This window comes from Triturus cristatus, chromosome 10 (assembly GCF_964204655.1).
Source record: "Triturus cristatus chromosome 10, aTriCri1.1, whole genome shotgun sequence".
Lineage (NCBI taxonomy): Eukaryota > Metazoa > Chordata > Amphibia > Caudata > Salamandridae > Triturus > Triturus cristatus.
In genome coordinates this window covers 51,222,794-51,278,031 of record NC_140593.1, presented here as the reverse complement: position 1 = coordinate 51,278,031, position 55,238 = coordinate 51,222,794, and the positions used below count along the sequence as shown (strand labels likewise).

The window sequence follows — 55,238 nt, the reverse complement described above, 5'->3', positions numbered from 1 at the left end:
ATGCAAAAGGTAGTGAGAGTATTTCAAAATTGGATATTTAGATATAAACGTACAATTGGTCATGAATACAACATCCTGTAAGGAAAATTCATTTAATAATGAACATTCAAGAGTAACCCAAGGAGGTTTAAGTAAACCCTGATAATCTTTGGACATAACAAAAAATTGACGAGTTAAAAAAGCAGTATGGTATAGTCGAAAATCAGGAAATCGAACCCCCCCCCTCTGTTTTGGGGCGAATTAATTTGGATAAGGAAATGCGTGCATGTTTATTATTCCATAGAAATTTAGAACAAATAGAGTTTATCTGTGTAAAATAATAATTGGGAATTTTGAATGGCAACATTGATAATATAAACAGAACCTGAGGGACAATCATCATTTTAATTGTATCTAGCCTGCCCCACCAGGATAAAAATAAAGGAGACCAAGAGGTCAATAAATTAGTAATTTTAAGTTTTAGAGCATTAAAATTATGGGCTAAAGTATCACGGATATTAGAGGAAAACCATGTTCCTAAATATCTAATTTTTTGAGGACACCACGTAAAATTAGTAGAATCAAACATATGACGATAACATGAGGAGTTTAAAGGTAAAATTTCAGTCTTGGAGAAATTTAATTTGTAGCCAGAAACCCTGGAGAATGATGAAATTTCATTCAAAAAGGGGGGTAGAGAAAAGATAGGGTTAGACATGTAAATAAGAACATCATCTGCATAGGCAGAAAGTTTAATGTGGTGAGATTGCAATGTAAAACCGGTAATCAGGTGATTATTTCTAATTCGCTCAAGAAAGGGTTCTAAACACAACAGAAAAAGTAATGGGGATAAAGGGCAGCCCTGACGAGTACCTCTTTGCAACCAGAAATACGAGGGAAAGAGACCATTAACAAAGACAAATGCTTTTGGACCTGTATATAATAATTCGATAAATGAAATACATTTTGGACCAAATCCAAACCAATGTAGAGTGTGAATCATGAAATCATGAAATCCCAATTTATTCGATCAAAAGCTTTTTCTGCATCCAAGGATAATGCGGCTAAAGGAGAGGAATATTTTTTGCTAAGAGCGAGAATGTTAGAAAACATTCTAGCATTATCAGAAGCTAAACGTCCTTTGACAAAACCAACTTGATCTGGGTTAATAAGTAGAGGAATAACTTTCTCCAAGCGGGTAGCTAAAATGTTTGCATAAATTTTACAATCATAATTCATTAATGATATGGGGCGAAATTTTTTACAAAAGGAAGGGTCTTTATCAGGTTTAGGGATAACAATAATAAGAGCCTCTAAAAAAGAGCCACAGGCTTTAGAGTTAGATATAAATGAATTAAAAAGTTCTAATAATTTAGGGGCAAAAATTGAAGAAAAGGCTAAAAATAATTCTACTGGGAAGCCATCAGGGCCGGGAGCCTTAGATTTTTTTCAAGGATTTGAGAGCATCGATAATTTCTTGAAGGGAAATATCCTTTTCAAGTGAAGAAAAAAAATCAGGGAGAACTTTAGGTTTAGGAATAATTTGAAAAAAAGATACAAAATCTTCCTCAGAGGGATTAGTAGTCTCTGTGTATAGGAGGTTATAATACGATTGAAAAGTATTAATAATATCAGAATCGGAGGAGAGGAGTTGATTGTTCAGCTCTGAACGGATAGGGCCAATATTTTTACGTTCAGATTTAATTTTCATCAGGACCAAAATTAAAAAGATAGCTTCGAATTGTCTTTCCACCAGGATAATATGTCTTTTTGGTTTTGTACCGGAGGAGGAAGAACGAACCACATGGGTATCACTAGCCATTGTGACTAAAAATGCACATCGTTGGATAAAATTTGTCGCTAAAGTATAGTGATAATATTTCGTATCTTAATAAAATACGTATAGTGTTATAGAACTCACCAGGCGACACGTAGTAGAATGAAAATATAATTGAATAACAATGTCGTCAAATCCTCCAAAACAAAAAACAAAAAAACATCTCAACAGGCAAGTATTGAAGAAAAAATGCCATTCCAGGTGAAGAAGATGCAAAATAGAATCCGGACATATAGCGAAGCACAGGCAGAAAAAGGACTTTGTCATAACATAAAACTGAAAGTGGTCAAGAAAAAGTCTCTGCAATTAGGTACTTTCTAGTATGGGCTGCCATATCTTCAACTTATGCAGGAGTACGCAGTGAAATGATCTTTGCATCCAACAGATCACATGCAAAACTTGGCATTGGCACATTAAACCCGGTGACATACCAAAAAGAAACTGGGGTGAGCACTTAGAACAGATTGTGCCCCCATTTTATTATCTTGAAGACGGTAGGCGAGGTTTGGCCATAACGAACTGGAAGCAGCTGTCAGCGAAAGGAAAACGCGGGCGCCGTGATACAAAATGGCGGAGTCACTGAGGTGAAAACCCCGCCGCAGCGTGTGGGCTCGTTTGCGGTAAAAGGACGATTAAACGCGGTATTAAGACTCACCGCATCGTCACCCAACCATGCCCGCCTTCCGACGATAGAAATGACGACCGCACGAGGCTCTAAACGGGATAGAAGTCCCGCGACGCTGCGGAGCTTACACTGGGTCTGCCATTTCACTTCGGCGTTCAAGCCACGCCCCCCCCCCTCTGGTGCTTCTGTGGAAAGATTTGGGGGCGTGGCTCTGCTTGGGTGAATTGTTGTTCATTCTTGCCAGCTGCTCGGTCAGAAAGCAAGCTTGACCTTCTGAAGACAGCCGATGGTCTTCCCTTCTTGAGACCCTGCTCCACAAATCACCAGTTCTCTTAGTGTTTTAATTGCTATCTCGGCTACGATCAAGCCACCTTATCCATTTCACTGTCACCTCTGCTGGTCTCTGTATCCCATCATGTCACTCGCTCTCATGTCCTGTGGTTTTTTCATCGGGGAATGCATATTTTAACACAGGAAAATACATATTTTAGCTTGACAGGTGTCTTGAAGGAAAGAATCTTCTGTGTGGGGAGGCCACATACTCCTACCTATCTCAGTATCCAGGAGCGGGCCTGGCAGGAGCTCCGCAAGTGAGCTGCACTTCATGCCAGTCCTAGAATGTCCTGCTATGGGAGGGTTATGAGTAGGCTGTGGGGTTCTAAGAGACACATAAGGCAGTGTTTTGGCCTATGAAGGCTCTATCTCATGTATGATGCCTGTATCTCAAATATGATGCCTGTATCTCATATATGATGCCTGTATCTCATATATGATGCCTGTATCTCGGCTATGGTGGCTCTGTCTCATGTATGATGCCTGTATCTCATATGATGGATACGTCTGGTACATGATGGCTGTGTCTGGTATTTGATGGCTGTGTCTGGCACATGATGGCTGTGTGTGGTACTTGATGGCTGTGTCTGGTATTTGATGGCTGTGTCTGGTACATGATGGCTGTGTCTGGTATTTGATGGATATGTCTGATATATGATGGCTGTATCTGGTACATGATGGCTGTGTCTGGTATTTGATGGCTGTGTCTGGTACATGATGGCTGTGTCTGGTATATGATGGCCGTGTCTGGTATATGATGGTTGTGTCTGGAATATGATGGCTGTATCTGGTATAGGATGGCTGTGTCTGGTATATGATGGCCGTGTCTGGCATTTGATGGCTGTGTCTGGTATATGATGACTGTGTCTGGTATAAGATGGCTGTGTCTGGTATATGATGACTGTGTCTGGTACATGATGACTGTGTCTGGTATATGATTTCTGTGTCTGATATATGATGGTTGTATCTGGAATATGATGGCTGTGTCTGGCATATGATGGATGTGTCTGGTATATGATGGCCGTGTCTGAGATATGGTGGCTGTACCTGGTATATGATGGCTGTGTCTGGTATATGAAGGCCGTATCTGGTATAAGATGGCCGTATCTGGTATATAAAGGCTGTGCCTAATATATGATCGCGGTATCAGTTGTATGATGGCTGTATTTGGTATATGATGGCTGTGTCTGGTATATGATGGTTGTATCTGGAATATGGTGGCTGTATCTGGTATATGAAGGCTGTGTCTGGTATATTATGGTTGTATCTGGAATATGATGGCTGTATCTGGTATATGATGGCTGTGTCTGGTATATGATCGCGGTATCAGTTGTATGATGGCTGTGTCTGGTATATGATGGTTGTATCTGGTATATGAAGGCTGTGTCTGGTATATTATGGTTGTATCTGGAATATGATGGCTGTATTTGGTATATGATGGCTGTGTCTGGTATATGATCACGGTATCAGTTGTATGATGGCTGTGTCTGGTATATGATAGCTGTGTCTGGTATATGATGGCTGTGTCTGGTATATGATGGCTGTGTCTGGTATATGATGGCTGTGTCTGGTATATGATAGCTGTGTCTGGTATATGATGGCTGTATCTGGCATATGATGGTTGTGTCTGATACATGATGACTGTATCATGTGTATGATGGCTGTGTCCAATATATGAAGGCAGTGTCTGGTATATGATCGCTGTATCAGTTGTATGATGGCTTTGTCTGGTATATAATAGCTGTGTCTGGAATATGATGGCTGTGTCTGGTATATGATGGCTCTTTCTGGTATATGATGGCGTTATCCCTGTATATGATGGCTGTATCTGGCATATGATGGCTGTGTCTGGTACATGATGGCTGTGTCTGGAATGGGAAGCAGTTGGAACACCACGGTCTAACCCACGAGTAATCCGACTCCGCAGGCCCTACCACACAGGCCTTAACCATGCATATGCCTTAACCACGCATATGGGTGGTTAAGGCAATGCGCGGTCTAGCTGTGGGCTGCTGCGGACAGAAGCAGGAAGACCTCGCAGGAAGCGGTGAGGTAAGCGGTGCTGGGTGTAGATCTGGGCTGGGGTGCTGGTGGGGGGTTGTTTTCTGGGCTTGGTAGGGTCGGGTAGTTTTCTAGGCTGGGGGTTGGTTGGGGGTTGTTTTCTAAGCTGGGGGTTTGGGTAGTTTTGTGGACTGGGGGCTGGGTCTGGGGTTGTTTTGTGGGCTGAGGGTCTGTCAGGGTTGTTTAGTGGACAGGGGGTGGTCTTGGGGGGTCGGGGTTGTTTTGTGTGCTGGGGTGCATCAGGAGTTGTTTTGTGTGCTGGGGGTGCGTCAGGGGTTGTTTTGTGGGCTGGGGTGCTGGGGGTGCATCAGGGGTTGTTTTGTGTGCTGGAGGTGCGTCAGGGGTTGTTTTGTGGGCTGGGGTGGGTCAGGGGTTGTTTTGTGCGCTGGGGTGGGTTGGGATAGTTTTGTGCGCTGGGGTGGTTCGGGGATAGTTTTATGGGCTGGGGGTGGGTCGAGAGTAGCTTTAAGGGTGGGGGGTTTGGGACTAGTTTTCAGGGCTGGGGGGCTAGTTTTCAGGGCTGGGGGGTTGGAGTAGTTTTCAGGGCTGGGGGATTGAAGGTAGTTTTCAGTGCTGGGGCGTCGGAGCAGTTTTCAAGGCTGGGGTTTGGAGTAGTTTTCAGGGCTGGGGGTGGATTTAGGGCTAGTTTTCAGGGCTGGGGGTCAGGGGTAGTTTTCATGACTCGGGGGTCGGGGTAGTTTTTAGGGCTGGTGGAATAGGGGGAGTTTTCATAGCTGGGGGATTGGGGTCGTTTTTAAGACTGATTTGGGGTAGTTTTGATGGGGTAGGGGTATTTGCACCTTAGGGTGGGAAGGGGCGGGGGGAGTTTGTGGCTTAGTGGGTGGGTCACGACCTTAGCCACGCATACCCATTCACCTTTCATGCCTTTACCACAAAATTACGTGGTTAAGGCATGTGTGGTAAAGGAATGCGTGGTTAAGACGCCTTTGTTGTTTAGGTTGCGTGGTAGATGCATGCTTGGTTTATCCATTCGTGGTTCTATCATACAACCATCTTGAATATGATGGCTGTGTCTGGAATATGATGGCTGTGTCTGGAATATGATGGCTGTGTCTGGAATATGATGGCTGTATCTGGTACATGATGGCTGTGTCTGGAACATGATGGCTCTTTCTGGTATATGATGGCATTATCTGGTATATGATGGCTGTATCTGGTATATGATGGCTGTGTCTGGCATATGATGGCTGTGCCTGGTATATGATGGTTGTATCATGTGCATGATGGTTGTATCCGGAATATCAGGGCGGTGCCTGGTACATGATGGTTTTATCTTTTTTAGGATTGCTGTGTGCTGTGTATGATGGCTGTATCTGACATAGGATGGCTGTGCCTGGAACATGGTGGCTGTACCTTTCTTATCATGGCTGTATCTTGTATATGATGGCTGTATCTGACATATGATAGCTGTGCCTGGTACATGGTGGCTGTATCTTTCTTATCATGGCTGTATCTTGTATATGATGGCTGTATCTGACATATGATAGCTGTGCCTGGTACATGGTGGCTGTACCTTTCTTATCATGGCTGTATCTGGTATATGATGGCTGTATCTGACATATGATAGCTGTGCCTGGTACATGGTGGCTGTATCTTTCTTATCGTGGCTGTATCTTGTATATGATGGCTGTATCTGACATAGGATGGCTGTGTCTGGTACATGGTGGCTGTACCTTTCTTATCATGGCTGTATCTGGTATATGATGGCTGTATCTGACATATGATAGCTGTGCCTGGTACATGGTGGCTGTATCTTTCTTATCATGGCTGTATCTTGTATATGATGGCTGTATCTGACATATGATAGCTGTGCCTGGTACATGGTGGCTGTATCTTTCTTATGATGGCTGAATCTTGTATATGAAGGCTGTATCTGACATAGAATGGCTGTGTCTGGTACATGGTGGCTGTACCTTTCTTGTCATGGCTGTATCTTGTATATGATGGCTGTATCTGACATAGGATGGCTGTGTCTGGTACATGGTGGCTGTACCTTTCTTATCATGGCTGTATCTTGTATATGATGGCTGTATCTGACATAGGATGGCTGTGTCTGGTACATGGTGGCTGTACCTTTCTTATCATGGCTGTATCTTGTTTATGATGGCTGTATCTGACATATGATAGCTGTGCCTGGTACATGGTGGCTGTATCTTTCTTATCATGGCTGTATCTTGTATATGATGGCTGTATCTGACATATGATAGCTGTGCCTGGTACATGGTGGCTGTATATTTCTTATGATGGCTGAATCTTGTATATGATGGCTGTATCTGACATAGGATGGCTGTGTCTGGTACATGGTGGCTGTACCTTTCTTATCATGGCTGTATCTTGTATATGATGGCTGTATCTGACATAGGATGGCTGTGTCTGGTACATGGTGGCTGTACCTTTCTTATCATGGCTGTATCTTGTATATGATGGCTGTATCTGACATAGGATGGCTGTGTCTGGTACATGGTGGCTGTACCTTTCTTATCATGGCTGTATCTTGTATATGATGGCTGTATCTGACATAGGATGGCTGTGTCTGGTACATGGTGGCTGTACCTTTCTTATCATGGCTGTATCTTGTATATGATGGCTGTATCTGACACAGGATGGCTGTGTCTGGTACATGATGGCTGTACCTTTCTTATCATGGCTGTATCTTGTATATGATGGCTGTATCTGGTATATGATGGATGTTTCTGGTATATGATGGCTGTATCGTGTATGATGGCTGTGGCTGGAATTTGTTGGCTGTATCTTGTATTTAATGCCTGTATCAAGTGTATAATTGCTGTACCTGCTTTATGTTGGTTGTATCTTGTGTCTGGGGGCTGTATTTGGCCTATGAGGCCTCCATCATATGTAAGAGGGTTGCATCAGATGTACAGTGGCTGCCGTGGTGTATCAGGATATGCTTGGTGTATTGTGGCTGTTTGTCGGTATGAGGGCTGTATTCCATGTATAAAGGCAGTATCTTTGATATGAAGATTGCATACTGTGCATGCACTTGTCTAGCATGTGATGAGTGTATCCCACATATGAGGCTCTGTCAGACATATAAGCACCGCATCTTGTGTGTGATGTCTGTATCTGGCCTCTCAGCTGTGGTGTCTGCGCCTGATGTCTGACGGCTGTATTTGGTGTGTGAGGGTTGCACTTATCCTAGGGTCAGTACAACCCTTGCATATCATGGTTTCTCCTCATGTCACGTAATTGTGGCAAAGCCTTTGTGTGACGTCTCTTCCTTAGCTTCTCGCATTTTGGAGAAGAATTGACGTCAGTTCCCATGAGGTCAGATGTAAATCCCGCCTTTCACCACTGCTTTTGTCTGACCTGTTATTTTCAGGTCTGACATAGACACAGCTTTAGCTCTCGGGAGCCCCTCGGACAGGATAACACCCCGATACTGGCTTCAGTGTATATATGGAATGTTTATTTATACATACACATCTCAAAGTCCCTTCATTTGAGGGTACCTCTGTACGACTCCCGCGTGAACCCCATTGTTGTAGCACCCTTGGACCACATGGGAACGTCCGAGCTGGCGTCTGCAGTTTCTCTCCTATGACTCCTCCGCCGCTGACATGCCCAGGATTACACAATGCAGGCAGCCAGTGGCCGTGGTGTCATGAGCTGGGACTGAAGTGAGAAACCGAAAGCAGCCCACGGCTGTGGTGACATCATGGGAGTGAAGACACGGGGGCGGAGGGGGTCTGACAGGAAGGGGGCTGAGCGGCTCTACATAAGATGCCGAGGCAGAGGAGGGAGGAGACCAGCTGCAGTGACCCCCAGCAACATCTGGAGCTCCAGCACTGCAAGTGGCAGGAGGAAATACATCTGGATCTCTTGATTCCAGGATACAGAATCTCCAGCACCTTGGGAGCCACGGGGCCACATCTGGAGCACCTGCATCTTGGGAGCCAGAAGATCACGCCTGGAGCATCAGCACCTCTGGAGGTGAAGGATAACATCTGGAGTGCCGGCAACTCCGGTGCCAGAGGATCCTATCCACATCTGGGGCACAGCTCTCAGGAGGCAGGCGGCAGACCCCCATCCCTGGCACAAGCAGCGGGGCCCAAGTCCTCGCCCTCACCATGAATGCGGACCCTCAGCACATGGAGACCCTTTATGATGCCCAGGGCTTCCTGACGGCAGTGCCAGTGCTGAACCCGGAGGAGCTGGAGGGCGCCAGGAGGGCCTTCGAGGAGCTGGAGGAGGAGTTTGGTAGGTGCAGGGAGGGCAGCCTTATCTCTCAGGGCTTATTTATGAGGGCCTTGCGTCATGCTTGCACCATGCTAAGTGGTACATGCACGAGGCAAAGCCCAGCCATATTTATGAAGCCACGGAAATCCACTCTGCGTGGCCCTGAGTGGCTTCACAAATATGGAGTAATGCAACGCAGCGCAAATCTCTGCGTTGCGTCACCCTGCACCCGAAAGGCGTTCCATGGGTGTTGCTTGGTTGTTCCCACGCGACTCATTGTTTTTTACGCATTCACAGATTTACAAGGACTTGTAAACCTGGGAATGGGTCAAAATATTATGCCTCCCAAGGTGAGGCCTAACGAGGAGAAATATCTATTTCTACTCGTTTTTACACTTTCCATGTGTGCTGCATTGTGGAGCACACCTAGAAAGAGGAGAATGCGTCTACGGATTGTTTATGTGCTGGAAGGTGTCCCTTCCTGCACAAAAACAATCCTGCCTGTAACACAGGCAGTGTTGCTCCATGGTGCAAGGGTGCCAGCGTTGGCACTAGGCTGCAGAAACGGCGTCAGCGCAGGGAGAAAGTAAAAGAAAGCCCAGTATTGGATAAATACGGCGCATTCCTGCCCTTTCGTAGTGACGCCGGGCAGCGCAGGAAGAAAGTAAAAGAAAGCCCCGTATTGGATAAATGCAGCGCATTCCAGCTCTTTCGTAGTGACACCGGGCAGCGCAGGGAGAAAGTGAAAGAAAGCCCAGTATTGGATAAATACGGCGCATTCCTGCCCTTTCGTTGTGACGCAGGGCAGCGCAGGAAGATCTCTTGCTACGCCACTATGGTGTAGAGGCCTCTCGGTGTAGAGACTAACGTAACCCCCCTCCATGTGTGCCCTGCAGGGAAGGAGCACGCCCAGTACAGCCTGCACAACGTCCACCTGCGCCTGCCGTGGGTGCTGGGCCTCGCCACCCACCCGCACACCCTCCAGGCCATCACCGCCGTGCTGGGGCCCAACGTGATCCTGCTGGACTCCAGGTTCATCTGTAAATACCCGGCCTCCGACCTGCCCCGCCGAGGGAACACCGCCCCCTACGTGGCCTGGCACCAGGACATCAAGTAAGTCAGACTGCGGGGTCCTGGCTCCAGGAAGGGGGGAGGGGAGGGCTCAGCAGGTGTGATGTGTCTGTTTGTACTTCAAGAGTAAGGCCAAAGGATGACATTCCTGCCACCTGAGCCTTATGAGGTGAGATTAACAGGCTACTTGATGGGCACCATGTGGTGTTTAACACACAGGGCGGGGTGGGCGGGGCACACACAGGGTAGATTACAGCATATTTTTGTGGGTGGTAGCTGTGCCTAAGCAGTGCTAGAGTGGAGAGTGCGGGCTGCACTATCAGACACACATCATCCTGTGTCATCCTATGCCATCCTGTGCCCTCATGTCTCATCCTGTGCTCTGATGTGCCATCCTGTGCCATCCTATGCCCTCATGTGCCATGCTGTGCCCTCATGTGTCATCCTGTGCCCTTATGTGCCCTCTTATGCCCTCATGTGCCATCCTGTGCCCTTGTGTGCCATCCTATGCCCTCGTGCCATCCTGTTCCCTCATGAGCCATCCTGTGCCAACCTATGCTCTCATGTTCCATCATGTGCCGTCATGTCCCATCCTATGCCTCATGTGCCATCATGTGCCATCCTGTGCCCTCATGTGCCATCCTGTGCCCGTGTGTGCTATATTGTACCCTCATGTGCCATACTATCCCCTCATGTTGATCCTGTGTCATCCTATGCCCTCATGTGCCATCCTGTGCCCTCATGTGCCATCTTGTGCCCTTGTGCTATCCTGTGCCCTCATATGCCATTATGTGCTATCCTGTGCCCTCATGTGCAATCCTGTGCCTTTATGTGCTCATCCTGTGCCCTCATGTACTATCCTGTGCCTTTATCGTCAGTTGAGACCCAGCCATTTTACTGATGCCCGATGGAGCTACCTGGTTTAGCTAAAGGGGAGACGGGCTGTGGATTCCCTCCTCGGACGTCACCTACCCAGTCATTCTTTGGGCAGACTTCCTTTAGTCTCTCCTGCCGTCCTTTCCCTCATCCTCCCCCCTCACACTTCCCCTTTCCCCCCCTCCGCTCTATTTGTCTCACCTTTCTTTCCTCTCTCAATGCGTTGCTTATTTTTGATGTAATGTGTAATTGTTTTCATTTTCTGTAACGTTGTGTAACCTAATGTAAAGCGCTCTGATACCTACGGGTCTAGCCAGCGCTATATAAAACTCATTGAATAAATATGTGCCATCCTATGCCCTCATGTGCCATCCTGTGCCCTCATGTGTTATCCTGTGCCCTCATGTGCTATCCTGTGCCCTCATGTGCCATCATGCCCCGGGGTCTGCGGATGTTTGGCTGACAGCGTCCTCCTCCTTTTACTTCCAGGTATTGGGGCTTCGAGGGGGGCCCGGTGGCCTCAGTGTGGCTTGCCCTGGATGACGTAGACGCAGAGAACGGTGTCCTGCAGGTTATTCCAGGTATGGATAAAATCCCATAGTCAATGCATGCATCACAACAGCCGGGAGCTTTCACGCTGATTGGCTGAGATTGGGGGATGGGCTAATACTCTGCTAGCGAGCCCCAATGTAATCACAGAGGAATCTGGGACAGGGCTGTACAGCATTGAAGATAGGCCATCTCTTTACCAATGAGCCCCAGTGTCGTGACATAGGTGTGTGGGACAGGGCTATACAGCATTGAAGATAGGCCATCTCTTTACCAATGAGCCCCAGTGTCGTGACATAGGTGTGTGGGACAGGGCTATACAGCATTGAAGATAGGCCATCTCTTTACCAATGAGCCCCAGTGTCGTGACATAGGTGTGTGGGACAGGGCTATACAGCATTGAAGATAGGCCATCTCTTTACCAATGAGCCCCAGTGTCGTGACATAGGTGTGTGGGACAGGGCCATACAGCGTTGAAGATAGGCCATCTCTTTACCAATGAGCCCCAGTGTCGTGACATAAGTGTGTGGGACAGGGCTGTACAGAAAGGAAGATAGTTCATCTATTTACCAATGAGCCCCAGTGCCACGATAAAAGGGCACTGTGTTAGGGCTATACAGCATGGGCTCGCTGTACCAGTGAGCCCTATTGTTTGGGGTTACACAGAAAGGAAGATAATGCTTCTCTTTGCCAGTAAATCCCATTGTCACGACATAGGGATGGGGAGAGAGTTATACAGAGTGGAAAATGCTGCATCCCTTTACAGTGAGCTCCAGTATCGCGACATAGGGATGGGGACAGGGCTATACAGCATAGGAGGTAGGCCATCTGTTAACCAAGGAGCCTCAATGTCATGACATAAGGATGTGGGAGAGAGAGTTATACAGAATGGAAGATGCTGCATCCCTTTACAGTGAGTCCCAGTATCGCGACATAGGGATGGGGACAGGTCTATATGGCATGGGAGGGAGGCCATCTATCAACCACAGAGCCTCATTGTCATGACATAGGGTTGTGGGAGAGAGTTACACAGAAGGGAAGATAATGCACCTCTTTGTCAGAGAGTCCCGTTGTCATGACATGGAGATGTGGGAGAGAGTTATACAGAGTGGAAGACGCTGCATCCATTTACAGTGAGCACCAGTATCGTGACATAGGGATCTGGGGCAGGGCTATACAGCAGGGGAGGTAGGCCATCTGTTAACCAGGGAGTCCCGTTGTCATGACAAAAGGGTGTGGGAGAGAGTTATATAGAGTGAAAGACGGTGAATCCCTTTACAGTGAGCCCCAGTGTCGTGACATGGGGATATGGGACAGGGCTATACAGCATGGGAGGTAGACCATCTTTTAACCAGGGAGTCCCGTTGTCATGACTTAGGGATGTGGGAGAGAGTTATTCAGAAGGGAAGACGGTGCATTCATTCACAATGAGTCAGAGTCTGACAATGAGTGTGTGCAGCAGGCTTATATTGTTGAAACCCTTGTGCCTTGACACAGTGGTGTTGACAAATTGTCTTCATCTCTATCGGAGTCCACTGCTGTCCTGACAAAGGGATGTTGTCCTATTACATAAAGTCTGGAGATGGAACACGCGCTCCACGCGCAGGTCCTGGCGCCCTCAGCGCCGCGTGGGCCACAACTATATGTCTGGATGGAGCATTTAGGAGTCCTAAAGTTAGGACTCCTAACTTCTGTGAATACCGAAATGAGTAAGTGCCTTCTGTGAATACCAAAATGGTAGTAAGTTTAGGATTTTGTCTAAGTTAGTTCTGTGAATCAGGCCCAAGATGTGGATATAAAAATAATTTTTTGTTTATTTTGTTTTTTTGAACACAAACAGTATATTCGAATATTATTGATTGATAATAGCATATACATACATTTATTTAGTGTAGAAAAATACAAACCACAAAATCACGTATCTAAAAATAGTATATGTCCCACACAAAGCTCAACTCATATACCTAACATTCATTCAAGCAAACATACTGCAAGTCAATTCCGGTCAATATGGAAAAACTTGTCCAGATGTGATTATATAGGTGGTAGGTTCATGTATCATTAAGATATCAAATAGGTGACACTATATGAACAAAGAGCCGAAAGTTCAAGCGCCAACGCGCGTTTCGGTATTGGACCCAATCGTGGGTCCCACCTTCATCAGGGCGACGACCGTTGGGAAGTGGGGGACAATGATAATACCTAGAATTGATAAAACTAACAAGAATAACCAACAAACATTCAGCAAATATAATAACAAATTTAAATAGATGACAAATACATATGGTATGTAACGCAAAGACCATTCAGTTAGGGTCCATTAGGTGTGAGCGGGGGGCAAAGGCATACAAAAGAAAGATACACATTTATATATATCAGGTTCAAATCGGTACCTAGGCAGAGACTATGTGACAGCGGGCCTCCAGAGGGGAAGAGATTTTTCACCGTAGGAAACCAAATGACATGTGAGAAACACAAAAACAGATTGGAAAATGGTGCACAGAAGTATAAGCTCTGAAAAAAATATATATAAAGAACACGCAAGATAGAAATTCACCAAATAGATTAATCCCAACGTGCGACCTAGAGAGGGTACATGCACTAAAATGTGGAGAAAGGAGTACAAGATAACTGAGAACAATAATATTAACATACTTAAAATTCAACCCACAGGATGGGGGTCAAAATAGTAATCATCAAGAAGTTGGAATAGCTCAGAGTATCGAGGGAATGCTCCGCTTCAATAAAGATGGCCAGCCGAGTTCAATCCCAAGTATTTATGCGAGAGTCCAAACGTAATCCGCTTAATCAGAGCACGCTACACTTCAGGCAGTTTATACAGATGCCTTCACGTCTAAAAGCAAAACATGGGGTGGACACAGATTAACCAATAGGAATTCCCTAGATTTGATTAGGAAATAATTATCTTTGTCTTACTCAGAGACAAAAAACTTGTATAAAAAACACGTACTTAAAGAACAGGACGTCATCATGATAGAGGAGACAAACAGTTCATACGAATAAAGAGGGTTTCAAGGTAAAAGAGGGTAGTTCGGAGACGATAGTATTTGACCTCTAGGGGAGCAGGATATCGTTCAGGTCTCCGGGAGCTCCTGCAGCAAGAGAATCAAACAGGCAGGAGATTACGGGATATGTCGGAAAGTGAAAAAACAAGACAATGACTGTCAATGTTTACAGAACGGTTAAAGTTAAAGTGGAGATGTAAAATAAGGATTTCTAGCCATGCCAAATAGCCAGTAAGATGAACTCGACACATCGTTAAATCCGCATACAAGGGGTGACGCGGAGAGGAATTAGCCTTGATTCAAACCGACCGTAACAGGTCAAATAAAAGATCACTGCGTACAACTACGCTAAGAAGGAAAGTAAATGACAACCCTAACGGGGGGCAGGAGATACCTTCAACATAGGTTCTGATGCCGAAAAATAACCCAAGGGGCTAGGAGCTGCATACCTGTTGAATGATCCTAGTATCAGAGTCTGTAGATCCGTCGGCGATATGTCAGGAACACCCGTCCGGACGCCTGAACTGAATACACAAACGGAGAACTTCCTTAAATGAGGTAGGGGATTCGCGAGAGCCAATAGGGATCATCCTGGCTACAAGGATAGATGCGAGTAGAAAGAGGACTTTAAAGGAAGAATTAAAGAGTATGGCACAGGCACGTTAGCGGCCAATTACTGGTGACAGATCATATGTAAACACGCAGCGTGCAACGAATGCCAAGCCGTCAAACTCGGAACTGGGGCACATACCGGTTTCCAATCATAGGGTCTAACCAGTTTAGAGTCAACAAAGCGTAGACAGCTATACTTTAAATAAAAGGCAGAGAAGGCAAGAGGATTACACGATGCGCAGCATACTTATGATTAAAAGAGTAGAGGACGAGGAGATTACATGATGGCATTCTCCCACTGGATTATTTCATTCAGCCCATGCTGCACTGAATCAAGATAGAAGGTCCAAAAAGTCTCTCTCTTTTTTCTCAGAGAACTTGGATCTCTCCCGGGTGGGGTACGTATTTTCTCCAGGATGGACCATCTAAGGTCCTTCTCATTGTGATTTTTGTCCAGCCAATGGCTAACTAGAGGGGCAGCAGTTTTTTTAATGCGAATGGCGTGAGTCTCCCTTCCATTTTTCGCTGTGTCTCCTCTGTTTTTGCTGGTTATAGATGCTCTGGGCGCTGTGCCACTGCCATTCAGTGCCACAGCGCGAATGCTCCCTTTGTAAAGATGACATGTGAATTGGTACATCCATGATTGGCTTATTTGGTTTACCTGTAAGTCCCTAGTAGCGTGGCCTGTGTGTGCCCAGGGCTGGTAAACCGAATGCTGCTGGTGGGCCTGCAGCACTGGTTTGTGCCACACACAGAAGCAGCTTGTTAAGTGTGTCTCAGACCTGCCACCGCAGAGTCTGTGTGCAGTCCAGAACTGCCATCTTGGCTGTGAACTGCACCCACTTCCCAGCCCCTAAACCTTCCCTTGGCATCATGTAAACCACCCCTATGGTAGGGTGCATTGTATGTGTAAGGTAGGACATGCCCTGATGTGTGTAGCATGTCCTAGTAGTGAATTACACCCAATTTCGTTTTTCACTACTGTAAGGCTACCTGTTCTCCGTAGGCCAGAATGGGAGGTCTGGGATATTACATCCTATAGTCCTAACTGACCCACAGAACATGGTAGAAAAACGAGTTTAGTATGCCTGAGCTCAGAATATTAAAATACATCTTTTAGTGAAGGTTATTTTTATATTCTGTGTTTGAAACTACCACTTTTAGAGTATAGGTACTTTCTTGCCTAAGCCTTCCAGTGTGCTCTGCTATTATGTGTATTGGCTGTCTGGTTTTGGTGGGACAGGGCAGGCTGAGTCAGACCTGGGTTGAATAGAGAGATCTGCCTTGGAGTGAGGGGAGAGGTAGCTCCTGCACTTGAATAGGGCTGTGCCTGGCAAGGTGAATGCTGGCTCCACCTCCCACTGTGCGTCTGAAGGCAGACCCCCTCTTTCTGAAAGGAAGGATGCAGCTTGGTAAACAAAGTGCTCCAGGGCTGGGCAGAACTGATTCTGGCTGGGTTCAGAGACTTGTGACTCCTAAGAACAAAGACTTCGGGGGTATAAATATTTGTGCCCAAACTCCTACAAATTGTATTGCTCCTGGACAACAAGAAGAACCTCTGTCCGTGTAACTACAGGAATCTGCAGGAGAAGGACTGTCCTTGTGCTTGTGTGCTGTTTCTTGGACTGGCTTGCAGTGGTTACTACTGGACTTGGAAGGAGAGGAAAAGGACTTTGAAGGAACATTTATTTTGTGGCTACAGCAATCACCCAAGGGCTAGAAGAGAGCTAGCCTCCTGCAGGAGTCTCAGGCACACCAGACTCCACCACCAGCCTCCTGTGTCCTCCCAGCGAGGTTTACTATCTGCAGGTGAGGCTCCTGTGAGTTCCAGGGCCTCTAGCTCTACTGCTGAGAAAAGAGTGCTGAAAATCGTCGCTAACCCCCGTTAGCGGGCCGCTGCAGCTGGTGAGCGTGAGAAAAATCGTCGTTCTGCTGCCGCCGAGCGCTCGCTACTGGAGATCGTCGCATCACCTGTCAGTGGGCCTGAAAGCGCTCGCTAACCCCGAAGATTATCGCATCACCCGTCAGCGGGTCCCAAAACACCCGCTATCCCGAAGATCGTCACAGAGCCTGTCAGCAGGTCTGAAAACGCTCGCTAACCCAAGTTATTGAATCGCCTGACGGCGGGCCTGAAAACGCTCGCTAAACCCAAGGATTGTCGCATTATTTGTTAGCGTGCCCCAAAGCGCTCGCTAACCCAGAATCATCGCACCAAGCTCATCGCAGCGCGGACACCGAGCGTTCGCCATTTTCCCCGCATCGCATCAGGATCGTCGCTCCCTCGCGGAGCGCCATTTTCTTCTATCGCAGCAAAGATCGCACACGCAACAGGCTCGGTGCATCATCCTCCCTTAGCGGCAAGAATTTTATCGCATCACCGGCTTAGCATGAAGAAGTTTGTCGCTTTGTCCTGCCTGCAACCCAGCGCATCATCCTCCCTTGCAGTAAGGATTCAACGCATCGCTGGTTAGCGTGAGGAAATTTATCGCTACAACTCCTTAGCGACATTTTTGTTGCTTTGCTACAGAATCCAGATACCTTGTGAGTAAAAGGGTCGCAGAGACCACTGCATTGAACTGAACATCATATTGTGCACCTTGAACTATTTTTGCAGCATTTTTAAAGTAACCATACTTTTCTAGTATTGTGTATTTTTACTGTTATTGGTCTTGTGATTAAGTCTATATAAATATACCTATTTTTTATAACTACTTGAGTGGTGTCCACTTGTAGTGTTCCTTATTGTATTACTGTGTATGGTCATAAATGCTTCACACACTGCCTCTGAGATAGGCCTAACTGCTCGTGCTACGTTACCACAGGGTTGCGCAGGGGTTATCAAAGGGTGTAGGCTGCTTTCTCTGACTTAGGAAGAAGGGTCCCTACTTGGACAGTGGCCAGCCATTGCCAACTAGAGACCCCCATTTCTAACACTGTAGAATCGCTGGGACCCCAAGGAACCACCCAAGGTAGTGACACAGGGGACCCACGGGGACTGTATGCAGTGTGAGAACACAACCGCGGGTTCCCGTTATCTTCTATGGGCAATGTTGCGGTTGGAAATTTAAAGATTAGGGACACTTCTAATCGAGTCAGGACCAAACCCTTTTGGACTTAAGAAGTTCTAGGGCTAGCACCCACGAGGGCACCGGAGTACTCGAGTTACCTCACCCAGGGATGCCGGGTGCATAGGTGTCTTTTGGTGTCGGGTCGCGTCGTCGATTTCAATGGGAGCCTGCAAAGAACTGCTGCTGCCGTGAAGAGGAGAAGTGTCCGAAGAGATCCAAGCATGGATCTAGGATGGAAGGAACCTGAAAGCAGAGGGGACAGAGTCTGGGTCACTAGCCAGTGACCAAGGGCAGGATGGACCAATGCACACAGATGTTGGGTGCTTCAGGTGAGTTGATGGGTGTCTTGACTCTTCAGCCACGAGGTCCAGGAGGCGTCGACGAAGTCCACGAGCCGGATTCGAGCTGTCCCACAAAGTCTGTCGAGTGCTGCAGTGTCGGCAACCAGAATGGACCCAACAAACCTTGGCAATGGCAAGTCACTGGAATTTAGAGAAAGGACTGCGGTGCAGACCAGCAAAGTCTGAGGGACTCACCCAGTGAAGGTAAGTCAGGGCACGTCTGGAGCAACCAGATAAGCCCAATTAGAAAAGGAGTTGCCTTAGTGGGGACCTGCTAGTCAACGGGCTAGTGATCGCAAAGGAGCCTCAAGCGGTCGCACTTGAAGCTGGCCCACGGGTCACTCGTGGAGTGGAGGCCAACAATCTTCAGTGCAGGAGGTGCTCACGACTGGGGCTACTCGGAGCCCAAAGCACAACTTCGAGGAGGACCAGGAAGATAGTGTTGCTGCAAAAGTTCACGGTGTCCAGGGGTCACGGTTCTACATCACCCACGATAGCCACGGGCCTCAGCTTTGCTGTGGACTCAGGATAGCCTCGGGGAAGTCTGGAAATTTACCTTTGGTGATGCAAAGACTTTGGCGTCCGGCGGGAGCTTCAGCGATGCAGACCGGTCAGTTGCTTCTTTGGTGCCTGCCAAGCAGGGGAGTCACTCCTTGACCCCAAGGGAGATTTCTTCAGTCTTCTAGTCAGGATAGAACGTCAAAGGTCCAGGATGTACGTTGCAGAGTTTTGTCCAGGGTAATCTAAAGTCCTAGGGACTGGATTCCTATACTTATAGTAAGTTTAGGGGATGGACTAACTCTAAGGCCCCACCTATGGGTGGGCTTGGAAAGAGGGGTGGTTACACCCATTTCCTTTGTCCAGTTTTGTGCCAGAGCAGGGGCAGGTAGCCCCTGCAACCGGTTTGAACTGGGCTATGTACAGGGACAGCAAACGTGCACCCAGTGCAGGACTTCAAAGCACCAGAGAGTGCTCCCGCCCAGCCCCATTACACATCTGCCTGTCTGGGGAGGTGGTCACACCTCCCTTCAACAGGAAACCTATTGTCCAGGCCTCCCCTGCTGGAGTTTCGGTCAGCAGCAGGAGGCCAGACCCATGTCTGTGGCAGAGGCATCCATTTTGTGATGCCAGGGCTCAGGAAAGTCCTACCGGGTTTAGCCAGTGTGAACATTTCTCTCCCTCTAGAAGGGTGGAATGCTACCCCCGCCGCCAGAACTGGCGGGGGGGTAGTATTCCAAAGCATTTGACACCAAACACGACATGTTTTGATGCAGCCATTCCAAAGTTAGCATTTACCGCGAGGTTATAATGCAGTTAAGAGTATATGGTATGGCTGTATCACAGAACAGCCATAAGGAAGTATTTCCGAAAGCTGCATAGGGGCTCAGCTCATGCTTGGGCACCCTCTCACATAAAACCAAGCACTCTGCCTTCAGGATTGTCAAGGCCTGCCATAGGAGTGGCTCATAGGTTTATATGTGTCTGTATATATGTGTGGATATAGGTAGCCTATACCACTGTAAGGGGTGCCAGCCCACCCTTACCCAGGCTGCAGTAGCAGACCTGTGGTGCCATTTTGGAGTGCTTCCCAGGGGTGGCATAATACATGCTGCAGCCCCTGGTAGGCCTCTGAGGTACCTATGCCCTAGGTACATAGTATACCATATACTAGGGGCTTATAAGGCACTTTAGAATGCAATTAGATATGTACCTAATGCACATGGAAACCATTTTAGAGCGGAAGTAGCTAGGCTGTGGTCCTAATTAGCAGGGCCACAGCCAGACTAAGGTCGAAAAACAGTGAAACACCAGCAAAAAGTGGGGGTACCCATGTGAAGCAGATCCTACTCTCCTACAACGTGTCTTTTCCACGCAGATGCCTTTACCACGCATGCCTTTATCATGCGTATTTTCCACACAGTTGCCTTTACCATGCATGCCTATACCACACAGAAGCCTTTACCACGCATGCCTTCATCATGCATCTTTTCCACACAGATGCCTTTAACACGCCTGCCTTTATCACGATGCTTTTCCATGCAGATGCCTTTACCAGGTACACCTTTATCACGTGTCTTTTCCATGCAGATGCCTTTACCACACAGATGCCTTTACCACGCATGCCTATGCCACACAGATGCCTTTACCACGCATGCCTTTACCAAGCAGATGCCTTTACCATGCATGCCTATGCCACACAGATGCCTTTACCATGCATGCCTATGCCACATAGATGCCTTTACCACGCATGTCTATGCCACACAGATGCCTTTACCACGCATGCCCATTCCACACAGATGCCTTTACCACGGCTGTCTATGCCAGACAGATGCCTTTACCACGGCTGTCTATGCCACACAGATGCCTTTACCACGCATGCCTTTGCCGCACAGATGCCTTTACCGCGCATGCCTATGCCGCACTGATGCCTTTACCATGCATGCCTATGCCACACAGATGCCCTTACCATGCATGCCTATACCACACAGATGCCTGTACCACACAGGCCTATGCCACACAGATGCTTTACCACGCTTGCCTATACCACACAGATGCCTTTACAACGCATGCCTTTATCACGCGTCTTTTCCACGCAGATCAGATGCCTTTACCACGCCTGCCTTTATCACGCGTCTTTTCCATGCATGCCTTTACCAAGCAGATGCCTTTACCACACATGCCTATGCCTCACAGGTGCCTTTACCAAGCATGCCTATGCCACACAGATGCCTTTACCACGCATGCCTATGCCACGCAGATTCCTTTACCACGCATGCCTATGCCACACAGATGCCTTTACCACGCATGCCTATACCACACAGATGCCTTTACCACGCATGCCTACACCACACAGATGCCTTTACCACGCATGCCTATGCCACACAGATACCTTTACCACGCATGACTTTACCACACATCTTTTCCAGGCAGATGCCTTTACCACACATGCCTATGCCACACATATGCCTTTACCACGCATGCCTATACCACACAGATGCCTTTACCATGCATGCCTATACCACATAGATGCCTTTACCACACATGTCTATGCCACACAGATGCCTTTACCAAGCAGTGTTTTCCGCACATGCCTTTACCACACAGATGACTTTACCATGCAGTCTTTTCCCACATGTCTTTACCACACAGATGCCTTTACCACACATGCCTATACTACACAGATGCCTTTACCACACAGATGCCTTTACCACGCAGTCTTTTCCATGTATGCGTTTACCACACAGATGCCTTTACCATGCATGCCTTTATCGTGCAGCTTTTTCATGCAGATGCATTTACCACGCATGCCTTTACCACACAGATGCCTTTACCATGCAGTCTTTTTCACACATGCCTTTACCACACAGATGCCTTTACCACACAGATGCCTTTACCATGCATGCCTATACCACACAGATACCTTTAGCATGCAGATGCCTTAACCACACAGATGGCCTTACCACACAGGTGCCTTTACCACACAGATGCTCTTACCATGCATGCCTTTACCATGCAGATGCCTTTAACATGCATGCCTTTACCACGCAGTCTTTCCACGCATGCCTTTACCACGCAGATGCCTTTACCACACAGTCTTTTCCAGGCACCCGTTACCACGCAGATGCCTTTTATATGCATAATAATTGTAGGTAAGTGTGTGTATAATTATTGTGGGTGTGGCCCGTGGCTGACACCTCCTTGTAGACAGAGGCGGGGGCTGCATGAGTACCCAGGCCAGGAATCAGTGCCCCCTCACTCCAACCCCCTTTCTTCTGCAGGAAGTCACAAACAAGGTGTCCTGGAGCACCGCGCAGCGATGATCCCGGGGAACATGCTGTCAACCAATCAGGAGATTCCGCGGCACCTGGTGGATGCAGAGAAGGCGGTGGAGTGTCCTCTCCAGGCTGGCCAGATGTCGGTGAGTTCACAGCTTCCTGTCGTTTCCTGGACTGATGTCTCACAGTTGTGGTAATTCCCACAGGCAAACAAAGGGTTACCGCAGCGTCACAAAGTAACATGAAAAGCCATCATACTCGAGCCCGGTGCATTGTGGGTGTCAGGCAGACCAGTGTGTTGCGGGGTAGTAGGGACAGAGTCGACAACCAGGCTAGGGCGATGTAAAGAAGGTTTTATTTTATATAAAGTTCTCTTTTGTCTTACTGTCCTTCTGCTAGCTGTATACGAGGGAGAGTCCGATAGTCTTTGTCCTGACGCCTCCAGGTTGCTGGTAGGAGGTACTTTTCTCCGCTTTTCCCCTTTTATGGTCCGCACACTCGGGTTGGCTCCGGTGATGTCGTTACAGCGATGGCAGCAAACAAAAAAAAACAACAAGGAAACCAAGGATTAGGACAACGTCCTGCTCAGCTGGTATCAAGGACCGGGAGTGAGGGAAACCGAGTGCTCTAGTGCTCTTTGGTTCGCCGGCAAGTGCAAGGGACTAGGTGTCGAGTGAGGGGGGGGGGGTTATGGCTTGACTATACGGGTACGTTAGAGCGAAGGTGGCGGCTTTCTTCCCACCCAGCCCGCTACTTTCCCCCGTACCTGCTCAAGCCACGCTCCTCCCGTGGGAACGTGGCGGGGCGATTCGAGGGGGCGGTGGCCTCCTGGCTTGTAGCGGTCGTCTCTGCTCGGCTCCGTGCTCCGGTCGTCACGTTCTTCGCTTCCTCGTTTCTTCTCCTGTCTCCTCGTACTCCTTGGCTCCAACTCTCCTTCTTCCTCCCGGGAAACGCCGTCCGTCGTCTTCCGGGTTTCCTCAGCATTTATCCGCCCCTCTACCACGACGTCATCGGGGGGTGGGGTTTCGTCCAACTGGAAGGCCGCATTAAAGGAGCCACGTCCCGGCTCCAGAGTCCAGTCCTGTGAAGGATAGGAATACCACTCTGCTGATGTACTTTGGTCCGCTGGTTGCTGTAGGGGGAGAGAAGGGGATGAATCCCACAGGTTCACGTCTGTTGGGGTGGACTTCACTTCCCCGTCACACAGTGATTCCCCCCAACTTATAAATGAGACCGCCGGGAAGGGGGCGGGGCCAAGACATCCATCAATTTATGGCACCACCCTTCCCATAATGAGCATTTTGTCTCCATTACTGTGTACTCACTACCCCACTTAAGGGTGCCCATGTACTGTGCACTCCCTGTATGCACAGCTCCCTCTGAGGGTGCTCCAACCGGTGTACTCACAGCTCCCCATGGGATGCATCAGTACTGTGTACTCACAGCTCCCAATGGGATGTATCAGTACTGTGTACTCACAGCTTACCCTGGGGGTGCACCCACACTGTGTACTCACAGCCCCCCTGGGGTTGCACCACACTGTCCACTCAAAGCTCCCCATGGGGGTGCACCAACCTGTGTACTCACAACGTCCTTTGAGGGTGTGCCAGCACTCTGTACTCACAGCTCCCCCTGAGAGAACACCAACCTTGCGTACTCACAGCTGTTCTTGAGTGTGCATCAGGACTGTGTACTCACAGCTCTCCCTGGGGGTGCACCAGCACTATGTATTCCATTCCCCTTGAGGCTTTACCAGCACTGTGCTGTTGTTCTCCAGTGGGTGCTTTACCAGCACAGTCACAGCCCCCCCAAGATGTGCACCAGCAGTGTACTCACAGCCTCTCCTTTAGGTGCACCAGCGCCGTGTGCTCACAGCTCCCCCCAGGGGTGCACCCACACTGTGTACTTACAGCTCCTCCTTTGAGTGCACCCACACTGTGTACTCGCAGCTCCTCGTTTGGGTGCACCAGCTCTGTGTATTCACAGCTCCTCGTTTGGGTGCTCAAGCGCTGTGTACTCACAGCTCCTCGTTTGGGTGCACCAGCGCTGTGTATTCACAGCTCCTTGTTTGGGTGCTCAAGCGCTGTGTACTCACAGCTCCTCATTTGGGTGCATCAGCAGTGTGACCTCCCAGCTCCTCATTGGGTGCACCCACACTGTGAACTCAGAGCTCCTCGTTTAGGTGCACCAGCGCTGTGTATTCACAGCTCCTCGTTGGGTGCACCCACACTGTGTACTTGGAGCTCCTCGTTTGGGTGCACCAGCTCTGTGTATTCAAAGCCCCTCGTTTGGGTGCTCCAGCGCTGTGTATTCACAGCTCCTCGTTTGGGTGCACAAGCGCTGTGTATTCACAGCTCCTCATTTGGGTGCATCAGCAGTGTGACCTCCCAGCTCCTCGTTGGGTGCAACCACACTGTGTACTTGGAGCTCCTCGTTTGTGTGCACCAGCACTGTGTATTCAAAGCCCCTCGTTTGGGTGCACCAGCGCTGTGTACTCGCAGCTCCTCATTTGGGTGCATCAGCAGTGTGACCTCCCAGCTCCTCCTTTGGGTGAACCAGCACTGTGACCTCCCAGCTCCTCAGTGGGTGCACCCACACTGTGTACTTGGAGCTCCTCGTTTGGGTGCACCAACGCTGTGTATTCAAAGCCCCTCGTTTGGGTGCACCTGCGCTGTGTATTCACAGCTCCTCGTTTGGGTGCACCAGCGCTGTGTATTCACAGCTCCTCGTTTGGGTGCACCAGCGCTGTGTATTCAAAGCTCCTCGTTTGGGTACACCAGCGCTGTGTATTTAAAGCTCCTTGTTTGGGTGCACCAGCGCTGTGTATTCAAAGCTCCTCGTTTGGGTGCACCAGCGCTGTGTATTCAAAGCTCCTCGTTTGGGTGCACCAGCGCTGTGTATTCACAGCTCCTCGTTTGGGTGCACCAGCGCTGTGTATTCACAGCTCCTCGTTTGGGTGCACCAGCGCTGTGTATTCAAAGCTCCTCGTTTGGGTGCACCAGCGCTGTGTATTCAAAGCTCCTCGTTTGGATGCACCAGCGCTGTGTATTCAAAGCTCCTCGTTTGGGTGCACCAGCGCTGTGTATTCACAGCTCCTCGTTTGGGTGCAACCACACTGTGTACTTGGAGCTCCTCGTTTGGGTGCACCAGCACTGTGTATTCAAAGCCCCTCGTTTGGGTGCACCAGCGCTGTGTACTCGCAGCTCCTCATTTGGGTGCATCAGCAGTGTGACCTCCCAGCTCCTCCTTTGGGTGAACCAGCACTGTGACCTCCCAGCTCCTCAGTGGGTGCACCCACACTGTGTACTTGGAGCTCCTCGTTTGGGTGCACCAGCGCTGTGTATTCAAAGCCCCTCGTTTGGGTGCACCTGCGCTGTGTATTCACAGATCCTCATTTGGGTTCACCAGCGCTGTGTATTCACAGCTCCTCGTTTGGGTGCACCAGCGCTGTGTATTCAAAGCCCCTCGTTTGGGTGCACCAGCGCTGTGTATTCACAGCTCCTCGTTTGGGTGCACCACCGCTGTGTATTCAAAGCTCCTCGTTTGGGTGCACCAGCGCTGTGTATTCAAAGCTCCTCGTTTGGGTGCACCAGCGCTGTGTATTCAAAGCTCCTTGTTTGGGTGCACCAGCGCTGTGTATTCAAAGCTCCTCGTTTGGGTGCACCAGCGCTGTGTATTCACAGCTCCTCGTTTGGGTGCACCAGCGCTGTGTATTCACAGCTCCTCGTTTGGGTGCACCAGCGCTGTGTATTCAAAGCTCCTCGTTTGGGTGCACCAGCGCTGTGTATTCAAAGCTCCTCGTGCTGTGTATTCAAAGCTCCTCGTTTGGATGCACCAGCGCTGTGTATTCAAAGCTCCTCCTTTGGGTGAACCAGCGCTGTGACCTCCCAGCTCCTCAGTGGGTGCACCCACACTGTGTACTTGGAGCTCCGCGTTTGGGTGCACCGGCGCTGTGACCTCCCAGCTCCTCAGTGGGTGCACCCACACTGTGTACTTGGAGCTCCTCGTTTGGGTGCACCATCGCTGTGTATTCACAGCTCCTCGTTTGGGTGCACCAGCGCTGTGTATTCAAAGCTCCTCGTTTGGGTGCACCAGCGCTGTGTATTCACAGCTCCTCGTTTGGGTGCACAAGCGCTGTGTATTCACAGCTCCTCATTTGGGTGCATCAGCAGTGTGACCTCCCAGCTCCTCCTTTGGGTGAACCAGCGCTGTGACCTCCCAGCTCCTCGTTGGGTGCACCCACACTGTGTACTCAGAGCTCCTCGTTTAGGTGCACCAGCTCTGTGTATTCACAGCTCCTCGTTTGGGTGCACCAGCGCTGTGTATTCACAGCTCCTCGTTTGGGTGCACCAGCGCTGTGTATTCACAACTCCTCGTTTGGGTGCACCAGCGCTGTGTATTCACAGCTCCTCGTTTGGGTGCACCAGCACTGTGTATTCACAGCTCCTCGTTTGGGTGCACCAGCGATGTGTATTCACAGCTCCTCATTTGGGTGCACCAGCGCTGTGTATTCACAGCTCCTCGTTTGGATGCACCAGCACTGTGAACTCACAGTTCCTCCTTTGGGTGAACCAGCACTGTGTACTCACAGCTCCTCCTTAGGGTGAACCATCACTCTGAACTCACAGCTCCCCTTGTGGGTGCACCAGCACTCCATACTCAAAGCTCCCCTAGGGGTACACCAGCACTGCATACTCAGAGCTCCCCTAGGGGTGCACCTAAACTGTATACTCACTGCTCCTCCTTGGGTGCACCAGCATTGCACACACTCAGCTCCCCCTGGGCGTGCACCTACACTGTGTAATCACAGCTCCTCCTTTGGGTACTCGCATGTTTACCTTTGGGTGCACACACACACACACTGTGTACTCACAGCCCCCAGATGTGCACCAGCAGTGTACTCCCAGACACTCCTTTTGGTGCACCAGCGCTGTCTTCTCACAGGTCCTCCTTTGAGTGCACCCACAATGTGTACTCACAGCTCCTTCTTTGGGTGCACCAGCAGTGTGCACTTACAGCTTCCCCTGGGCGTCCACCAGCACTGAGTACTCACAGCTCATCCTTTGAGTGCACCAACACTGTGAACTCACAGCTCATCCTTTGGGTGCAGCAGCACTGTGTACTCAGAGCTTCACCTCAGCGTGTACCCACACTGTGTACTCACAACTCCTCCTTTGTGTGCACCAGCAGTGTGTACTCAAAGCTCCTCTTTTGGGTGCAGCAGTACTGTGTACTCACAGTTCCTCTTGGGGTGGACCAGCACTGTGTACTCAAAGCTCCGGTAGAGGTGCACCCACACTGTTGACTCACATGTACCCCAGTGGGTGCCCCCACACTGTATACTCACAACGCCCCCTGGGGTGCACCAGCTCTGTGTACTCACAGGTTCCCCTTTGGGTGCACCATTGCTGTGCACTCACAGCTCCCACTGGAGGTGCACTCACACTGTGTACTCATTGCTCTCCTAGGGGTGCACCCACAATGTGTACCCACATGTACCCCTTTGGGTGCACCAGCACTGTGCACTCACAACAGCCCCTGGGGTGCACCAGCTCTGTGTACTCACAGGTCCCCCTTTGGATGCACCAGTGCTGAGCACTCACGGCTCCCGTTGGGGGTGCACTCACACTGTGTACTCACACTGTGTACTCACAGGTCCCCCTTTGGATGCACCAGTGCTGTGCACTCATAGCTCCCCCTTTGGGTGCACCATTGCTGTGCACTCACAGCTCCCACTGGAGGTGCACTCACACTGTGTACTCATTGCTCTCCTAGGGGTGCACCCACAATGTGTACCCACATGTACACCTTTGGGTGCACCAACACTGTGCACTCACAACAACCCCTGGGGTGCACCAGCTCTGTGTACTCACAGGTCCCCCTTTGGATGCACCAGTGCTGTGCACTCATAGCTCCCCCTTTGGGTGCACCAGTGCTGAGCACTCACAGCTCCCGCTGGGGGTGCACTCACACTGTGTACTCACAGGTCCTCCTTTGGATGCCCCAGTACTGTGCACTCATAGCTCCCCCTTTGGGTGCACCAGTGCTGAGCACTCACAGCTCCCGCTGGGGGTGCACTCACACTGTGAACTCACAACTCCCTCTTTGGGTGCACCAGTGCTGTGCACTCACAACTCCCACTGGGGGTGAACTCACACAAAGGGGCATATTTACAAGGGCTTTATCTCCGCCTTTTTGGCTTAAAAAGCCAAAAAAGCGGAGATAAAACTATCACCCTATTTACATGAGGGTGCTAACATGCATAATCGCATGTTAGCACCCTTTTTCCCAACGCCTCCCTTTGCATCTCTAATGAGATGCAAAGTGAGCGTTACTGGGCGTACCCCGGATGGACAACCTTGCAAATATCGCTGATGTTCACGTCGCGATATTTACAAGGCTGCCCCAGCATTTTAGCACACGTTAGTTTTTGGAGAAAACAGCTATTTTCTCCAAAAACGAATGTCTGCTAAAATGCAGGCTTACCTATCCCCAACATTGGGGTGGATTATGCTGATACGACCCTGTGGGTTGTATCAGCAAGGTTATCGCCGTTTTGCAGGAAACATCGCTGGAAAAGCGGCGATAACCTCGCTATCTCTGGAATTTTTATCGCTCTTGTTAGAAATGGGATTTCTGGTTGCCTAGGGCTTCCGCCAAAGCCAGGCAGAAACCACCACTCTAAGTCAGGGCTGGGGAGTTACACGCCAAAGATAACCCCCGCTCACCCCCTTGGTAGCTTGGCACGAGCAGTCAGGCTTATCCCGGCGGCAATGTGTAAAGCGTTTGCACGCGCCCCCAGCAACAACACCCAAGGCCCACCACAAAAGAAATTCCACACAAGGTTATATATAAAAATAGCCTTTGTATTATAATAAACACATTAGATAATATTCACACAATTTACACTGTGCCAACTGGCACTGGGCGGAATTTACAGGGGACTATTTACACCAGACAGGGCCACATGGACCACTGTCAGAATTAGCACAAATCACTAATTGTAAACGTAGACATGTAGACCAAATAATAAATGTAGCGCACAACCAGTAACCCCTGGTAAGAGGTAAGTACACCCTACGCAATCCTAAACACCTTAGGCATATATCCCGCAGGGAACCATGAACACACTAGCATAACCTATACTAGGAAAAACCCTCTCCTACGCATAGGCACGGTTAGAAATAAAAAAATAGCATCAAGGCAATACACATGGCGCAAAAGTACACATGTAGGAATAATCATGTACCCTAGGTGAGGGCACAACACAGAAAACTGTCCCCAGGCCAACTTGGACTCTCAGGGGCTCAAACGCCCTTTGTCCACAGAGTCAGGGCTGGGCTGCCAACGCAGCGTAAGCAACAGGGCACAGGGGCACAACCTAAACGTTGCAGCTGCCCACTAAGTGCTGGGCAGCTGGGAAAAGGAGCCTGGGCACTCAATGGCCCTCTCAACAAATATGCCCAGCGTTGGAGCCTCTCTGGGCTCTGAAAGAATAATGCCCCCAACGATGGAGCATGCAGCTCTAGAACAACACTATGCCGCGCTGGAGCCACCTAGGCTCTGGGAATCGGTATGCCACCCGTTGGAGCACACTGGCGCTCTAGATTAGCAATGCCCCCTTCGTTGGAGTCCCGCTCGGGGGACTCGTGAGCCCTCAAATACAATGGACCCGAGACGTTGGAGTCCCGCTAGGGGACGCGTGAGCTTTCAAAAGTTCAACGTGCCCCAAACGTTGGAGTCCCGCTCGGGGGCTCTACAGCAGGGAAAGCGCTGTGCGAAGCAGAGGAGGGACCCGCGGGGACGCCCGCACTCACCGTCTGTTCGGGCAGCAGCGTCTCCTCTCGGCGGTGACCCTCTCTCCGTGGCAGGGGAAGCGCTCTCCCCTCGGCTTCCTCCCGGCCCCTCAGTCACGGCGTCTCCCGGGGCACACGCAGGAGCACGGGGTAGGCTCCCGCCTGCTTCCTGCTTCCGGGCACGGCTTCCGTCTCGCGGCCCGCCCCCAGAGGGTGCCTGACTTCTGGGTTGGCCCGGGCTGCGGCGGTGATTTCTTCACGGGGTGGGCTCCCGTTTGAAGATAGAAACACATGCGGGGTGGGCACCCGCTGAAATTACGTTATAAGCGGGGTGGGCACCCGCCAACGAGCACCACAATGCGGGGTGGGCACCCTCTTGAAATCAAGGCAAACAGCGGGGGAATCCCAACGTCGGGATTCCCTTGGAACGATCGCAGCACAGCGCTGCTGCTCCCAACGAGGGTGCTCCTCAGCAAGTAAAAATAAAGCGCTCCTCGGCCAGGGAAGACACAGCGCTCCCCCCAGGCAAGGCTCAGGAACAAAGTCTTCTTAGGAGGCAGGGGGTCAAGGGCTAGGCCCAGGGGCCAGCTCACAGGGCCCTCCAGGCAGGGAGGCAGTCCCCAGTGGCAGTCTCTCCTGGCGCCCAGCAGCAGCAGGCCCCCCAGTTAGGATCAGCAGAGAACATTTTACTTGGGGTCACGGCCCCTTTTTATACACAGGTTTCCTTTGTTTCTAGGTGCAGGGAAGGGGCGAACCAGATGCAACTGGTTCCTGAGCACTTTGTTTTGCTCAGCCCCTCTCCCCAGAACAGGCCAGGGTCATCAGTCGCACCACAGGGGGCGGAGCCAGCATTGTGTGGGGAAAGCACAGCCCTATTCAGGTCCCAGGTGTACTCCTCCCAATCATCAACATGCAGATCTCTCCACTCACCACTGGGGCAGACCCATCCCGACTCCTGGAGCCAGGCACACCAGCCAATCACACGCCAGACAGTCACTTCACATTTATGCCAGCGTCTAGAAGTGGCACTTCTATACTAGACACAGTAACGCCGCACACATCATCGCGCAGCATTCACTCTCACGAGTTCGCACATACCAAACTCGACCCTGCACTCCCCACGCATCAGGAACTACCATGGACACATACATTCCCCATGCATTCCTATGGGAGGGCAGGTCAGTCTCACTAAATGTAACAGCGCGCACACACTTTCCACTGGGACACAGTGTAAAAGCGCCTAGAGGCCTAAAACCACTCACACAACATAGGGAATAAAGCTAAGATAATCATAAAAAGTTTAGGGGTGAACCTGCCAGAAGGGCCAAGTCCAACAGCCCTGGAGAAAAGCGTTGTTAATAACGCGCTACCAGGGCGATAAATTCCAGAGATAGCTTGCGATAATAAAATTATCGCTAAGCACGGCCAGCGATAATTATCGCTGGCCGTTGCTAATATGCCCCTAAGTACTTATTGCTCTCCTAGGTGTGCACCCACAATGTGCACTCACATGTACCCCTTTGGGTGCACCAGAACTGTGCACTCACAGCTCCTTCTGTGGGTGTGCCCACACTGTGTACTCACTGCTCTCCCTTTGAGTGCATCCACACCGTGCGCTCACAGCTTCCACGGGGGTGCACCCACAATGTGTATTCACTGCTCTCCATTTGTGTGCACCAAAACTGTGTACTCACAGCTTGCCTTGGGGGTGCATCAGCACTGTGTACTCACAGCTCCCTGAGGGGTGCACCCACACTGTGTACTCACAGTTCCTCCTGGGGATGCGCTTCCACTGTGTACTCACTGCTCTCCCTTTGAGTGCACCAGCACTGTGCACTCACAGCCCCCAGAGGGGTACATCCACAGTGTTTACTCAAATGTACCCCTTTGAATGCACAAGAAGTGTGCACTCACAGCTCCCCCTGGGGGGTGCACCAGCACTGTGTACTCACAAGTCTCCCAGGGGTGCACCCACACTGTACTCACCTTCCCGGGGGTGCACCCAAACTGTATACTCACTGCTCTTGCTTTGGGTGCACCAGCACTGTATACTCACTACTCTCCCTTTGGGTGCACCAGCACTGTATACTCACTGCTCTTGCTTTGGGTGCACCAGCACTGTGTACTCACTGCTCTCGCTTTGGGTGCACCAGCACTGTATACTCACTGCTCTTGCTTTGGGTGCGCCAGCACTGTGTACTCACTGCTCTCGCTTTGGGTGCACCAGCACTGTATACTCACTGCTCTTGCTTTGGGTGCACCAGCACTGTATACTCACTGCTCTTGCTTTGGGTGCGCCAGCACTGTGTACTCACTACTCTCGCTTTGGGTGCACCAGCACTGTGTACTTACTGCTCTCGCGTTGGGTGCACCAGCACTGTATACTCACTGCTATTGCTTTGGGTGCACCAGCACTGCCTACTCAGAGCACTCCTCGGGGTGCACCCGCACTGTGTCCTCACAGGTTCCCCGTTTGGGTGCACCAACACTGTGTACTTACCGCTCCCCTTGGGAACTGTGTATTCAGTTTCCCCTTGAGGTGCACCTCAGGTGGCTGCCCCTCTTTTTTCTGTCCCATATCCAGTGCTTAATTTGCGCTCGTGTTTTCCGGTACTTGGCACCAGCATTTATCTGTAAACAAGGGCACATATGTATGAGAAACCACCATTTGGGGGCAGTGTGTGTGTATTTTTTTTTTTATAATTCTTTTTATTGAAACTTTTCCATGATTAGCAAGACACATCAATTTCACATTTGGTACTAATATAGTCAACAGGCAATACACGTTACTCATGTAGTTACAGTAAGTGCTCCATTCTTGTCGGCTCAACATATTACTACTTATGGACACGGCATAGGACTCCCACTAAGGTCTGCTCTCCTCCCGTCCTGGGGAGACTGTTCGGTGGGCCCTCTCTCCTCCCAGGGCGTTGCCACGTTGATTGCCCCCCCCCCCCCAGGTATTTCTTGAAGCTCAAGCCCATAGTACCGGAGCCAGGGACGCCAAATCTTAAAGAATTTCCGCGGACACCCTCTCATCCTGTAAGTCACCTGCTCCGCACCCATATACATGTCCATCCCAGTTTTCCTCTCTCCAAGGGTCGGAATCTCTGGCGCTCCCATTTCTTGGCTATATCCCTTTTGGCCACTATCATGCCTAGATTACACATGCTAAGACTCCATCTGGGTAAGTCTATGTCGAAAGGTATCCCTAGCAATATATATTTAGCATCCATTGGTAGCTAAGCCCCAAGGACTTCACTTAGTTCCTTCACTATTATAGCCCAGTATCTTTGTATTTGTGTGCACTCCCATAGTGTATGTATAAACGTGCCTCTCGCAGTCAGGCAGTGGAGACACATTGGAGACTCTGCCCTTCCCATTTTGTGAAGTCGGTACCTGGTTATGTACGTTCTGTGTAGTATTTTGAGTTGAATCAACCTCAGCCTCAGTTTGATTGCCTCCTCCCTTGGGTGCATCAGGGCCGCCCCCAGTCTATGTCTTCTAGTTCTCCCAGGACCTCTTCTCAGGCCCACTGGGTTGTCCGGAACATTATTGATGAGAGTCTTATAGGTCCAATATATAGCCTTCTCTGGTATCTTGTCTTGCAGGAGTCTGCCCTCTAGTGGCACATATTCGGGGATTCCAACCGCTTCTAGTCCCTCAGCCGCCCATGTGTGTTGCAATTGTATACTTATACCTTTGTCTCTCCCCCTTCTGTTGGTCATGTTGCAGGACTGCAAACGAGATCTAGGAGCCTTCTTTTATTAGGTCCCCAATCGTGGAGATTCCTATCAAGTCCCAATCCCTGAACCCCTTCAATGTGTGTGTGTATTTTTAACCAACGTTCATTAGTGGAGCACTAAACTATAAAGCTTTCAAAAAATGATAAAACTTAAAAGTAAAAAAGTGACGTGGTTGTGCCAGCTGCAGTGGACCAGTAACACATTGGGCCCTGGCACTTACGTTTTTGGCAGATATCACTGCTCATATCCTACATTTCTCTCGTCAGATCCACGACGGGCTGACAGTCCACGCCAGTGAACCGAACATGTCCCACAGACGCAGATGTGGCTTCGTTATTCGCTACGTCCCCACCACAGCCTACCCCGTGGATGTAAGTACAATCCTCTCCTTCAGACCGTCAGAGCGTGGTTGTGGGTCAGTGGGTTTATTAGACGACAAGAGTGACAGTGTGGACTGTGCGCACATGTGTACATCCATGCACACGTGTTTGTGTGCGAGCATTTCTACTCGATACAGTGTGTACATCTTACTTCAAAGAACCATTCAATGAGAAAAGAGCAGCCACCTGCCCCCTGGTCACTCTGATGGCTCTGGTCTTCTGAAGATGGCTCATGGAAGTGATGCACACCGCCTAGGTCTGGACCTCAGGTGCCACTTCCTGCTGTATGGGCAGAAGTGAACTTCTGATGGACTGAGGGGCTTATTTATGAGAGCCCTGCATCACTTTTGATCCACGTATAGTGGTACATGCATGACGCAGGGCTTTCATAACGATTTATGATGCCGCGGAAACCCACCCTGCGTGGCTCTGAGTGGCCTTATAAATCTTGAGTAAGGAGATGCAGCGCAAATCACTGCGTCCCCCTATTCTGCACCTACGAGGCGTTCCATGGGCTTTGCTGTGGGTTTTCCCATGCAGCGCCCATGGAATCTGAGGCTGCCCCAGATTTACAAAGTCATGTAAACCTGTGGCAGTGCCAAATACGTACGCCTCCCAAGGTGAGCCATAATGAGGAGAAATATGTTTATTTCTCCTCGTTTTTTTCTCTTTGTATGTGTGCTGAGAGGAAAATGCATCTTGGCATTGTTTTGTTTGCAGGAAGGAGCCCCTTTCTGCAAAAAAACACCATCCTGCATGCAACAGAGGCACCCTTGCACCATGTGTTGCCTACGGTGCCAGCACAGGGAGAAAGAACAGGAAAGCACCGTAATGTTTAAATATGGAGCATTCCTGCCCATTCACTTTGGCGTAGGGCAGCACATCAAGGTGCCTTGCTGCGCTGCCCTATGCCACAGTGCCATACATAAGTCCCTGAATCCTTAGCTTGCTGAACCCAGCACCTCAGTATTGGCACCGAGGCTACTCCATTTGAGGGATGCGCTGGAGGCAGCTTCAATAGTTTGAGGTGGGTTCCAAGACCTCAGCTTGCGATGCAGAGCTTCCTGGGTCAGGACCAGGTTCTACTGCATGTGATGTCCTGCCTCACGTCTACCAGTACCAGAGGGACAGGTGTTTACATCCCTCACCTCTGCAGCCTGTAGAGCAACCCCATCCTTTGTGATGAAGGGACTGAGGTCAGCGGCTGCTTCAGGCATGATGTCTGGGTTTGCATTCGCTATAAGCCCCGGTCCACTGAGATGCTGCAGAGCCACAACCTCTTGGGAGACTTGTTTCTAACAGAACAGCATTGTCGGACCTCCGGTGTTTTTAATAGCTAAAATCAGGGGCACATTTATAAAAAAAATCAAGCAGTGCAGCAAGCCACCTTGCTGCGTGCTAGGCAAAGGGCACGAATGCTCCGTATTTAACATTATATGGCACATTCCTCTCTTTTCCTTGTGTTGGTGCACAATGTGCTGCGTAGCGCCAACGCAGGCAACCCTTGTGCCGTGGTGCAAGGGTGCTTGAATTGCAGACAGGATTGTTTTTGTGCAGGAAGGAGCACCTTCCTGCACAAAACCAATCCCTTGAAGCATTTTCCTCTTTCTGTGTGTACTGCAGAATGCAGCACACATTAAAAGTGGAAAAAACAATGTGAAATGAAGATATTTCTCCTTGTCGCATTCCCAGGTCTATCACTAATGGTAAATCTGAGAATGCGCCAAAATCCATGGGTGATGCGTGGGAACACATAGAACGTGGAGCATGGGAACACCCATGCTCCACCTATGGAACGCCTCCCTATAGCAGAGTAATGCAATGCAGCAATTTGCCTTTTGTGGCTTGATAAATATGACTTGAGAGGCGCGTCGCTCTTGCACCTGATTGCGTGGCGCAAGGGCGACACAACTCTTAGATAAATTTGGCCCTCAGTTTTGTATATTATTTAGCTTTGAAGGTTGGTTCTATTTGGGAGTTTGGTTAGCTTTGGCGGTCATTCTGTTTTGGAGGGAAGTTATTTTGGCATTTAATTTGATGATGGAGGATTATAGATTTTGTGGAAAGGTTAGTTTCAGTGGACACTTTTTCATGGTTGGTTACTTCTGGGCATGAGGCTTGGAAATTAGATACTTTCTGAGGTTTTTGGATGTTATCATCTTGAAGGTTAGTTTGTTTTAGGAGGGCATTTAATTTGGAAGGGATAAAACTTAGGGGGCATATTATCAAGGACGCCATTAAAAATTATCGCCGGTTTAGCGGCTGAAAACTGCCGCTAAAGCGGCGATAATGGGCTTGATAATATGTCCTTGGGAATTCCAATAGAAGTCCATGTTCTGGTGTGAACTATCGCCGCTTTAGCAGCTGTTTTCTGCCACTAAACCGGCGATAATTTTAACGCCGTCCTTGATAATATGCCCCTTCATTTGTTGTTCTATCTTAGATATGGAGTTTGGTTTTGTTATGACAATCCAGACAGTATGCAAAAGAAACAATTGATAGACGGAATGCTGAACAATGCAAACATTCACCCCCAGTCACAAGGATCTGGGTTAAATCCATCATTCCTTTGCTCAGGTTTGAAGGTTCAATATTTTGGAGATTTAGATAGTTGTGGTTGTTAGTTACATATGAGAGGCAGGTTTGAAGATTTAATAGTTTGGGGATTTAGATAGTTTTGTTAGTCAGTTATATAAAAGAGGCAGGTTTGAAGGTTCAATAGTTTGGGGATTTAGATAGTTGTGGTTGTTAGTTACATAAGAGAGGCGGGTTTGAAGATTCAATAGTTTGGGGATTTGGATAGTTGTGGTAGTTAGTTACATAAGAGAAGCAGGTTTGAAGGTTCAATAGTTTGGGGATTTAGATAGTTTTGTTAGTCAGTTATATAAAAGAGGCAGGTTTGAAGGTTCAATAGTTTGAGGATTTAGATAGTTGTGGTTGTTAGTTACATAAGAGTTGCAGAATTGAAGGTTCAATAGTTTGGGGATTTAGATAGTTGTGGTTGTTAGTTACATAAGAGTTGCAGAATTGAAGGTTCAATAGTTTGGGGATTTAGATAGTTTTGGTAGTTAGTTACATAAGAGAAGCAGGTTTGAAGGTTCAATAGTTTGGGGATTTAGATAGTTGTGGTTGTTAGTTACATAAGAGTTGCAGAATTGAAGGTTCAATAGTTTGAGGATTTAGATAGTTGTGGTTGTTAGTTACATAAGAGTTGCAGAATTGAAGGTTCAATAGTTTGAGGATTTAGATAGTTGTGGTTGTTAGTTACATAAGAGTTGCAGAATTGAAGGTTCAATAGTTTGGGGATTTAGATAGTTTTGGTAGTTAGTTACATAAGAGAAGCAGGTTTGAAGGTTCAATAGTTTGGGGATTTAGATAGTTGTGGTAGTTAGTTACATAAGAGAGGCAGGTTTGAAGGTTCAATAGTTTGGGGATTTAGATAGTTTGGGTACTTAGGTTGTTCTATAAAAGAGGCAGGTTTGAATGTTAGATAATTTGGGGATTTAGATAGCGTTGGTTCTTAGGCTGTTTTGGATCAGCGGGAAGTTTTATGGTTAGCTAGTGTTTCAGAGTACACGTTTTAGAGATTAGCTTGATCATGCCCTTTTCTCCCTCACTGCATGACACCAGTGTAGATCCTCTATGACAAGGTCTTGTATTCTCCCACGTCTGAATGCCCTCATTCTAATGCACTTCTCTCCTCTCTGATTACAGGACCCCGAGCGCCCCCGCTCCTTCCCCGCCACTGTGCTTGTTGCAGGAACAGATGAATTCCAGCACTTTACAGATCATGCACCTAACTTTTTCTCCAAGACTTTCTGACACTTGTGCGGAGCATCATCAGGAGACGCATTCCTCTCTTCATGTAGTTCATAACTGCCAGTAATAGACTACTGCATTGTGCAGGTTAATTCCTGATCTCAGATGAAGCCCTATAGGTTCAAATATGTATTTAATCTTTTTTAACATCTTGCAGTGAGTGTCAATATTGTCTACAATAATGTTCTGATGGTAGGCCAAAAGGTGCTGCAACTGGTACCATAAAACAAACAATCGTGGTTTCCGAAATTGATAATGTGAATTTCTTTTTGCACTGCAATGCACTTTCATTGGAAAACACAAGCCTGCATCCTGTTTTGGAATCTCTGCTGCCTGACTATATTTAATTCTATTTTATTAAGGCTTATTTATTGTGCTAAACATGCAGCTGTAAGATAGATTTGGAGTCAAAAGTGTGAATTTCTTTTTGTATTATTTTTCTACAAAAGTAAAATAAAAATATATCAATACATTTTGGATAACAGTACCACTTTTGATTTTCAACACATCGAGATGATTCCAGGTTGAGAAATATGTAACAAGGTGGCTGGTCTCATTTTCAGCATGAATTTGGACACATGCCGGTACATAAAGAACTCTTGATCATTTTACTTCGATATAAACGTCTAGAGGATGTCCCACTAGGCCCACCATTAGCCGTCCTCATCGCCCCTCTCGCCACTGGCCTCACTAACAAGCCTGCATTGTTACATATTGATCATTGTATGCTAGTCTCATTGAATATATATATATATATATATATATATATATATATATATACATATGTAGTTATATTTAGGACCATGTTTCCATAAGATAAGCGTTTTTTGACTTGCCTGTATCTTTGGCACTGTTTGACAAATCTTCACGAGATTTTCCACAGAAGAGTCATGGTGAGTCTTGTTGTGCATGGAAAGTTTCAGGGTGATCCGTTAAAGAGGGGTTGAGAAATAAAGGAGGTCAAAAAAAGTGCCTTTTCCATGTTAGTTCCCCTGAACTCTTTAGACACGGCTGTAGTCTGAACCGCTGAACAAATTACACCAAATGTGGCAGTAAGCTAGCTTTTTGTGCGTAGAGTGTGTTTTTTTCATTATTTGGTGTAAATCCGTTCAGTAGTTGTTGAGACATTTAAGGAAGTCCAAATTTAGATATCTCAGATCGCTGGCTAATTCGCGAATAATAACGAGCTCGTGCTGAGAATTGCATAACTGATTGGGGCTGCCAAAACTTCAACCAGGAAGTGTTAGAAGCCATCTTTGGACTCTGCTTCAGCAGAGTCCCCCTCCAAAAATGTTTACAAATAAAAAAGACCCCTGATACCCAAGCCTTGGTCTTGGGATCCCAGAAGGACCCAGGCAGGGTAAAAAAGCATTTTATTGTTATTAAAAATATGTTGCGAATTCATAGCAGATATGGAAAAATAAAAGTGGGGGCTCCCGCACTTGTTCATACTAAAGCCCTCAGCTGGGCCAGGTCCCGGGGCATGTGCACACATTTTATAAAATAAAGGAGGGGGAGCATATGGCCCCCCCCTCCTAGGGCATTTTTATGCCCTGGCGACCACCACCTCCCCGCGCCGACCCCCCTCAAGGAACACATTCTACCCCCGGGGCTTATGTTAATACGCTGTGGGGGGCCACGCGGACCCTCTGCCCCCACGTCCCAGTGACCACCACCTCCCCGGGGCTTTCTTGTTTTTTTTTATAAGATAGAGGGGGACAGCACAGCCCACCTCCCAGGCCGTTCTCGCCCCTGGAGACCACCACCTCCTCAGGGTGGGCCATGCAAACAGAAGGAGGAGAGACGCGCTGCCCCCCTCCTGGAGCCATACATGGCTCTGGGGACCGCAACCGCCCAGGGCCTGCTCCTGCTATGTCCCTGGCTGCCCATCCCTGGGGCATAACATTAGCTTTTGCTTGGCAGGAGCTTTGACAGCTCCTGCCAAGCAAAAGCTAACACTCTATTTCCAGAAGGCGAGAGTTGTCAAACTGCTCTTGCTTGCTTGAAATGGAGATTTCATCTCTTTCCCTGCCCGCAGACATGCAGCCAGGGAAACAGATGAAACGATTGTTCCTGCATGGAGTGAGCTGCCTTTTCAGCAGCTCCCTCCATGCAGCAGCAGTGCCAGCTCCTGCAGGAAGCGGTGAGCCAGCTGGTACCACAGGGGCCTTAAGGCTCCCCCCACGGTCCCCATTGTGCACAGGGTACCCTGGGCACCCAGGTGACATGGCCAGGCCCAGGGGGATGGGGAACTTGTGCCCATAATCGGCCCGCGGAGGGGGTCATGAAGCCCACCTCTCCCATTCGTTTATGGCTTTGGCATGGGGTCCCCGGGGCTGAAACGGCCCAGGGAGGGGGGCTGTGCAAAATGTATATATTTACAGCTGGGCCCTGGTGGATGAGGACCACTGGCCGAAATTGGCCTGGGAAGGGAGCCGTGTGGCCTCCATCCCCATTCAGTTATGGCCGGGCCCTGGAGGATGGGGTCCCCTAGGGCCAAAATTGGCCTGGGGAGGAGGGCTGCATGGCAGAGTGTTTGTATGGATGTGTGACTGTGGGTGTGAGTGGTTGTATGGGTGTGTGAGTGGTTGTGTAGGAGTGTCAGTGGGTGGGTGAGTGTTTGTGTGAGTGGGTGTGTAAGGTGTTGTTTGGGTGTGTGAGTGGTTGTATTGGTGTAACTATGTGTGTGAATGGTTGTGTGGGTGTGTGACTGGGTGTGTGAATGGTTCTATGGATGAGGTCATCAGTGATGTAATATGTGAGGTCATAAGCAGTGCATTATGGGGTGTAAGTTATAGTTAGCTCAGGTAACTAACTGCTGAATTTCACTGGTTTTGTATGAGTGCAATCTGTGCCCAATTGTAATGTTCAACCTTTGCTTTTCTTAGTGAATTTCTAAGGTTTTTAATTTTTTTATATCCTATGTCCCTGTAATCTCTGGGTTTTTTGTGTGAATTTCGAAGGTATTTTTTTAAACTTATTTTCCTGACTGTAACCTGTAACCTTTGAGAGTGGGTGGCTGTATAGGTCAGTGAGTGGCTGTATGGGTCTGTGAGTGGGTGTGTTAGTGGGTGTATGGGTCTGTGAGTGGCTGTATGGGTCTGTGAGTGGGTATGTGAGTAGCTGTAGGGGCCTGAGTGGGTGTGTAAGTAGCTATATGGGTCGGGTACTGGGTGTGTGAGTGGCTGTTTGGGTCTGTGAGTGGGTGTGTGAGTGTCTGTATGGGTGCATGAGTAGTTTGAGGGTGTGTGAGTGGATTTGATTTGGTGAATGGGCGTGAGTGGCTGTATGGGTGTGTGAGTGGGTGTGTGAGTAGTTTTGAGGGTGTGGGTGGCTGTATGGGTGCGTGGGTGGCTGTATGGGTCTGTGAGTAACTATATGGGCCAAGTACTTGCTGTGTGTGTGTGTCAGTATGATCGGGTGTGTGAGTAGTTTTGAGGAGGGTGTGTGAGTGGATATGTGAGTGACTGTATGGGTGTGTGAGTGGGTGTATGGGTCTGTGAATGTGTGTGTGAGTAGGTGTATGGGTCAGGTACTGGGTGTGAGTGTCTGGGCGTATGAGTGGGTGTGTGAGTAGTTTTGAGGGAATGTGAGTGGGTGTGTGAGTGGCTGTATGGGTCTATGAGTGGGTGTGTGAGTGGATCTGTGAGTAGTATTGAGGGTGTGTGAGTGGATTTGTGAGTAGGTGAGTGGGTTTGTGAGTGGCTGTATGGGTCTGTGAATAGGTGTGTCAGTATCTCTGTGAGTGACTGGGCCAGAATGGAACCTCACCTGCCCCTTTATCCAACAAGAGTCCACAGTTTTGCACAAAATATCTACCCAACAGGAGTACTTTCAATTGGTTAATTTGTAAGTGATAAGTTGCTGGGTAAATGTCTAGGGCATATTCTACACTACATCTGCGTAATAGACCACAAGGAAATGCAATGTGATTGTTCCTCATGCGTCTTTATCCAAAGTTCTGTGATAACATGAATCTTCCTATAGAGAAGAAAACAAGAAGACATTGAGGTAAATCACCAACAAACAAGGGTACTTCTATTTAACTATATAAAGTGAGTGCTTCTTTGTTTGCTGGAGATGTCCTCATATTGTTTGGTATCAAGAAGGCGTCACCAAAAGCTGTTGCAAATGCACTATGGGACCTTTTGGTAAGCTGTCCGTCATACCGGCAAAACGCTGATAGACCTTTGCATATTACTTTGGTGAACGGGGTGGGGCCAAATGAGCAAGGATTCCAGGTGATTTGCACATTTTCATACTCGTAGTAATTTAAAGTGAAAACCATGGACTCTGCTGTCACCAGGAGAGGCCAAGAAAGAACCCACTCGTCACAGTCGCTAAAGATTGCGCTCTGATAGATCGATGATGCATCCACCTTCACAAAGGATTTCAGATCGTTTTACAACGTGGAATTGATAAGAAAACACGCTTGCTTAGACTTCGCAAATCCCAGAAAGTTTCTCTACAGTAAGGGAGGGAGACAACATGGTCCCCCTTGCCGGACCAATTTTGGCCCCTGGGGCCCGGCATACTGATGTTTGGTGCCCTGAAGCCCACCCAGGGTACCCAGTGTACTACGTTGGGGACCGCGGTGGACCCTGAATGTTCCTGCTGGCTCCCCGCCTCCAGCCGGAGCCGGCTCTGCTCTAACATATAGGGAGCAGCCAAAAATGCTGCTCCCTGCAAGTGGGAGCAATTCTTTCATCAGTTGGAAAACAGATGAAAAGTATGTTCCCAGCAGGTGGGAGCAGTTTTCCTGCTACCTTACGCTGGGAGCAGACTTACTGTTTGCTCTGTCTTGGTGGGAGCCATCAAAGCTCCTGCCAAGCAAGAGCAAACAGCTTTGCCCCAGGGGTTGGCACCCCGGGAATAGGAAGCCGGTCCTTGGGATGGCAGGCCCCAGGTCCATTAATGGCTCCAGGCCATGGCCCCACTCCTTTCATTTTCAAGGGCCTACCCCGGGGAGCTGGTGGTCCCTGGGGCGAGAACAGACCGGAAGGTGGGCTACGCTACCCCTTACTCTAAAAAAGTAAGAAAGTCCCAGGGAGGTGGTGGTGCCTTGGGCTGTACATGGCCCGGGAGGAGAGCCGCAAGGCCCCTCTCACTCTATGATATACGTGGCCCTGGGAAGGTGCTGGTCCCTGGGGCCGTACAAAGCCTGGAATGAGGGGCTGCGGGCCCCTCTTCTTCCTTTATATACATGGCACCGGGGAGGCGTTAGTTACGGTCAATGGAGGCGGTCTGCGCTGCCCCCTCCTTTTTTTTTTTATAATAAAGCTCTGGGCAGTTGGTGGTCCCCAGGGCTCATAAGAGGTTCAGGAGGAGGGCATGGGGCCCTCGTCCTCCTCTTCTTTTTTTTATCAATTGGCCTGCCACGGGGAGGCCATGCAGATGGGAGCCTCGTGCGCCTCCTCCCCGTATTTAAATAATAAAGCCCCCGGGACCTGACCCACCTGGGGGCACATGTTTAACCCCTTCGTTGCGCCTGTCGGCCAACAGCTGTCGCGAGCACTACCTCGGTAGTGCTGCGCATGTCCGTTGGCCGACGCGGCCCCGCCCACTCAATGAAACGCCCGGTAATTCTGCCACGGTAAACGGGTTAAACAAGCAAGGGAGATGTGCTATTTTTTGCCGCAAATACAGGAATCTGTCGTGATGTTTGCTATGAAAATGTTTAAAAAAATGCTTGTTTGGCCAGGCCACCAGCATCAGGGCTAGGGGGACAGAATATTCCTACACCGCCCCCTTCTCTTTTTTAAAAATGTTTTTCTTTGGGACTCGGCTGAGTCACAAGAAGGCTGCCAACACTTCCAGGTTGAAGTGTTGGCAGCCAATCAGATCACTGCACGAGATCGGGAGGATTCATGGAGGGTTCGCGTCCCTAGATATACAAATTTGTTTTCCCTTTAATATCTCAAAAACTGCTGAACAGATTTATGCCAAGTCACAAAAAGGCTGTTTTCTGGACCAAGATCTAGCTTTCTGCCAAATTTGGTGTAAGTTTGTTCAGTGGTTCCGGCTGCAGTTGTGTCTAAAATCTCTATAGGAATTAACATGCGAAACACGCTTTGTTTAACCCCCCCACCCCTGTTTCTCGGCCCCCGTTTGATGGATCACCCCAAAACTTACCATTCACAACTAGACAGAATAGGGCCCTTTGTCTGGACCATTTTGTGAATCTCTGTCAAACAGCGCCAAAGTTACAAGCAAGTCTGAAAATGCTAAGATATATATATATATATCTTAGCATCTAACATTTCATGTCACATCACTGAACATGCAAGACTACACATGACCACCTAACACTGAATGGAACCTCGCCTACCATGCAATTCTACACATTACCTCCTAACACTAAATATGACCTCTACTGCCCTGGAAATCTTCTCATTACCACTTAACATTCCATGTGACCTCACTGAAAGTGGAAGTCTAGACATTAACACTGTTGTAGCAAAATTCCTGATTTTCTGATTAAGACAAAACCACCGAAAACACCAACGTAATTAAAATGTGCACCTCGCACGCGTTTTGAAAAACAGTACTGAAAATGGGTTAAGTTGAACCATCCAGCAACGTAAAAGTGTGCTTGGTTAGTTAGAGAATGGTAGTGTCAATAAACATAGTGATTTTTAGATGAATTTTATAACTAATTACTTATATTTTTAACAAAGATGTTGTGAAGATGAAACAAGAAAATGTAGCTTTTTTTGGCAGAATTACTTGACAACATATATATTTTGTTTTTATTATCTTTTTATCAACCTTTGTTTCACACAGGTTTAGCATGTTATTTGAATAACATTGGTCAAACTTGTGTCCATCTGTGCATCACATTTATACACATATACATTTACATAATAGTATCAAACAAAGATCTATGTGGTAACCATCCCCCCACACAACCCTAACTTGACCCCCCTCTCTCAGTGCGGCAAGTTCCCTTCCTCCCACTAGCTTTTCTTCGATGTCCTCTGGAGCGATTTATTCTATGGACAGAACCCCACGCACAGCTCACCACCTGTGCCTCCCACTCTCTTATGATCCTTCATCTGTCGCATGAGAATTGCCTCCGCTATACCGTGCCCATAGTTGCCCTGACTTGCTTGTGTCTCCTGGATGTCCCCTCGTCGTATACCCTCCACCCCCTCCGTGTCTGCGTCACTCTCCCATATTCCTAGAAATGCTGCCCATAAAAGCTGCCCATTCCATTATGTCTTCCTTCAATTTCTCATCCCTATGGGTCTTTTTCATATTTATTTACTCCGCTCGCGCCCACTCTTAACACATCCTTGTGCCATAGGTCCATGGAGGGTATCCTCGCACTCATCCATCCTATAGCCACCCTCCTTTTGTGCCAGCACCAGTGCCAGCTGTAGGAATTTCCAGCCCATCTTGCTCTCTCTGGGTTTCTTGACTATGCCCAACAGGCAAACCCTCGGGACTGCCTCCCGGATTAGCCCGGTCATCCCCCGCAATCTTTCCACCACTTCCCGCCTATACTGTAAGACTGCCTGGCATTTCCACGCCATGTGGAAGACAGTGGGATAATAAAAGTTGAGGCCCCCCCCCTGCAAAGTACAAGGAGGGGGCCCACCTCCACCCCGGCCCACCAACTTGCTGAGGGGACCCCCTGGAGCTCAATCGCTCCTCCCACACCGCATGGTGCACGGGCTGCTGGGCCTTATACTAGGCCACTTCCTGTCTGGTCAATGAGATCACATGTCATCTCATGACTTTGGCAGAACTATAAGGGTACTGCAGACACAAGACTTATCAAAACTACAAGTCATTATGAGAAACAAATTCAACTAGAAAATGGGTTCCTCAGACGCAGCTCGATGTGCATGGGCCTCTCTCTACCAGCTCACTAAGGGGCATATTATCAAGGGCTTTTTTGCCGCGTTAGCGTCACTTTTGTTGACAAAGCGGCAATAGTTTTATCGCCCTATCAATAAGGCGTCGCTAACCCCCTTTAGCGCTAGTTTTCGACGATAGTATCCGGAAATTTTATCGCCTTGCATGGCAGCGATAATCTTCGCTAATGATATGCAAAGTAGGCGTTCCTGACTAAAAATTCTCGAAAAAAGTCGCTAACACAGCTTCGCACTATTAACAATGATATCGCTGACCCGCGTAGCTATAAAAAAAGTCGCGCTAACTCCCGTTATCTCCAGTTATTAACACCTGATACAAACCTGACTTAAATTGGAGATAAGTGGATGTATATAAGGGAGACTAGGCCAGAGCTTCCTCAGAACAGCCACAGAAGCCATGGAGGTAGTCATCATGCATATTGGAGTCCCACGGAGGCAACAACAACCACCGCCAATACCACCACCCCCAGGACCACTACCACTGAGGCAGCGAAAGAGAAGACAGTGGGCACTGCGCAGACGTGTCTGCCTCGCTGACTTAACGCCAGAGGCTGTTGTAGCCCACTACAGGCTCAAAAGGACATCCATCCAGCTTATCCTGACCCTGATTGCTCACAGGCTAACGCCACCAACACAGCGGAGAACCAACATCCCTCTGCAGACAAAACTGCTTGCTGTGCTGAACTTTTTGGTCTCTGAGACATTTCAACCAACAACATCCAGTGTTGGTGGAGTATCACAGGCAGCCTTCTCAAGCTTCCTCCCCACTGTCTTGGATGGCATACTCAGCCTGATACCCCAGCATCTTCACTTCCCCAACACTATGCAGAAGCATATTGCTATCAAGCAAGGATTCTATGCCATCACTGGCTTCCCGCAGGTGTTGGGTGCAATTGACTGCACACATGTATTATTTGTGACCCTGCGGACAGCGCACACATATACCGCAACAGGAAGCACACGTATTCAATGAATGTGCAGGCAATAGTGGACCACCGCGGACTGTTCACAAATGTCATTGCCAAATTTCCAGGGAGTGTGCACGATGCATTCATCTTCTGACACTGCGTCATAAACCAGCGCTTCCAGAATCGCACATGTGGAAATGCATTGCTTGTCGGTAAGTACCAACTCAACACACCACATGCCCAAACTCCACAATCATGTTGTTCCATCAAGAGGAAGGATTCAAATACGTTGCCTAGGTACCGATAGTGGGGGGGGCTGCAAAAGGCATTGGCACATCACTTGGTGTCACATGCTGATGTATTGTGTACGAGGATGAGGTCTGTAGGCTCCTCTACGTAGAGTACCCCCCAGCTTTTGAACATCCATGTTGCAAATTAAAGTTACCCTCACTGGTATCCCAGTCTGGTGTGTGGGCGTATTGGTGAGGAAGTTCATAATGTTGGTGTCCTTGTTGCTGGTGACCTATTATGGTTGACTCAATGTCGCACAAGTACTCCCCCATGTCTTATCAGTGTGTTAATTCAGAGCTTTGTTGTGACCAGGCTTGTATCAATGCACGTTGAATGTTGGAGTTGCATAGTGGGGCCAATGTGTTTGCGCAGGTGGAGAAATCTGTCTTGAAATCACTATCTAGTTCTGATGTTGAGGGTGGTGTGTAGCATCTCATCTCTGACTCAGCTACACATACTTTTCACTGTCCCATCTGTGATATGGTGTGTTTTGTGGTTTCCCGATGAGTAAGTGGATGTGTTTGTGGTCACTACATGTGTGTTGAATTTGTTGTGTCAAGTGCAAAAATATTACAAATGCCAAGAAGTGTGCAAAGGTGTGCCCTGCCATGTGTATCAGTGTGGTGAAGTGTTTGGACAGTCTGATGTTGTCAAATAATTCACAGAGTGTAATTGATTTTGAGTAGTTGTGGTATGTGAGTTTGGGGCTCTGCTCATGACTGAGGACGTAGTCCAGGAAGTTGACGTTGTGGCATGTGATGTTGTTGATGGTGTGTGCAAAACGTTACTGCCCTCAGTGGGCCCTGCAGGCGAAGGGGTTGCTGTCTGTTGCTTTGTGTTAGATCTGGATATTCAATTGCATGTGTTGTGTGGTGTCACTGGTCTGGCGTTAGCATCAGACGCAGATCTGAATGTGAGCTGTGTCAGGCGTGGCCTATGTCATTTGAACATTCACATGGCGTTGACTGCGAGGAGTGCGGATTAGTGCCATCGCTAGATGGTAGGAGAGCCAGGGTGCCTGCCGGTGTTTGTGTCATTCGTGCAGATATGCGCAGATCTGTTTCACATTTTTGTACAGCTGAAATGACACTGATGCAACCGCTCAGCACATACTAGCAAAATGGCTGTTGGTAGGATCAATACTGAGGCAATGTACTTAGCATTGATGCTGCTAAATAGCCAGAAGCAACACATGGCTAAGCAAAAATCACAATACACAAAACTGTCAATACTGCCAACACAGTATGCATAATGAATCATGGACACATCTCCCTATTACATGTTACAGGTGATCAAGGGTATGCTCTCTACCCGTGGACGATGACACCCATACGAAACCCCACCACCCAGGCAAAGAGGTAGTACACTGCATCCCATAGACGCACTTGTTGTATCGTGGAGCGCACATTTGGCGTGCTGAAGTCACGTTTCCGTTGCCTGGATATCACAGGTGGCAGACTGCTGTACAGCCCAGAAATGGTAAATAAAATCATACTATCATGTTGTGTATTGCACAACATTTGTGTGTGCACCAATGCCCCCTGGATCCAAGTGCCTGCAGCACCGGACGATGACCAGGATGATGAGGAAGATCAGCGAGGTGGACCACACCCCACAGCCACTGCTGCAGAAATCACCCGAAGGGACAGGATAATAATCAATTACTTCACTTGAGCACATCATGTTGTGACGGACAAAAACAAAGATATGTATGTGGAAAATTACCACAACAACCGTTTGTGACAATAAACAAACTCTGCACATATACCCTGTCTGCAAGTTACTCTCCTGTATAAGTATATCACTATGAAATTTTACCATTGCACAATAATTGCAATTAAGATCACAAAAGTCAATTCATGGTGTGTATGTCCCCTCAGTACAGAGATGCTATAGTGTGTCAATTGTGCACAACTTGACTTTCCAAGGTGTAAATTGTGGCACCCAATTCCTCAATTAGTGTGTCATATTGTAAGTAAATCAGGATTTACAGGGTGTACTCGCTTTAAAATCTGGAAATGTATGGGGTCGTATGTGGGAAATAATGAATATGAATGTTTAGTCTGTGTGAACCAGGACTGCCCACCTCGCCGCCAACAAAGACATACGCATGCCACTTGACCAGGGTCACATTGTGGCCCACATCCTACTACACCTCTCCGCAGCCTTCGACACCGTCTCACACCGCACCCCAGCCGCCAGACTCTACGACGCCGGGATACAAGGAACGGCCCTCTCCTGGATCCACTCCTTCCTCTCCATAATAACCCAAAGGATCAGACTCCCCCTGTGGAGAAGTGTGGCTCAATGATTAGAGCGGCAGACCCTGATGCAGAGGTCTAGCCTGGGACCAGGGTTTAATTCCCTGCCTTGGCGGGTCTTGGGCTCAAAAATTCCACGGACCTGATAATTCTCGCCTCGGTGCCATTCCAATCATGGAGTCCCACTCTGCAACTCTGGGCAATAGCTTGCTTAATCTCCACAACGGCCCCCACAACGCTAAGGATGCCTGGCCTCCACCTTGGGGGTGCCCAGGAGTGGACGCCTCACAGGGAAAGCCAGGATGGGTTCCACAGCGGTATTTGTACAAGCGCCTTGAGACCCTTGCGGGTGAGTTGTGCGCTATACAAGTATCATTTTACATTACATTTACATCATCTACGAACCAACAGAGATCAAATGCGGAGTACCCCAAGGATCATCACTAAGCCCCATGCTTTTCAACATCTACATGGACCCCCTCAACGCCATAGTCAGACAGCAAGGGCTCAGCATAGTATCCTACGCAGACAACACACAGCTCATCCTCTCCCTCACGAAGAACCCCGAAGACACCAAACTCTGCTTCCAGGAATGAATGTCGGAACATGCAGATTGGATGAAAAACATCTGCCCAAAGCTCAACTCAGAAAAGACTGACCTCCTCATCCTCGGGCCATCCACATCCGCATGGGGCAACACCTGGTGGCTCTCCGCCCTCGAGAGCCTGCCCTCACCGACAGACCACGCACGCAAACTCTGCATCATCCTCGACTCCTCCCTCACCATGACCTGCAGGATCAACTCCATTGCCTTCACCAGCTACAACTGCCTATGAATCCTACGCAATACATTCAAATGGATAACCCCCGAATGCATCAAAAACGTCAACCACACACTCATCACCAGCAGACTGGACTACGGCAACGGCCTCAACGCAGGAATCAACAAAACTCTACTACACAAGCTCCAAAACATCCAGAAGGCCGCAGACAGACCTGTCATCAGAACCCCAACATCACAAACACATGACCCAACACATACAAAACCTCCACTGGCTCACTGTCAAGAAGAGAAGAGTAACCTTCAAACTACTCACACAAGCCTACAAATCACTCCACATCATCGGACACAAATACATCAACGAGAGAGTCACCTTCAACGTCCCCAAGAGGAACTGCCGCTCCGCCAACCTTGCCCTCGCAGACTCTCCCCGGATCTGCTAATCCAGAGCAGGAGGAAGAGCTTTCTCCAACATCGCTGGCAAAGCCTGGAACAAGATGACAGTCAACATCAAACGCTCTCCCACCCTGCACGCTTTCAGGAGGAACAACAAGACATGGCTATTTGCCTGAGACGGAGCTGCACTCTCACTCCCCCCAGCGCCTTGTGAGCCTCACGGGTGAGTAGCGCACTTTATGACCCCCCTTATGGACTGATTGAACTGTGCACACCCTCATCGCCTACAGACCACCATAGGTGAGTAGTGTCCTTACAATTCACATCATTTATTGACTGATTGTTTGTGCAAATTGCTATTGAGGTGGCGATGAGTCATGTTACATGCAATTTAGGCTGTCATCTGTCTTGAAATGTAAAATGTAGGCTGGCTTCAGTGTACAAAACAATCTTTTCCTTGTATTCTTGGGCTTTGAGAAGAAATTTTCTCTGACTGTCCTTCTGTGTATGAAATTGGTCTTTGCGTGAAATCTTCACGCCAGCGCAATGTTTTTTTTAAACACGCTATGGAAATAACATCGCTAGACACACTCACTGTACAATACAGTACCAACCTAAGCCTATTTGCGGGCTAATTGCGTGCAGATTTAAATCGCATTCCAAAAAATGGGCCGCATACACATTACAGTATCGACCTAAGCCTATTTGCGGGCGATTTGCGTGCAGATTTTCATCGCATTAAAAAAAACGTGCCGCATACACACAGGAAGTGATGTATGCATACTTCCTGACTACCAGAGGAGTGGTTTTCACTTTCATTTTCTCTTTCTAGAACATTGCTGGTGATTGTTCAGAGTGAAGGAGGTGTCTGGTGGTTTGTGCTGTTGGTCTGAGAGTGTTGCTGTGTCCTGTGTCCTGTCAAAAGTGTCTGTTAATTTTGTTGTAATAGTTTTAAATTGTTTAAAACTGTCTCCTGTCCTTGTTGGGTGTTTGTCTTGGGGTATTTTACTTTTGTGGTTTTAGAGGGTTATTATTTTTTGGGTTGAGGGGTTACTGGGGTGCAGGGAGATGCCGGCTGTGGGCAGGTCGGGAAGGATGTCTGAGGGATGGGCGTCCCAAATAATATTTTAAACATTTTAATTCGATTGCACTCAGAGAACTCTGCACAGGTCAGATGGGGTCCCGATAGCCAAGTCACTGAAACCTTTCCAGTCAAGCGAGGAGTGAGACAAGGGTGTGTGCTCGCTCCAACTCTCTTTACTTTATTTATTAATGGAGTGGTAGAGTTTTTAGATAAAGATGGCTGTGATGCCCCAAAAATAGGAGGTAGAGTCCCGGCATTGTTATTTGCCGACGACACTCTTTTAATTTCAAAATCACCCCAAGGATTGCAGCAACTTTTATACGATTTTCTAAAGTTTTGTAAAGAAAGAGGCCTTAGCCTAAATGACTCCAAATTTATGATCATTGATAAAGGCAAAAATGTAGCAAAGACCAGACCAATGTGGGCGGGTAGCACCAAACTGGAGAAGGTCGAAGCTTTTGACTACTTGGGGATCTGTCTCACCCCTTCAATTAGCTGGACCCCGCAGGTAGAAAAAGTGAAACTCCAACTAATTCAACAATGTGTCCACCTAAGTAAGATACACAGGAGGACAGTATCCAGGCAAATAGCCCCCGCTCTCCACATTTACAATATTAAGGTTTTGGGCGGGGTACTTTATAGGGCGGAACTATAGGGGGCTACTTCTTTGGCCTCTCTGTCCACAGTTGAAAATCGATTTTTAAGATCGCTTGTAGATCTCCCTGCCAGTTCCCCTTTGATCCCTTTTTACTTTGACATAGCCCACAAAGAACTAAAGCATAAAGTAAATGACAAAATAATATCATTCTGGTTTAGACTATGGACAACAGCTGAGCTGGATCCCTATCGGGTTGCCCTAAGGGATCTCTTACGATTTCCTCACGTTGCATCTATAAGGTGGTTTTCCCAATTGCGTGATCTATTAGGGAAACTGGGGATGGACAGCTTTTGGTCTAGCCCAGGAATCATGAGCAGTATCTCGAGAGACAAGCTGAAAAAGATGTACTGGGAACAAATAGTACAATTGGAAATAACAGAACAAGCCACAGGTTTAACTAAAGCTTTTTTAACTTATAAACATGTTCCGTGTTTTGAAACGGCATTAGATGAAATCACTGCTCCATTGGCCCACAAGCTCTTTTTGCAGTTTAGATATAAGACCCTACCAACTAACTCTTTCTGTTCGAGATGGTGCACGTATCCTCCTGTAGTTGACTTATGTCCCACGTGTAAATCCCCGTCAGAATCTATTGTTCATTTATTATTTTTTTGTCCCCATTATGTACTATTGAGAAAAAAATGGATAATACCACTATGTAGAGCTGTTGGTCCGGACCATTATCTTGAAATCCTGAGGCTGCTGTCTACGGATCCCCGTAGACTGATAGTCTTTGGTATCTCTCGTTTTCTGTATGCTGTGTGGGTTAGGCGGAGGAAGTTATTACTCTGATTCTTGCCTTTTCATCTATGAATTGTATAATGAATTGCTGCAATGTCTACTGATAATCCTTTCTTAATGATTTTATCATATGCTTTTATTATCTTTTAAATGGAACCTGTGCTGTGATGTACTTTTTTGAATCTCTGAGATTGTAATAAAGTTAATATGATGATGATGGATGTCTGAGGGGGTATTGGGGGGCTTCCTTTGGCTGGTCAAATTTAACCTGCCATTGATGTTGGAGCGGGGAGGACGTATCCTTCAAGGGTACAGCGTGACTGTGCGGAAGCTGCGTTGGGAGCGTGTGCGGGTGCAGATGCTCAGGTGCTTTGGAATGGACCATAACGTGCGCCAGTGGAAGCACCGCTGGCAGGACATGCTGGCACGTGAGGCGGACATCCTTGATTTCACCGGAGTCGTGCCTGGCATACAGGGTGGTAAGTACAAACCCTATTTTAACCATGAACACTGTTATATACATAAATAATTGACGTGTGGGACATGAAGGTATGACGTCATAATGCTGTCTTAACACCGTGATACTGTTACAACGTGGTTAATACAATGCAAGTCATCAAAATGACTTGCGCCTGATGCACTGGCCTTTGGATTTGCATGATTCAGTCTTCCCACTACAGTGTGTGCAACAGTAGGGAAGGTGTCGGAATAGTCAATCCTAATATCCCTTATTGTAGAGCGCCATCCAGCGCAAGTTGTAGTGTCAATTTCCGTTGTAATGACCATGCAAAAAAAGTATGGCGCTGTAAAGACCACATTGTAATGGAGGTCTCCTGTGGGGCACATTCAATCAATCACATGCTTATTGTGAGCGTCTACTCAGCCGTAAGGGTCGCAAGGCGCTGGGGGGGGCGGGGTTTGCATGTTCAAGTCCATCAAGGGATCAAGGGGAGTGTTTGTCGAAGAGCCATTTTTAGAGGTTTTGTTTGAAGATGGGGAGCAACGTTGTCTGTCGGAGGTGGAGCGGAAAGGTCGTTCCAGGCTCTGTCCGCAAGGTAGGAAAAGGAGCGGACTCATGATCTGGTCTTTCTGGTGCGGGGGAACATGGCGTAGGATAGCTGGTCTGATCGTAGGGTCCTTTGGTGTGCGTGGAAAGTGAGTCAGACATTAAGGTATGCTGGGCCAGTGTTGTGGAGGGCCTTGTGAGCGTGTGTGAACATTTTGAAGGTGACTGGGGAGCCAGTGGAGTGTGCGCAGGTGTCTTGGCAGTGTGAGGATCAGTCTTGCAGTGGCATTTTGGATGTCCTGTAGCTTGCGGGTGTGGTTTGTGTTTATTCTGGCATGGAGTGTGGTGCCGTAGTCGGGTGTGCTGTTGACCAGGGCATGAGTGACTGTCTATCTGTGTTCGAGTGGGATCCATTTGATGGTCTAACATAGGAGGCAGAGGGTGTGGAAGCAGGAGGACGAGACGGAGTAACTCTTGCGGTCTGTGAGACCGGCCTTGTGGCGTGGAACCTCCCGACCAGCAAACAACCCTGCATCCGCACCTGATCCCCGGTGTCACCAACTTCCGGCCACCATGACCCAACAAACCCGATGGCCGGCCGGGGCCCCAGCCGAACCCACAACACTACCACGCATGCCCGGCCGAGGGAGCGGGAAACCCCCAAGCAAGACCAGGAGACGCCGTCTCGGTCACACCTCTGATCTCCTCCCCAAGGAGGGTTTCGATCGGCCACCAGGCCCCCGGTGAGCGGGCGCCTCGCATGCTGGGCGTCTGGAGTCCCTCCCAGACCAACCTGAATAGATCAAAGGGCCGAGCGGCCGGAAATCCCGACACACCGCCCCCAGGCACCAAGACCCCTCTCCGCGAGGACTCCAGACTTCAAAGAGAAGGGGGAGTATAACAAGGGGTGCTGAAGGGACGGGAGGCAGAGAAGACCTGGACCTACTTGAGCCCTGCTGACGCTGTTGCGGCTCCCCGAACTCTGAACCATCTGAGCCCTGCTGACGCTGTCACGGCTCCCCGAACTCTGAACCATCTGAGCCCTGCTGACGCTGTCGCGGCTCCCCGAACTCTGAACCATCTGAGCCCTGCTGACGCTGTCGCGGCTCCCCGAACTCT

The 55,238-nt window shown here is 48.7% G+C and overlaps 1 protein-coding gene across 1 annotated transcript; it reads left to right on the top strand.

Annotated features, from left to right (window-relative positions):
- The first annotated feature begins 8,512 nt into the window (after positions 1 to 8,512).
- LOC146788812 (phytanoyl-CoA dioxygenase domain-containing protein 1-like) lies at positions 8,513 to 38,584 on the top strand. Its single transcript, XM_085630397.1, has 6 exons — positions 8,513 to 9,074; positions 9,950 to 10,166; positions 11,490 to 11,581; positions 22,376 to 22,515; positions 34,181 to 34,285; positions 38,009 to 38,584. The coding sequence occupies exons 1-6, from the start codon at positions 8,945 to 8,947 to the stop codon at positions 38,114 to 38,116; spliced, it is 792 nt and encodes a 263-aa protein (XP_085486523.1). The 5' UTR covers positions 8,513 to 8,944; the 3' UTR covers positions 38,117 to 38,584.
- The last annotated feature ends 16,654 nt before the right edge of the window (positions 38,585 to 55,238 follow it).

What these genes read in the sequence shown, in the direction of transcription:
- LOC146788812 (XM_085630397.1), top strand. Translation starts at nt 8,945, where the DNA reads ATGAATGCGGACCCTCAGCACATGGAGACCCTTTATGATGCCCAGGGC. An exon ending in GGAGCTGGAGGAGGAGTTTG is followed by an intron (nt 9,075 to 9,949) that starts GTAGGTGCAGGG and finishes TGTGCCCTGCAG; the next exon opens with GGAAGGAGCACGCCCAGTAC. An exon ending in TCCAGGCTGGCCAGATGTCG is followed by an intron (nt 22,516 to 34,180) that starts GTGAGTTCACAG and finishes TTCTCTCGTCAG; the next exon opens with ATCCACGACGGGCTGACAGT.